Source organism: Erpetoichthys calabaricus, chromosome 4, assembly GCF_900747795.2.
Source record: "Erpetoichthys calabaricus chromosome 4, fErpCal1.3, whole genome shotgun sequence".
In the NCBI taxonomy this organism is placed as follows: Eukaryota; Metazoa; Chordata; class Cladistia; order Polypteriformes; family Polypteridae; genus Erpetoichthys; species Erpetoichthys calabaricus.
The window spans coordinates 200,057,494-200,129,582 of NC_041397.2; the positions used below are offsets into that span (position 1 = coordinate 200,057,494).

Below are 72,089 nucleotides of genomic sequence, written 5' to 3' on the forward strand. Positions count from 1 at the left end.
AAATCAAAAAGACAAGTTATTTTTAAATTTATTTTGTCTTAAAGAAAAAAAAGTTCTGCGGTGGGTTGGCACCCTGCCCAGGATTGTTTCCTGCCTTGTGCCCTGTGTTGGCTGGGATTGGCTCCAGCAGACCCCTGTGACCCTGTGTTCGGATTCAGCGGGTTGGAAAATGGATGGATGGATGAAAAAAAAGTTTTTTGAAGATCTATTGTATGTCCTGAAGTTGCAAAAATATCAATAAATTTTACTTCTAAAATGTACTTCTACAGAAAAGTTAGGTGTGCTCTTTTCCTAAAACGCTTGTATGTTGTTTTTTTAATGCATAATGAAACATTAAAAATACATAATTATTTTGTTTCTAGGAACTTGTTAAGATTGTTTTCATCCTTTTTAAAAGTTGGTACAATTTTTTTTTGATTGCATTTCATTTTTACATTATAAAGATCTAACTTTTCCTTAAAGTCTGTTAACAACTGCTACACCCGTTCATCTAAAAATTCAGCTGTGTAATTAGAATTTGAGACATGATTCATCCTGGCATTCATTACATAGACTTGCCTATCTGTATAAAAAGAACAGGAGGCCTAGCCAGACAACATTTTGACATTTAAAGTTGGTGGGTTAAAATTCTTAATTTGCAGAAATCATGAAGATTCATAATTTTCCATTAATTTTTTTCTTTGTGTTTTTGGGGAACCCAATGCTTTCTTCATCTATTCCATGGAAGATGAACAAAAACTTAAACAGCTACAGGCGAGATTTTAATATTGCAGAGGTTTGTACATTTTCATACTTGTGGCAATGAGGAGTTTTGTAGCCATCTTCTATGACACAGCAAAGGATATTAATTTTAAGAATTTTCATGGTGCAACACATTTGTAACCTGCTGGTAACTTTTACCTTCCTTTTTTTCCTTTTGGAAGTTTTAAAATGTTTTCTTTATCTCATTGTTGCAAGTCAATTAACGGTTAATGACAAAAGTTAATCAGACTGCTAAATATAATGTATAATATGAATTTTTATAAATATGTTTAGGAATTTGGCGCTTAGTGTATAATCCTGAACTAGTAATATTCAAATACTTCAGCAAAAACATTATTCTCACTAAAAACAAAATAGTGCACGGATAACAGAAAGAGAAGCAAGAACCAAAATGTAATTTATTATTCTTTTATTATTTTTTTGTTGTCTAATGCCACTTTTATATTTGCACCTGCTATGTCAGACTGTAAAGTTTTATGTATATATTGTATTTTTATTTCTAAATACTTACATATCTTTATTTCTTTCACATATGTGTATGTGTGAATATCAGCATAAGTGGGTTTAAAAATGGATGGATGGATGGATGGGTGTGTGTATAGATAGATAGATAGTATATACTATATATATATATGTATATAGCTGTACATATACACATACAGTATGAGTATGTCCAATATATATTAGGTTTGAGAATGAATGAATATTCTATGTAGTACACATTTTGATTCATTTGGTTTGTATTTTTTTTTTTCATTTTTATTATTTTAATGTTCTTAAAATTTTGAACCTGTGAGGAAATAGCTAAACTTAATTAAGAAGTTTCCCTGTTTGCTTGTGTTAAACAACAGTATATATATATATATATATATATATATATATATATATATATATATATATATATATATATATATATATATATACACACAATATACATATACAGATGTGTGTGTATATATATAAAATATACATATACAGTTTATATGTGTGTGTGTAAATATTTATATATAAAATATACATATACGTAAACCCTATTAATTGATTTTAATAGTTGCATACTGTATCTTTTTAGAATCTCACTTGAGATTTATAGTTGTCTCTAAATCTCTACATACTGAAATACAATATTTTACATTCATTTAAGATAATTTATTTAGCTTTATAGGCAGAATGATTTAAAGCAGATGATCTTCTGCTTTATATATTACTAAAAATTGGTATACGTTGTCATAAAGTGCTGTACATTTTCAGTTTTTAAAAATATCACTGCCAGACAAATAGCAACAGTAACAAAGCAATAAATATCCTGACAGAAAATTTTAATCCAGAAATCAAGAAAGTGAAGCATTAATATCATCATACCTTGCATCTGTGCACACAATTTGCCAAGCTCTCTGTGAACTTGTTTCCTTATACTTGACTGAGGCAATAATGGCTCAATCATCTGAAACCCCATTATTATATCAGCAGAATATGTATGGTGAGGTCATGCTTGTGTTTTAAGCTAGCGGCAGAGTGCATGACATTCAGTTAAACGTACTGACTGCAGTTGCTGGATTTTGTTACCTTGAGGATATCAGTTTGCTTGACTAGGAATTACATGGAATTATGGATTAGGACAGGTGTACACTACACACTTTTCATACCTGGCAAACTAATGCTGACAGTGTCAAATCTTTTTGAGATTTCAAAAAAAAACTTTTGGGAGCCCACTTGGATTAGGTCAGAATGTATCTTGCCCTGCAATTGGTGACTTTACAACCGTCAGCAATATCCTCACGATTTGGTGGCAATTTGAAAATTATTCAAAATCATCCATCCATCCATTTTCCAACCCGCGGAATCCGAACACAGGGTCACAGGGGTCTGCTGGAGCCAATCCCAGCCAACACAGGGCACAAGGCAGGAACCAATCCCGGGCAGGGTGCCAACCCACCACAGGACACACACAAACACACACTAGGGACAATTTAGAATCTCCAATCCACCTAACCTGCATGTCTTTGGACTGTGGGAGGAAACCAGAGCACTCGGAGGAAACCCACGCACACACAGGGAGAACATGCAAACTCCATGCAGGGAGGACCCAGGAAGCGAACCCACGTCCCCAGGTCTCCCAACTGCAAGGCAGAAGCGCTACCCACTGCGCCACCATGCTGCCCTTATTCAAAATCACTTACAAGTTAAACTAACATTGCATAATGTATGCTGGCCCTTACACAATTTCCACATGACTTTTCAGCACAGTTTCAAATTTCCAAAGTATTGCAAATTTGCCTCTATTTGGCAGGTAATTAATGTGACGTCTAACAGCACCAGAGGCTGTACAAATGTTTTCCAGGTATGATTAGTTCAGTGGCTGGCTAATTAGTTAGTTCACTTAGACTCACATCACAAGCCATCTCAGTTTGCAGATTTTTACTGTGGTAACTGACGTGATCAGCTGCAAACCTGTGACGTCTGAGATTACAAGAACCCTCAGAAGCAGTTTCCATTATCAACATAAGCTAAAGGTAAACTCCATTAACTGTTCATGCAGAGACAGGCTGTAAACAGGACTTCCAGGTGATGTTGGCTGAGGTGTTTTTCTCACTCATTTACCCATTCATATTGTTTGGTACCGCTAATCCAGTTTGCTTCATCCACAATAAACACCTTCTTTCTGTTTCTTGCAGTCATATTATAGGCATTGTACTTCCAGCTGAGTGCTCACTGCTTGGTAGTTCTTGCGGACATGAGATCCCACCTCTTTGACTTAGGACAAAGGATAGATTTTGTTTTGGCAATTTACAGACAGTTATGACTATGACTGAGTTTCTGATGATGTCACACAATAAGACTAGTGGTCACAGTGCTCCATGACTCACTAAGCTTACGTAATTAATTCTATGAGTGGAAATCGTGGAAAAATCATGAAGTGTGACAGTGGCTTTACTTTTTTATTAGTGCTAATCTGTTATCATATGCTGATCTTGGTCACTCTGATGATGTTTCAGTCCTACCCTACTATCTTACTTTCTAATACTAATTTATCTTTAAAATCTTACCACTGTTGACATACTTTGGTGATTTTTTTCATAATTAAAATAAATACTTGTACAGTCTATAAACCTTGAAAAAGTGTATCTCAGGATGCCTTTGCGGTGATTATTGGTTTTCTTCACCCACATCATTGACTTTTAAATCTGTATTACAGTAAATATCCCTATGAGGTAGGGGAGTAAAGGTTTGAATTTTTTCAATGTAGATTAGTTAGGTGTAATTTTTAATTGTAGCTGCATCAAAAAATATGAATATCTGGTAAGATAGTGTGTTCATTCTCTAAGGTTCCTTCAAAAACATTAATTATCCCTTGTGATCTATCAGCTTATACAGATTAGACTACAACTAATATGGCTCTGAGGCTAGGGATCTGTACTGGCAATCGGAAGGTTGCCGGTTTGAATCCCGTAAAATGCCAAAAGAGACTCTGCTCTGTTGGTCCCTTGATAAAGGCCCTTAACCTGCAATTGCTAAGTGCTTTGAGTAGTGAGATAAATGCAAAGAGTTATTATTATTATTATTAACCCAGCGAGAGTTGATCGACACAACAATTTCTTCACTGACACAAAGCCTGGAGTTGAGTTTCGACCAACAACATCAAAGATATGACCAGAGAAGGCAACTCAAAATGTAAGGCAGGAAAGTATTTGGTACTAGTAGGGCCAGTTCAGAACTCATTCAACAGAGGGAATGAAATTACAAATGAGCTTGTAAAAATATATGAAAAGCAAATGAAAGTAAATGCAACCAATGACACATTACACTTGGTTGATTAATGCAACCTTCCTTTTGTCTTGTTACTGTGAAATCCTTTGGCATTGCGTTGTGCAAAATGAAATTCAAAATGTGCACTCCCAAGCACATTTGTTGTGAATCAAAAAAACGAAGTGTATTGGTTTCCTGTGCTAAGGAGCTCAAGTGCTTCTCAGTGCCACCTTACACTTCTGATCAAAACAACCTGCAGTTGGCTTGTTGCAGTGTGATCCTATGGCATTGGGTGGTTCAGAATGAAGTTTGCTTTGCTGTAACTTGTTGCTTATATGTTCTCAGACATAAGAGACATGAATCGAAAATAATGTGGACTTATTTGTATTGCATTTATGAATCAGCTCCCCATAAAAATCCAGAGGCCCCCTGTTAAATTTGTCTTTGCATCGACCTTACTTCTCAGTCATAATGCTATACACATTGTCATTTTATCAAACATCGGTAGATAGGGTTCAGATGTTAAAAGACTCCTGTTTGCAGTGTATCCTTATTTTATTAATTAACTTAATGATATTAATGCAATTCAGCTTCTGATACTTTTCTGCACTGATTCAGATCAGTGAATTTCAAATAACAGTATTTAAAGGTCTGATTAAATATAAATAGTCAAATTTACCATTACAATTACATCACTTAGCATTTCAGTATATAGATAAAGAAAATATTTAAACCATTTATTAGTAAGATTATCTTTTAAATTCTGTTACGATGGATGACCCCACCACAGATACCTGTTTTTGATAAACCTGTTCCTTTGTGTACTACGTGTTTGCAATATTCATTTAAATACATTCAAGCAAATGCGTTTAACAGAATAAATATTTTACAATACAACTTGGATTTCCTTTTTGATGGTACAAAAAAATCTAACATTTTAACTGCAAAGAAGAATGAGTATCTTATTAAACCATTTCTTTTGTTTTATGAATTTTCATCAGGAATACCTCTCCAAATACTTTAGCAAAGAGGCAGACTACATAGGCATGTTAAAAGCATCAGACACCTCCCTAGTACAAAAACTCAGAGAGATGCAGTCATTCTTTGGTTTGAGAGTCACTGGGAGATTGGACCGTAAAACTCTACAAATCATGCAGACGCCTCGATGCGGAGTCCCTGATGTGGGTAGCTATCGGCTCTTTCCTGGAATACCCAAATGGAAAAAAAATATCATAACCTACAGGTAAGCCATTTATGATGCAATTTGTAATTGATTATGTGACTGTTAATTTGTGTATCATTGCAACAATGTATTTTGTAATTTTCAAGATATATTTTATCTGTAAGGATGCCATGTTGACATAGTAGATAGTGTTACTGGGTTTGAATCCTGTGATCGCTTTTTGTCCTTTTTGTAGGTTTTCCCCTTGGTACTCTGATTTTCCTGCAACTTCAATAATGTTACTTTGGAATTCTAAGGTGGACTTGTGTAGGTTTAAAAGTTGGTTTGTGTGCGTAGATCCTTTGATTCCTGCCTTGTGTCCATTTCTGCCCAGATAGGCTCCAGCCCAACAGAACTGTGAATGATCAAGGAGGCTTGTGAATGTTGCATGCTACTTTGTCTGTAACATAACTGCATACTGTCAGTTGTCAAAAGCATATCCATTGTGAAGTACTCTTTGAAGAAATAAGATCTGTCATAAAGCCATTATGGTAAAATTAGGAAATATTAAACCAAACATAATCTATTATCATATGGCTTCTGCAATAATAAATGCTGGGGGTTATGATCAGGCTTTTTTAAAATTAAAATCTTTTCTCCTTTGCGTAGTGAGATTAGTGCAGTAATTCCATGTTTGTCCTGCAAGTGAATAGATTTCATTTCAAAATAATTTCAATAATTAGGAGTCAAATCTAAAAAAGGGTCAATGAAAAAAGCACAGTTTCATTTTTAGTAAGACATTTTTAAAGATTCTACTCAGATATCTATTCATTTTTAATTTTTTTGCTTGCTATGACTTCACTTGTTAATTGTGCCACTAACACTTAACTTTATCAGGAAGCAGATTGCTCAGTATCTATTATAACTTAGACAAAAAGCTACCATAAACATTAAAACATACTTGTATCTTTACATTCATTTAAAACTTAAGCTATGCAATAATTCTCTCTTTTGATACATGAAACTCAAAACGCCATCTAATAAATAAGAATTTCTTTCAAATTAAAAAATAGTTAATTCCAAAATCAGCAACTACAACCGGAGCAGAGCGGAGTATCACTAGGCTGCCAGCTAAGAAGCTGGACTTGAATCGACAGTTGATATCTCTTATCCGTATCATAGTACAACCCTGACATAACTGTTTGACACTAAGGCCAGTATATTTAGAAGAAGAGTTAATCAGTTGGCTAAGAAATCAAGAAACAATGGGTTTTAAAAGAATGTGCACTGAAGTCCATATGGCGGAAATTATTATTTGAGTCAATGGAAAAGAATCTACATGATATAATATGTGAAAAAATATTATTTTTCATGTTATTGCAAGGTGCAGGTTAGTGTGTCAAGCAATATTTTGTTTAATTAAATCATGAATCCTCTACTTTTCAGATGCCTTACATGGAATTACAGTTCGGGCTGAAATGTGCTAATGTGAATGCACCTTTAAATCATTTTCAGATTATTCTGTTTTTCTATCAAAGCATATTCAAGTAGATATATAGGCACAGTTAGTAACCAGGGTCTCAAATAACAGTGCTGCCTGCCCTGATCATTATTAACTGAAACAGGAACACAGCCCAGCTTTGTTAAGGAGGCAATTGTCCATAATACATTTCCAGAATTATTTAAAAAGACTTTTCACCTCTTCTCCTTCACTTTATTCAACAAAACAAAGACTTAATATGGAACATCTACACAGTTTCCTTAACAGGGATGGACGTTTCAAACCTTCAATAATATTTTACCACCAGTCATTCATAAAGTATGAAATATTTGCTCAAAAACAACTTTTACTTGTACTGTCTTCATTATTGTTTTCTTCTTGAAGAATAGCAAAATATACATCAAAACTAAGTCAAGCTGAAGTAGATACTGCGATTGACTTGGGCCTGAAAGCATGGAGCAGTGTCACTCCACTGCATTTTCAGAAGATCCATAGTGGAGAAGCGGACATCATGATATCCTTTGAAGTTGGAGGTGTGTTTTTTCATCCGATTTCTATTTAAGTTCTTCAGGTATATCCTGTTTGATGTTTCAATTAAATTTTCTCTACCCATTTTGTTCAGTTACCTTTTCATTTTATTACAAATAAGAATTCCTATACGACAAAAGAACTTCAACTTAAACTGTTCACCATATCAGTGCAGGTGTATTTCATTCTTACTAATGCAAGCATGTTAATTAAGACCTACCAAATGACCATATAACTTATTAAAACTAAAGCAGATACAGTCTGTTTTATCCTGAATTTACAGTAATCCACAGCCTCCATTCGTCCAAAAATATCTCAAAGTTATAAAAAATGATTATTCTCAACTTGCAAAGCAATCATTGGAAAACAAGAGAAAGTGCATTAATGATGTATTGTGTGGGGAGAAACTTGCTTGTAGTAGGAATTCACAGTTTTCACATTTACATGGATGAGCACATTTTTTATTGCATTGCTATGGTTTCATTCACCATAAGCTTCACACTTTAAAATGTAATATACTTTAGTTAAATATTTCCTCAAATATGCAGTAGGTGTCTCCATATTCCAATATTAAATTCAGATGGGTTTTTTGCATTTTAAAGACATCTTTACATATATACAGTATATACTGTATATATACTGTATATAGATATATATATATCTATTTAGAAAAATATATATACATTCATATATACACACACATATATATAATTCATGAAAGTAGACACATCAAGCCGCATTAAAGAAACTTGACATATTTCTGATTTAATGTAAACAAACTACAAGATGGCATTATCCTGTTTGACTGCTTTCTTGATGCAACTTGCGCATTGCTTCAATAGAAGAGTTACTGTATGTCACATTGTAATAGTCCTCAATAATTTTCAGTGTGAAATTCCATGTAAAATAAGGATATCTTTAAACTTTAACTTTACAATTACTTATTTCTATAAAGTTTAAACAATGCTTTAACTTTAGATTTGAACAGATACTAACACATTTATGTCTTCTTGCTGGATTTTCTCACCAGCAAAACTCCTGGTGGCCATTCTTTCACTGTTCTGGCTCATTATCTAAGGTACACTGCAGACATCTTTTGGTTTAGCTTTCTTAAACAGTTACAGTAAATCAGGCTTAAAGACCCACATCTTGACTGTTGTTGCCTACAACAGGATTTCAAGCATCACCTCTTTAATAGTGAATCAGTTATATCTTAATATGCCAAAACGTTTTACACAGCTCAATATTTTCCATTCTTGACCTCTGCAGATAATCCCAGTGATTGACCATAGCTATATTTTGGAGTTTACATGTTTGGGGTTTTTTTGAACATAGGTATTTCATTTCATTCTAAATCTTTTTGTTTTCAAACTGGTAACTTGTGATAGTGTGTGCTGTGACTGGTGCTTTGTACACTAAAGAGTGATTGATTCATTAATTGACAGTTTATTAAATTAATATTTTTCAAAAATGTATTTAAATGGTTTAAATTGTTCACGAGTGAGGGAAGAATGGAGCGGGAGGTCGACAGACAGATCGATGCGGCATCCGCAGTAATACGGGCTCTGCAATGGTCCGTCGTGGTGAAGAGAGAGCTGACCCAAAAGGCAAGGCTGTCGATTTACCAGTCGATCTACATTCCTACCCTCACCTATGGCCACGAGCTTTGGGTAGTGACCGAAAGAGCAAGATCACGGATACAAGTGGTCGAAATGAGTTTTCTCCGCAGGGTGGCTGGACTTTCCCTTAGAGATAGGGTGAGGAGTTCAGTTATCCAGGAGAGACTCTGAGTAGAGTCGCTGCTCCTCCGCATTGAGAGGAGTCAGTTGAGGTGGTTCGGGCATCTGGTTAGCATTCCCCACTGGGAGAAGGCCACAGGGCACACCCAGGACATGCTTGAGGGATTTTATCTCCCGGCTGGCCTTGGAACGTCTCGGGGTCCTCCCAGAGGAGCTGGAAGAGGTGGCTGGGGAGAGGAAGGTCTGGGCTTCACTGCTTAGGCTGCTGCCCCCGTGACCCGACCTCGGATAAGCGGTGGATAATGGATGGATGGATGGATAGATGGTATTTAAATGGTCACTATATATATATATGTTTTTATTCTTGGTTTTGCCTAAACTAGCTCATGGTGATGCATACCCCTTTGATGGACCTCGAGGGACCCTGGCACATGCATTTGCTCCAGCAGAAGGCCTTGGTGGTGACACACATTTCGACGATGAAGAAAAATGGACAATGGGAACTAATGGTAACAATTCTGTTTGTGAAATGCTTCTGCTGTGAACTGTTTTCATTAATTCTGCATAGAAAATAAAAAAACTAATAAAACCAATGGTTGTTTTTAATTTTACTAATAATAACTAGAGTGGCAGAGTGGTTAGCACTGCTGTCTCTAAGGGATTGGATTCATATCCCATCTCAGTCATTGCCTGTATGGAGTTTGCACGTTCTATGAGATTTTCTCCATGCTTTTCAGTTTTCCTCTATGTTACAAAATTGTGGTGTGTTTGGTTCCTATCTTTTGATGATGATGGCTTGTGCCTTGAACTGAACAAGCGGGAGGTTTTTTTTGTTGCTTTCTAACAATACTAAATATATTCTTGCAGTGTGTATTATATAGATTGCAGTTAACTAGGCTGATAAAATAACATTTCAGAGACTGAACACTTCATAAAACAAATTATATTTTATAATTGTAAAGGTTTAATTAAAAAAAATGTATTAATGGTAATAACTTCAGTAACCATCATGGCTTAAAAAGCAATGGTTCATTAAAATGGATCCTTTTTATTATTATAGTGGAAGAGAACCAGATGAATTCAAATTAATTTATCAAGAACAAGGGGACACAGTTGGAAACAGTTAAGGGTACATTTCACATAAACATGAAGAAATTTTTCTTCATACGGAGGCACATTGAATAAGCTACCAGGTAGTGTGGTAGACAGTAGGACTTTAGGGACTTTCAAAATTAGACTTGATGTTATTTTGGAAGAATTAAGTGGAAAGGACTGGCGAGCTTTGTTGGGCTGAATGGCCTGTTCTCGTCTAGATTATTCTAATGTTCTAATGTTCAATTGATTTAATCTCTGTTTATCCATTCTCTGTATGCAGTTATCTTACCTCATGATCATGGGGACCCACTTGTCAAACTTTGAATGGGACACTCATATCGGCACAATTTAAGATTACTGCTAATCTAACCTTCATCTTTGGCATGCCAGAAGACACCAGAAGATACGGAGACAATCCAAGTATATGGAGTGCTCTGAAGCTATGGGGCCGCCACGGTGCCAATGTTATGCCCTTAATTAATTTCATAATTACTGAATGCTATTGCATAAGAGTTATACTCTTCTATAATGTTCAGGCTACCATTTTAATTATTCCATATTTATAAAATAATTGCATATTTTATATTACAGTGTATCATGCCACTACATGTTAGAGTTCTGTTGCATCAGTGTAAGTGTTTAGCAAAACTAGATGCCCACAAATCCCCATCTATTTATTTTTTAAAGCCACTTTTTGTATTACTGAGTTAGAGAAAAGCACTGCGTATCCCAGCACTGCTAGAGACAAGGTGTTAACCAGAGTTGTACAGGTGCACACTCACTCATACCAGGCCATTTTTACTTGTATATTTTAGGTTGCAGAAGGAAACTGGAGAACCGGGAGAAAACTCTCATAAATGTTAAGGAACATGCAAACACTGCGGAAACAAATCTAGGTTAATAGAGCTATAATGAAGCAGTGCTGAGCCACCCTTTATATGGCATACTTCATATCGAACAGTCTAAGAACCCATTTTTTTTTCATCTCTTTTATAGGGTTTAATTTATTCACAGTTGCTGCCCATGAGTTTGGACATGCTCTGGGGCTTGCACACTCCAGTGACCCATCTGCTCTCATGTATCCGACCTACAAATATCAAAATCCAAAAGGATTTAGACTAGCAAGTGATGATGTACGAGGAATTCAGTACTTGTACGGTAAGTTCAAATATAACTTTAAAAGCAAAGTAAAGTATGTCAATGGGCAATAATAATAACAATGGTCAGCACTACAGACATCTGGCATAGTATCAATATTTGAAGTATGGCAGGGGAAAGGTTTATAATATGTTTTTTTCGGTAAAGAAAGAAAATAATTATTGAAAACAAAACAAAACATATGCTTTGACGCGTTACATGCAGCTTTGCGGCCTAGTGGTTTATTGGCACTATCTATCTACTTGTAAAAGAGAGACTAGAGTTTGTATCCCAATGAGGTACCATTTAATATCTGGATAAGATATTGGGGCCACCTAGCTGTTATTGTAGATGATTAAATTTAACAGCAATACCACAATGCCCCCTGTAGCTGCATTTTCCCAAAATTACCAAAGTTCAGCAGCTTTAGTATGCAAAATGGGATTCAGGCAAAGTTTGATGTGTTGAAATGATTCCACAGACAAAATATCCATCCATCCATCATCCAATCAGCTATATCCCAACTTCAGGGACATGGGGGTCTGCTGGAGCCAATCCCAGCTTGCAAGGCAGGAAACAAACCCCGGGCAGGGTGCCAGCCCACCACAGGGCAAACATACCCACACACCAATCACACACTAGGGACAATTTAGAATCGCCAGTCCACCTAACCTGCATGTTTTTGGACGGTGGGAGGAAATCAGAACACCCAGAGGAAACCCACGCAGACACGGGGAGAACATACAAACTCCACGCAGGGAGGACCCAGGAAGTGAAACCGGGTCTCCTAACTGCGAGGCAGCAGTGTTACCACTGCACCACCATAGATAAAATATCTTAGTTTTAAAAACTCAAAGTAAAACAGTTCACACAAAATAAAGAAAAATTGATGTAGCAAAGAAAACAAATGTTCTTGTTTAAGAAAAGTTCTGATTAAAGCTTAAAATTCTTGTTTCATTTCTTTAAAGAACCATTTCTTTAGAAGACTGTAAACTTATCCCATTTTCATGCTGTAAATGGGTCTTTCATTCCCTGCTAGCACTGAGACCTACTGTATTCTAAACATCAACTGACTCAATTAACACACTGTATCTTAATGAATCTCTGAGTACTATCTCTTATTTAATTACATGGGGTAAAGGCTATAGCATTGTCTATGACTATGAAAGAAAATTATATTCTATTCAAATTAAGCAAACACTAATATGAGTTTAACTCAAAGCATTAACTTTCTAAGATTGGCTCTTACATCCCCATTTGCATAAAATAACCTTTACATCCTACACTGATCCCTTATTAGAGGTAAAGGCACACCCACCTTCTGTGCCTTTTTGAAATTAGTTTTTCTCAGTCAGGAAAACTGTGAAAACAGGGCAACAGAAACAGGTTCGAGATTCTCTCAGCTCAATAAAACACTAATTACATTGATTAGGTATATTTGAACTATGGGAGAAGTCACAATTTAGCAATGGCAAACGATGCATAAATCCCACCAACTTCCTGTTTCAGTAGTAGAAGTGGTATCTACTATGCAATTGTGTCATCAGGATGTGGTAACATAGAGTATTAATGCAAGAGAACAATGCAGAAAAGTCATCCTGAATCTTATAGACCAAGTACAGTATTTGTCTTCCTGAAACATACTATATTTTGTCAGGTGATCGTAACAGAAAAAATACAACTTTCTAAAGATATACTATATGTTCTTCACTATACAACATAACAAAGCTGATTCCTGAATATCATATAACTGGTCTTTGTATGTTTAAATCTAACAGTTAATAAATTCAATGTGTTGTGTACGTTAAGGAAGCCATAGTACTGTAGCTGAAGATATAGCATTAACCCGGTTGGGGTGCAAATTAAGATGGCATAATATTGTCTTCTTCCCTCATTTTTTCAAATGATTAAGGATAAACAACTAATTAAGAATAAGAAATAAGGATAAACAAAGATGTAGTGAACACACAGGTAACGTATTGGCATTGTTTGCAGGTGTTTCTATGAGCTAGTGATTTTTTACTTCTTTTTGGTCTTTATCGTTACCTTGATGGCATCATTTTGTCATTATTTGTTTTTGTGTTACTAGTGAGTTTCTAGTCTACCATGCCATCCATTTGCTCTGCCTACTGCTTAATGGAATTGTGAAAAACTTACATGGGTTTTCTTCCAATATCCCAAAGATAGGTGTTACACTTACTTATACAGTGCCAAATTATGATCAGCAGATAGTGAATATCCTAAGTGTGGATTTATGCGTGAATATGTCATACAATCATGCAGAACTGGCTTCCAAAACAAGCTGAAACTTCCAGCCTTAAATTGGATTAAGAGACTTTAAAAATGAATGAATGAATCTCTGAGTCTCAATCTTTGGTGCTAATTCTGTGGCGCGCAGTAAGCTTCTGGAAAGGAAAAATATGTAAAAGCTTGTTCTAATTTCACTGCAGTGATGTCATACTTATTTTTAAATTTATCAAGTAAAGTTTCACTTAGTCATTTTCCAAATAAAGAGTTTTTAATATAGACTTACAGGTAATTAACAGTTACAGTTATAAAGGTCTGCATTACATCAAACAGGCACACTATCACATTTAATAAATAAAAAATCAAATGCTTTATGGTAGATGCTTCAGGTATATGGATAATTATTTATTGCCCCAATTGTTGACACGCCTTATTGCACCCATTCGGTTCTGGCATGATTAATGTATGGCCTTAAATCAGAATGCAATATATTCTCCTGTTCTTTGCAGTTAGTTATGATTATCTTCCATACAAGCAGGTATAACTATCTTGCTTTGCATTACTGAATATTGAATCCCTTGAAATTCCAGGTAAAGCATCAAAGAATCCTGAAAAGCCACAGCCACCAGTTATTAATCCGTCACCACCTCAACCTCCATTACAACCTGCACATCCAGGATCTCGAAGCCCAGAAAAGTGTGACCCAAATTTGTCCTTTGATGCAGTCACTGTTGTTGGCAAAGAAATGCTTTTTTTTAAAGAAAGGTAAGAACAATAATTCTTAAAAGGAAATATAATACTGCATATAATGTGTAAAATAATAATACATTTTAACATGTGTACATAGAGTATATTTCTCATTGTACTGTACCAAGATTTTCTGAAGTTTTCGTGTTATCTTTTAAAGACTGTAATGACATGACTTGGTTGGTAATCATGAGTGACAATGAACCTTGACCTATAATCAGCATTTTCAACAGAGGATGAAATAAGTTGTGAGTCACAGACACTTGCTACAATCCCTAACTAGTCACTGAAGCTGTTATAAGTAAATAAACAATTCTTACATTCTCATTTTATTAGATAAAATATAATGTAATATGCAGATTTAACTTCATATTGGGTTATCTTTATATTCTACAACATTTAGGAGTTTGCATACCTAAAAAGCAGAGATTTTGGAATACCTTTTTGAAGAAAGAAAACATGAAACTAAATAACAAAAGGTCCAAAAAAAAGGTACTCTGAGCGTTGTTATTCAACTCAGAAACATATACAAATTCAAACTATTGGAATTTGCCCAAAACACATATATTACATACTGTATATAGTGCAGTACATAGGTTTTTAGATTCATTATTATCATATGTGCAGAATACAGTGAAATTCTTAGGTGCATGTGTTAATCAACATGAAACATAGTGCCATGCTTACCTTGAAACTTCTGTCTTCCTTACCTGAAAAACCTCAGGGATTATGACAGTATTTACCATACGCAGACATATTAAATTTCATTTAAATGCTGATGATACTAAGCCGTATTTATCAAAATGACTGATTAATAAGGAAGTTGCATATTATGCTTTATATACTGATAGTATATTCAGTATATATTCTCTGCATATATTTTCCTATTTTTTGCTGTTTTTATTGGTATAACAATAGATTATTTAGAATGTTATGTCCTAATACTGTACACCCTTTGGGGACAAATAAAGTCTATCTATCTATCTATCTATCTATCTATCTATCTATCTATCTATCTATCTATCTATCTATCTATCTATCTATCTATCTATCTATCTATCTATCTGTACATTTCCAGAAGGCTGCTTGCTTGTCTTGACTCTTTAACAATTCAGATCAAAGATAGTGTGTAACTGTAGACAAAACAGAAATAAAAGCCCTGATGACATTTCCCGCAGATATCAAGAAAGAAAGGATAAAGACATTTTTAAACCTCTTTGGAATTCACCGCATACAACACTACCAGTCTAAACAAAAGAAACTAAATTGTTCCAATATAGTTATTTTTTCTAAATAAAGCTATCATCTTTAGACTTGGTGGAGAGGAATGCATGCTTATATATATATATATATTAATCTCATACTTTTATCTGTTTCATTACACAGTCTTTGAATGTGAACAAATCCAGGAACGATCACTAAAGTGCAGGCTGCATCAAAGTCAAAAAGAAAAATACAGCTTTCCAAGCTAAATGTCAGCAAAGGCAACTTTACTTTCAAAACAAGCCTACACAGCACTTCGGCCCAAGGCTTGCTTGACATCATAGCCTGCAATTACTCGTAATAAATATTTACGTGTTAAACTGCATTACCAAATTATAATTGCATATTTAAGTCCCTGCAGTTTGCATTTTTTTAATTTAGCCTCATCCTTTGAAATTCAGACTTTATTTTTAGGAGCACTGTACTAGGTAGGGCGCAGAGAGAAACTATAATGAGATTATCCAGACATGAGCTGTCAGTAGGAATTATTTCTAGGATCAGAAATATTAAGAACAACTTATGTGTACTGCATAATTATACTATCACATGTCTTTTGAAATTGTAAATGTTAAAAACCATTTTGGATCTATGTACTTCTTGTACATGTAAACATAATAATAAATGTACAGTAAACAATGTATTTCACAGTCATGCAAATATAGACTACACTGTGCATGGCAAATACAACAAAAACATATTTTGGGATAAAATTAATATAATTTCAAGTTTTCACTCATTATGGCTGGTTGACCTAAAACGTAAAATTAAAGTGCATAAACTGACTGAGACTTTCAATACATTTTCAATTAATCCTATTAGATAGATAGATAGATAGATAGATAGATAGATAGATAGATAGATAGATAGATAGATAGATAGATAGATAGATAGATAGATAGATAGATAACACACCAGAATAACTAAAAAGAAAGAAAAATTAAAAAGAAAAATAAACTTCTATCTAAAAGACTAAAAAGTACACTTTGCATTTGGTTTATAGATATTTTAATTAGATATAACTATAAATATATAGATTACACATTAGAACAATACATCAAAATAATAAATAACTTTGAGTGAGTGAAAAAGTCTGAGTGAAAAGGAGTGAAAAAACACTCATACCTGGTTTGCTTTATCACACAATAGGTGTTATTTAACACAACATTACATTCTCAAATCTACTTAATCCAGTTCAGAATCATGGGGAACTGCAGCCTATCCATGAGGCACTGGTCACAAGGCAGGAACTCACTCACACAGCCACAGGGGGCAATTTGGAAGTTTTATGTAACCCAATGTCTTTTGGGATTTGGGACACAAATACTCATATTTCACACACAAATACTCACACACACACACGCACACACACACACGCACGCACGCACACACACCCAGGTAGAAAGTGCAAACTCCTCACAAACAACAACTGGGTGTGTGATATGAACTGTGAGGCAGCAGTGCTAACTACTGCTCCACTGTACTCTCTACATATTAAGCAGTTCCTCATCAATTTAATTAAATTTGGTAGATTTTTGGGCATCGGGTTCAGGAGACAGAACATGAATCCTGTTCTGTTCACTCTCTAGGTGAAATTTGCACATTCAGTTTTCCACTAACATTCCCAAGCTGTGGAGATTTACCCTGTGAGAGTGAGTGTGTGTTTGCATTAGCTAGTTCACCCTGTGGTGAATTTATGTCCTGTCCTTGCATCCAATGCTGCTAGAATAGGCTCCATCCTCAAAATTAAAATCTAATTAAGTGGATTTGAAAAAAAACAGATGGATTTTTCTGTTTCTGAAACTGTTTTAATTTGTTGTAGGTTCCTCTGGCGAAGACAGGCACAAATGAATAGTGCTGTCCCTGGCTACATCAGAAGTGCATTTCCTAATATTCTGACAAATATTGATGCAGCTTATGATATTCCAGAGAAAGGAACAGCATACTTTTTTAAAGGTATGGGATAATACTGAGAAAGCAAATTTGTCTTTAGCTTCTAGAAAATAATGAATAGCTGACAGTCAATGAAATTTAAAGTATATGCTTTTATTTCTTTCTTTCTAAGTTACACTTTATTTCTCTAGCTGTGATTTAGAGTTACTAGCAGGATTTACTTGTCTAATATATAAATATGAACCTTAGATCTATTACATTTTCTTTCTATTGATACACTTGCCAAATTTATCTAATCGAATGTGCATGTACACATGGGTGTTTGGTAATTGATTATACATATGTATCTGTATTTTTAACCAGATCCCAGTTCTTTATAGGTTGTGTATTTGCCTAGTTTATTAACTATGATGTCTGAACATTAATTAATTTAAAACTCTTGAATGAACGGATATAAATGTTTTGAATTATCCCATATTTTACTGTTGCTTCTAAAATGTTTTACTATTTTAGGCAGATATTATTGGCCATCAAAAGGGTTCCAGCTCATGGGAAGCCCAAGATCCATCTCTGATTTTGCACTGCCCAGTTCTGTGTCTCAGGTTGATGCAGCAGTATATCTAAAGGACACTCGGCAGACTCTTTTCTTTGTAGGAAACCAGGTCTATAGGTAGGTGCAGTTAAAGATATCAATGAAAATGAACACTTACAAGTTCACCATGAAACAAACTAAAATGCTTGTCAGCAAATGTGTACATTCTCTTTTCTACTCTCTTTGAATTAACAATCAGCACTAAACTTCTGCCCTTCTTTACTTTGATTGTACATGTCTGGAATGCACCAGTGAGGTACTGTGGTTTGGAGAAAGAACTACAGTGTGTGACCCCAGGGGCCAAATGCAGTGCAAAGCATGAGTATGAGATCAAGTGAGAACATGAGTTTAGGGAAAGGAAGATTCAGCCCTCCCCGAAGGATGTTTCACATCTCCCACTATGTTGTAAGCAATAACTGGTTCTAACAAGTTTATCTATAGTTTAGTTTTAGTTTACATTTTAATGGCAGTATTAATAATCACATTACTACAAAATGATTTGAAAAGGAAACAAGCATTTGAGATGAATGAAATCCATTGTCTTCCTGTTGACAGTAAATATGAACACTCTAGACAAAAGCTGTATGTCTTCAAATAGATCGCAAAAACACTATAGATTTCAAGAAAAGTAAGAATACAATACAAAGTAAAAACACATTGCAATGAACATGTTGTATTGACTGGTGGCTACTTTAGGTGGCCAGTAGAATACTAGAATAAGCAAGACTAAAAATTAACTCTTGAATAAGTAAATGCAAAGGCTTGGTATAAGTGGGGAAAATGGGAAACATACTCCAATATTATGTGGTTTCTGGAAAAGAAAAAACACTAAGAGTTTATGATACTTACAATATCAAACACTTCATGGTAAGTCTGCCACTTGAACACTTGCAAAATTATACAAGCAATTGTGACATACTGTATTGCGCTGATGAGGTGTGAAGTGAAGCAGTACAATTGACTGCAGTGGCATTGCCTTTCCCATAATGCCATATTCCATTATTAGCTGGCTTTGCTGGGCTAAACATTAAGCCATCAACTGCAATCCCTAATATAACAATTGGGTAATTTTTAATTTAAATACAGAGATAGAGAGAGGAAGGATGCATCTGCAAAAGAAAAAAAATATATAAAGATTATTTCCACCATGAAAAAATAGAAAAGGTGCGATGTTGTGTATTTGTAATTTTTCAGTATGGAAAACTTCACTTACCTTTTTTCCAAATATGTAACATATAGAATATATCCATTATTGGATATTTACTTGGTTATTAAAACATCCAAATGGTTAAAAAAAATAAACAATACTGTACTCCAGTCAATGACTCCAGATGTACTAAGTCAGCTGGCCAGAGTACAAACAAATACCAGCCAAAGACAGCAAGACATGTAAATAGGCAATAAGCAACAACGCTGCTCACACAGTTCTAGCAGGCATACATTTAGCCTTGGGAGGTTAATTATTCTGAGCTAAATTGTTTTATAGGGAACTAGAATATCAGGAATCTCAAGTGTATGTAATGCTTGTGTTTTCAATCCTGAATGAACTGCTAACTAACAGTTAATGATAAATTTATTAAAGCAAAAATGTGTGCGTGTACACCCAACAATGGTCTGGTCTCCAACTTCCCCGTAACTCTGCCCTGCATAAGCAGGTTAGAGAAATGGATAAATCGATGGAAAAATAAAATTCAGGTTAGGAAAATGGATGGCAAGATGGAAAAATTAAATTATCTCACATATATTCATGTACTGTATTGGGTGGTTCCACATTGAGAGCAGTACCTGCCAAATGCCTGCCACAGAATTCCAGGATCATTTTCACCTGTCAAATACAATACCAATGGAAACTATGAAAATTACTTCCAAGGCAGAAGATCTGATACTTGCAGTCATGAGTATTACATCTATGGGAAAAATTAACATTTTTTAATATTTATGAAACACTTCAGATTAGATGTTTTGCCCTGCTCACTTTTAAAATGGAATTAAGTTAAAAAGAACTGGATGTAGAAACTACTTATCATTAAAACCCCCATCAGCTCAACTCTCTAGTAATCAACTGGAAAAATCTGCAGATGAATAAACAACTAAATACAAATGAAGAAAGCCATTGTGTGACAATTTAAGGAGAGTGTTTCTCTTTCCAAGCCTTGGTGTCATCAGATCAGGATTTTACTTTTGCAAAGGACATTGCCATTACTGAGGTTCATCACTCATTTAGTGTAATGCTGTCAATTGTGACATATCTGAAGTTGCCTCCATATTATTAGACATCAAATATTGGTTATTTTTGATTATTAATCCATTTTGAGCTGCAAGTTCATGAAATTTGAAATGGACTTCACCAAAAAAAGTAGGTTTTAAGTGTCCAGAAAGGCCTAGTAACCAAGGAATCCTTACCCTAAATTTGAGAAGCAGGTTTGTGGTGAGGAGATTAGGAGCACACGTTGATATAGCGCGTTGCCACACCCACCACATGACAACCCACCTCAAGGTCCCAGATTAGGACCTGAGTGACACCTCAGTACCATACTAGTTCAGATGGAATAGAACTCTGTGAGTTTATTTATGGTGGCTGAAGTGACAACTCTGCCACCAACTTCTAGGTTTTTCCCTGCAGGTTGGAGGGCCTACTTGCAGAGCTGGATGGAGATTAACGTCATACCCAGGAGTAAACGTCTGGTATTTACCTTACGATTGCCAGTGCAGATCCCTAGCCTCAGAGCCACCACTCCCTTCTGGTGAGGGAAACTGTTAAAATCCCCTCACCCAAGAACAAAACAAAACAAAAAACAGAAGAAAAGACACTTGAGTGATGGATGAAGCCCTGGATGTACCATAATATTATCTGTTTATCTGTGCTCACTCCTCTGACATCAACTTTAACCAAGGTCTGAGTGAACATGGCAATAATGTTCAAGAAGCAGTCCTTTTTCTGCTTTAACTATCCATGATGTACATTGAAACAAAAAGTGATGCCCTTCCAGAAGACCTCAATTAATGGCATTCCATGCAACATTCGGCACAACAAGACTGAAATGCTTACTTATTCTTTTTCTTATTTAGGATGTATGGCTGCAGGTCACCCTGATCACAGAACAGACACATGGGAGCAGGGTTTACTTCCGACCTGTACCCCAGGCTGCACCCCATCTCCCTACTCCATTTATGTGTAGTCTAGTATTTGTTATTCATTTGAGCTCTATTTATTGGTTAACTGAAATTGGACCTGGCTTACCAGTTCCTAATGCTACATGGGAAGTTCTCTTCCTCCATAAGGCAAATGCATGAATGAAGAAATCATGGAAAAGTACAGCATTCATTCTAAATACCTTACTTTTACAAAATTCAATTCAATTTGACAGTTTTTGTATTTTTTTTGAATACTTAATTATATTGACAGAGCTAATTTTGTCTTTTCAGTTACAATGAAGTTAATGGTCGAATAGATGAGGGTTACCCTAAAAATATTGAAGAGGAATTCTCTGGACTTACTGGTAAAGTTGATGCAGCTGTTGAAGTAAATGGTGAGTGTGTTTTGGAAAGGTTTATTTTTTTTAAATCACAACTTTCATGTCAAAATACACACCTCAGAACAGGTGTTAAAGAAAAAAACACTGAAACACTAGAGAAAAAGCACTCTTTTGACAGCTTGAACTTTAACACTGTCTTAGCTGAATGCATACATGACTCTGTACAGACAAGTTTCATATCATCATCATAATCAAAAAAAGACTCCCCGGTCCAGAAGTGAAACCAGAAAGACAGAAAAGTTTTCTTCTCTGTTTGTGAGCTTTTAACTTTTCAGCTATTTCTGTCTCCAAGTAAATTGGCTTAAAGTTCTCAAAGGCTGGATGGCACCACTGCTTTGTAATGGGAAAGCAGTCAGATATGAAACCATATCAACAGATATGGCAGTATCAGCAGATGAATATAGTAGCATCTCTTACTGTTTAATCTAATAAACAGTGTAGGTATTCTATACACCCTTTGTATTTCTAATTATTTTTTAACTCGAAAAGTCTAATAAGTTTTGGGTATGGTATATGAAAAATAGATAGATAGATAGATAAAATATTGTACTTGTCTGACACCTTTATCTGTTTTTCTACATCTAATGTCTGTTTCAATGTTTATACTTCAATATTACTATGTCGTTTTGCAGGTTAAAATCAGGCCTCACCAATATATATAAATAATGCAAAGCTAACGGACATACATCAACAAAAACACTATTCCCTGTTCAGTTAAAAAGCTGAAATTTGGCTGAATGGTATATCTAGGGTAGTAGGCATCTGCTAAGAAAGAACATTTTGATATATCAATATTTAGACGTAGCCCTGCCCCACAATACAAACACTCAACGCCCAAAATTCTCAAAAATGCCTTAACATATTTGATTGAAATTTGTTTATAAAATAAAGAAAATTAGCTGACATTTTTTTTTATTTGTTAATATTTATATTATGCAAACTTACGTACAGTCAGCTGAGAGCATGCTTTATGTAAATGAAGAATGCTGCAGACGTGACTGACAAGCCATGAAAAAAGCAACAGTAAGCAATAGGGTGGACAGATAACTGAAGATAGGACAGCGCCCTGGACTGTAAAAAAGAGACATGATCATGTTGTAAAATGGAAAGAGAAAGTTTGGCAAAGCTCGAGGAAGATGCAAAGTTCAATGGTTAACAAGCACTATTTATTGTGTACCAGCTCACCTTTGGTCAAGGTACAGAAAACCAAACCTCCTTCCACCTACATTCTTTGAATGTAGTGCTTAAAACATTAAGGGCTTAACCCCCATACTCTTCAGTCATGGTGTAGCAAACGCTAAGGGAGAAACATAAGTCTTAGATAGTGGCACCTGAATTTCTAATAAGGATACCATTTCAAGCACTACTTTGCATTTGCATTCACATCTACGGACTTTAAAGGGGAACTGCATACAGCGCATCAAAACACAAAACGATATACTGTACTTGAGTGAACAACATAAACAAACAAAAACTGTAAACATCTAATAATGATTATTATATATAGTCTAATTTCATATTATTCCTACTGATTACCCATTTCAGTTCAAAAGAATACACTCTAATATAAAATTGTGTTTTGCAATGACCATTAACAAAAGTCAAATCACTAGGAAAAGCAAATTTGATGTAATGTGGGAATGTTTTACTTATGGACAATTGTGTATAGCATGTTCAATCATAAGCAGCTCCTGTGACCTAATAACATTAGTTTATTACCGTTGCCTTTTTCCGAGGTGACGTACAACATTTGAGATATAATTTGTTGCATTTAATTTGTTTTTTCAATTGGAGCACAGGTAGGTGAATTGACTTATCATGGCCACAAAGGATCAGTAGTACATTTGAACCTGTAATGTCAGGGTTTGAAGACCAAAGCCTTAACCACTAAAACACACTGCCTGCCAATGACATTAACCCTTGGTAGAAAAAAAAAAAACAACTGTTGTATACAGAGAAGAATTTAGTTAGTTACATAATAATAATAATAATTCACTGTAATTATATATCACTGTTCTCCTAGTACTTCTGATGCACCCGATTAACTAACTGCACAATAACTGACATCCATTGCATTATGGAATTTCCCAGGCAAAACTGGGTAACACAGCCAGTTATTTCATATAGTGTCTGAACTTAACTGGGGTGCCAACTAAAGGTCTTCAGTGCTCGTGGGTTTTCATTCCACTGTCTTCATTAACCATCAGGGGCAGATCTACTATGAAACTAATGAAGCTTAATCTTTAGGTCCCCTAATCCCAGAGGGGTCCAGAAGAAACTCTAATTTTCAATCCCCCATAACTTGTATTTGCATCAGTGACTTTGACGCAGCACGGTGGCACAGTGGTAGTGCTGCTGCCTTGCAGTAAGAAGACCTGGGTTCGCTTCCTGGGTTCTCCCTGCATGGAGTTTGCACCTGTGCTCTGTGGTTACTCTCTCAGGTGGTCGTTAGCATATCATAATCTCTTGGACCAATAAGGTGTGTTTTCCGCATTCGACTTATACGACAACATTATAAAATAGTGGAAATTATATGGTAAAATCAAGCCCTGACTTAAATGCAAGTATATGTGGTATAAAGATAGCCAACAGATGACAAGGATAAACTGCTCCTATTTGCACCCATGTGTCTATCATATATTATCAGTTTCAATAAACTAAAGTATTGATAAAGGAAAAAAAAGTGAAAAGTATGAGAAATAATGACCTGCTGTTCACAAGACATTTGGATTGCACTTTAAAAAATTAGAAAATCAACAGTTTTGGAAATGTGTTGTGTGTCAGAAAGACAGCACTAAGAAGCATTAGGATTAAATAATGGGATTCATTAGAACTGGCTGAAGTAAAAATGAAGTTTGACAGCCCTAACTTGAATACGTTTTCTAGGAAAAATTAATTACTTGAAAATGTATTTGTATAAATGCAAGCTATGTACAAAGTACTGGTTATATTGGAAAAAGAAAAAGCAGGTCACATATATAGGGGTGGAGGACAGAAGAAAGGGCAGATGAAAGGAGAAACTATGAGTGTAGGTGAGGAAAAGCTGTCATTACAGAAAATGAAGGAAGAGAATAAAAAGCCTTTAAGACCAAAACAAATATGCAATCTCAAGCTGAGAAGGAGCTTAGCTGCTTCCGTTTTTATTTGAGAAGTGTCTTTAAAACCCTGTGAAAGAGCACAAACAGAGAGATCAGTGTGGATATGATCAAGGAACACGACGTGTTCTACAATAGACTTTGGTTTTAAGCAGCTTGTTGATGCTCTCTGAAATGATCTGTAAGCCGCCTCCCTGTTAGATAGATAGATAGATAGATAGATAGATAGATAGATAGATAGATAGATAGATAGATAGATAGATAGATAGATAGATAGATAGATAGATAGATAGATAGATAGATAGATAGATAGATAGATAGATAGATAGATAGATACATTAATAATCCCAAGGGGAAATTCACAAATTCTGTTTCACCTATGCAGAGTTTATATGATTGAAAGAAACATTTTCAATTCACAGAGACATTGATTGACAAATATTTTTTTAATAAATACTTTTATTGATTGAATTTAATCTGCAACTCTGGCAAATAAGCTCTTAGATTTACTGCCACACTTTAGAGATGTACATGCAAATGTAGCATTTGTCAAACATTTTTAAGTTTATGCATTTCATTAATTAGGCCTTTTGATGACATAGATTATTTTCCTTTCCTCTTGCTGTAGTTTATTTACATAATGGGAAAAAATTGTACTCAATTTCTTTTTTTTTTTTTCAGGATCTGTTTATTTGTTCTCTGGACCAAATGCATACAAGTATGACAGCGAACGTGAAGATATTGTCCGTGTTGTGAAAGCCAATTCCTGGCTCGGATGTTAATGTACAGTATCATTTCATAGAAGTACAATTTATGAGCATTTAATGGGACATTTTAAATGCACTATTCCATATAAAAGAGAAAACAACAGCACTAAGTACTGTACTAGATTCTTTAACTTTGTGCAATATTTCCTCTCACTTGTGTCCGGTAAATCTCTTAGCCAGTGACTGAGCTTAGAGAGTGAAGAACACTATAATTTATTTTTATGAACAAAACCAATACCACCATGTTTTTTCATCATATTATCTATTTTTTGTATGTGTGGAATAAATGGGAAATTTTAAAAACAGACCAGAATGTGGTCAGTTCAGAAAGTATGTACTTTGTCTTTTCTCAAATATTGCATTGAATGTGCTTCTTTGTAATACTCTGGCCATTTTAATATGACAAATTCCATTACTTTCATCTTTCATACTGTCATCACAATTCAGCGACTCACTACTCAATATTGCTCTTTACAATGGAAGTAACTTAAAAGCATGGTTAGGAATGTCTGCATCGATTTATTGATATACAACTGTAGCATGATCAGTTCAAACCTGAATGTTACTGTTTGATCAAGAACAAAATAAGTGACATAGATATTAACATACGAACGTATGAAGATACACATGCAAAAACGTGTGTCTCTGCATGTATATAGATGTTTCTCTAGGTTTAAAGTATGCTAGGCTCTACTGTGTAGGGTAGTTTTAATAAAGGAGTGAACAGCAGTGTGAATATACCTTTTCATCTGAGATCTAAGTTCAGACAGGTGCACCAGTACTTAAAAACACACTTAATAGAGTCGTCATCTTTAAAAGAGTGCAGGCATGTCAATGAAAATATCACAGATTAGTCATCAAAGTCTTCACAAACTGTTTAATACTTTTTTCCAACTTTACCAACTATACTTTTACAAGCAATGCTCAGGAGAACATATTAAGTTTTTTTTCCAGTTTACATTTCTTATCAGTTGTTTTATTTACAATGACAAGCACTGTTATCTCACAGAGTTTAGACTGTGGGTTATTTCCCTGAAGGAAGACTAGGAAATGGTTTGTACTCCCAAGAGATTTCCTGCACTCCAAGCGCTAGTTTTGGCAATTAAGAGACAGCAGCATTTTAAATTCACACTTAAATGTCATTTTCTAAAATATGTATTTTTTTACTGTCTTTGTCTGCTTGACTGCATTATTTCTCCTTATTTTATTTATATGTCTTTTGGTTTACCTTCCTACTTTCTGTACATAATCCATTTCAGAGTCACAAGGGTATCTGGGGACAAAGGTGATGACATCAAATGTAAGCCATTCCATCATGAAGCATACGCTCAGAGACAGTCACACTGAATCAGTTAGGCAGTGAACATCAACAGGACAAGTCTTTGGGCAGCAGAATGAAACTGGGATCTCTGGAATAAACCAAAGTGATCAGTTGCATTATATCCCCAACCCAAATTCCAGCAAGAGGCAGTGTCATCTGCAGCGCTACCACCCTTCAAAATATTTATTTTTGTACTGGAACTCATATTTGGACATATTCCATTAGTTCCCGTCTGATATGGGCTGCATAATGAGGGAGAAAAAGTGTCTGCAATAGTATATATAATATTACATAAAGGTAAAGGATGTTATTTTTTTTTATTATTGTTATTACTAAAAATATAGTGTACGCCTGCAGTATTAATGAAATGGCTGCAGTACTGCACTTTTTAAATACCTTTACAATCTTGAAAATATTAGCAAGCTGCAATTTACATTTCTGTATTATCTACAGTATATTTTATGCTTATACTTAATGATTAATTAAAAATACAAGGCTATTCTCACATTTAGTCACTATTAAAACACAACAGAATTCCTTGTAGTCATTATCACCTTTGATTTCACACCTTTATATCTTTATCTTTTTTTTTAGTTATAGCTGTCTACGCAGTATATAAATGTGCAGGCATTACTAGCAGTACGGCAGTTAAGCAAATAGTGCATATGATACATACCCATAAATACACTGGTTCTTTAATGCCATTTTTTGGTTCTTTACAAGGTTGTGTGCTTCCTTGTTGAAACATTGCTTAACAAAACAGCATTTCTTTCTGGGAAAGGTTTTTTTGCATATGAATTATGGTCCTTTCTGCTTTGAAAAACTTTCTAAAATGAGAAAAAAAACCTGAAATCTGTATATATGTATGGTAGGCTACCTAGCAGGACACTAATAGACTAAGAAAACCTGGACTTAGCCTGGGGTATTGTATGCAAAATCATGACCCACTGGTATTTCACTAATCTGTTACCATCTATTTATGGTTATTTACTGTATGGAGCCTGTTACTTATCTAAATAAATGAAGGTTCTTTCTGGAACCTTCATGTGGATGGGTCTTTTGGGAACCAAAAATGGTTCCCCAATGGCATCACTCTGAAGAACCACTCTGGCACCTTTATTTTTATCAGTCTGTTTGTGATTTTTGAGAGGCCATCCACTGGGCATATCAATTAAATTATCAAGAAACAAAATGTCTCATTTTTAATGATCCGCGATTGCAAGATCATGTTGCATTACTCCCATATGAGGTACTTTGAAAACCCTGACTCTGATTATTTAGCTGTCGATAATCTACTTCATACTAATTTGCTTAACATGGTATAGTTTTTTTATTTGCTTTAGTTGCTCTCTCTAGCATATCCAAATTTGTACTTGTGCTTGACCGTTAATAAAAGAAGCAAACAGCTTGTAAAACATATCATATTCAGAACAACTTGTATTTTGCAAATAATGAAGTGATTTGTACACTCTGCTTTGCGCACCACCTTTTCTGTTGCCTTTTTCGAAAGGAAACCACAAAGGTTGTTTAATCACTTTCAAATTATTTATTCACACGATAGAAGGGACACTGATGAATATTTGACACATTTGTGCAGTTTTTATTTTTAGATACAAAGTGCTATCAGCGCTTTGACAATTTATTAGGAATTCATTAGAGCCTTATTTGTGTTCATTGGTATCATTTTTAATGCAAAATTCATTGGTATTTTTGTATGGCAGCTTTTACGGACATTTTGTGTGTCTGATGCCTACGATGCTGCACATGATTCTCATGCCATGTGACCAGTGATATAGAAAACATGACCACTCACAGCAGCATGTGCCCGAAATGTGAAATAAAAAGGGAAGAAAACAAAACAAACGATTCAATTATTTAAAAAAATATTCTTCTAAGATTTGGAAATGGCATCTGATTATGAATTAATGTTTTCATTTTGGTTCAGCTTTTTCCCAGTGCACCTTGGTTATTTATCTTAATTAATCTGTCTTTGTGTTCCAACCTCTGCTTTGTCCGATAATATTTCTGAAATACCCTTAAAAAAGAATTCATGGACCTGACACATGCTCATGTTTCAACTTTATTTGTGTTGAAAAATGAATGGCAAATAAATAACACACGAAGAACACAGGAATTATGTTGCAATATGAAGTTAATGGTAACATATTTGAATCTCAATTACTAACAGTTGTAGGATGTCCAACAGATATGTTGTGACGTTCTCAACTAGTGCAGTTCACAACAAACATTTGTCATGAACATCAGGCATATTGTTTTTCCTTATAGTGCTGTACACTTGTTGACTCACAGAATTTAGCAGTTGTATGTCAAAAAGTGATGGACTTTAACCACTTTTGTGAAAGCTGTAGTTTCCAGGAGGGATTTTTCTTTCACATCTCAATTTGCATTTTATCCAAGAAATCAATAAAAGCAAAAGTGGACGGTAATATAACAAGATGAGGGTCATCTGCAAATGAAGTCTTTTTTTTGGCATGTTTTACTCACAAAGATGTCACAAGTGAATTATGAAATAAAATGAAAAGATCAAATATACAGTTAAGAGACTTTATTGGCAAATTATCTGTTTTAAATATAATTATTTTTCTCACTGTGACTTTTCTCTTTATTATATATATTATACACACACACATGCATGCACGCACACACACACACAGTGTGTGTATATATATATATATATATATATATATATATATATATATACACACACACACCCACACACACACACACAATTACACCACCACCAGCCTTAACCATTGATACCAGGCAGGATGAACTCATGGTTTCATGTTTTTGACACCAATTCTGACTATAGCATCAGAATGTCGCAGCCGAAACTGAGACTAATCAAATCAGGCATTTTTTTTCCAATCTTTAATTGTCCAGTTTTCGTGAGCCTGTGCAAAGTGTAGCCTAAGTTGTTTGTTTTTAGCTAACAGGAGTGGCACCCAGTGTGGTCTCATGCTGCCATAGCCCATATGGTTTAAGGTTCAACATGTTGTGCATTCAGAGATGCTCTTCTGCATACCTTGGTTGTAATGACTGGTTATTTGAGTTACTGTTCCATTTTTAACAGCTCAAACCAGTCTGGCAATTCTCCTCTGACCTCTGGCATCAACAAGGCATTTTCACCAAAAGAAATGTCGCTCACTGGATATTTTCCCCTTTTCAGACCATTCTCTGTAAATCTTAGAGATGGCTGTGCATGAAAATCCCAGTAGATCAACAGTTTATGAATACTCAGACCAGACCATCTGGCACCAGCAACCATGCCACTTTCACTTAAAACTAGAATTACCAAAGTCTATGAAAAAAACTTGAAAATCCACCTTAAATCCCTTCGCACCGCTCCATCGGCATCTTTTGTCTTGTAAATGTGTCGATAAGCACAAGAAGCAAGCAGCCTGATATACCATCCCCACCACCACCGCAGAAAGGGCAAGAGGTTCTCCCAGCTCAAGCCTTGATTATCTTGGAGTGAAGTACTGGAGTTTTAGAGGGGAAATAATAGATCATTATTTGGAATACGTACATTTCATGTGTGTTCCGTGTCTACAACAATCTATGTAAAGCATAAACATTTTCATGTTTTAAAAATAAATGACAAAATGTCGACATGAACTCTTTAATGTGTGAAGGCTGAAGTCCAAATATCATCTTTCTTTCCCGTTCTTTTTGAACTTCATCAGGTTGTCTTGACAAGGCCTTCATGCCTAAATTCACTGAGTTGCTGCCATGTGATTGGCTGAGTAGATATTTGTGTTAACAAGCAGTTGAACAGGTGTATCTAATAAAGTGGCTTCTGAGTGTGTGTGTGTATATATACTTAGAGTCCCAACTGAGAGAACACTCTTTAATACAAGTAGTTAAGGGGTTTTGAAATGCTAAGAAAAAAGGATGCAAAGCCTCAAAGTTGTGCAGCATAGGACAACAGGGTGCACTTCTTAGCTTGGCCATTGATCTAACGATGATGACTTCCTGCCACCATCCCCTTTTATATTGGGCGCAGAAGGGGAGGAGCCTAGATGGACCAGATGTGGGTTCACTTATTCAGGCTTGAGTTTCTCTGTTTTAGACACGGAAATGGAAGATGTTTTTGTAAAAAGTGTAACTCCTCTTCCATTCCCTCTGGTGTCCCGATAAGTCAGTCCCTGTAGAGCACTCAAAAACCACACGTGCATTACTATATGTATATTCCTTTTCTTTTTTGTTTAGTTTTACCCCACATTAGCTCAACAAGCTGCTGTTTAAGTAGTGACATGTACAAGTGCAGGTGGGTCTTAACAGCATTTCAGCACATTCATTAGGTTAAAGTATTGTCTGATTCAGATCAGAATAGAAAACTGCTGTATCACCTTACTCTGCTTCCTACTCTGTATCTCCACAGTTGGACCTTGGAAGAGATAGGATTTTGCCTTGTGTGCCATGGAATATATTACAGACTTACGATATTTTCTAGGCATTTTGTGTTATGAATTGTCAAATTTCACTTTCCAAATGGTTTTAAGTGCTTGTACAGAAGCCAAATAAGTGTACTTTTGTTACTATTTTTCTTAATTTGGAAAAATAGGAATTGCATTTGGACCAGAAGGCATGCAAACCAAAAGTACCTGCATTGTTAAGGCAATCTCTAACAAAAGATTTTGTTCTGTTACCACCTTAACTACTAGATATTATAATCAAGATCCAGATCAAAAATGAATTGGTCCATTAGTGGGACAGACAAAATTCCTTCATGTATTGTTGCATTTATTTCCACAGCAGTGCAGTTCTCACTGACTAGAATGAATAATACTGTGATGCACTATTTCCATTTTTGTCCGTCAAGGGATTTAAAGAAATAGAATCCATCCATCCATCCATTTTCCAACCCGCTGAATCCAAACACAGGGTCACGGGGGTCTGCTGGAGCCAATCCCAGCCAACACAGGGCACAAGGCAGGAACCAATCCCGGGCAGGGTGCCAACCCACCACAGAGAAATAGAATCCTGAGAGGCAAAATACAATGAAATATCCTGCAACCCCCATACCCATAACCCCATGTGTCTTGTTCACTCAAAACCTGTTAGGAATACAGTATTATCTATCATTAATTCTTTAATTCTTTCATGGATAAAAAGCTGCAGTAAGTCATTTACCTGGGCAAAGGTAACCATGTTGTACCTTTTTACATCTATCTGACTAAATAAAGGAAACACTTGAGTGTTTACTTGAGAAACTGAAAGATGAAAATTATAAAGAAGAAAGAATGATATTAACTATCCTGCGCCAAAAGGAAAGCCAGTGACTTTGAGAGAGGGTTAATAGGCACGGCACATTTAGTAGGCATCCAAGTGCTTAAGATGTTTCATGATCAATAGTAGCTAAATTGATGTTGGCATTGGACAGGTAAAACATTTCTGCAACTGTAAGAATACTTGATTGAGATGTCCATACATTACAGGTAATTCAAGTCGGAAGAAAAAAAAAAATCTGAATAAATTGACTGAAAATGCTAGTCTAAGGAGAAAGTAGCATCAGTTAATTGAGAGTTACGCCACTTATCACATCTTAAATGTATTTTTGCATGTACACTATTCAGTTTTTTCACAATGAGTTAATTTTTGCTCAGTCCATAAGAACTCTACAGGGCTGAATCCTTGTTTAACCATAAATAAAGGGTTCTAATGGCTCTGCATTGATGTGGGTATAGCTGCATCTTAACCTTTAAAGGCAAAGTAATTCTTAGGGCTAACATACATTTTATGGTAAAGCATTTCTATCCATGGGATAGTTAGAACTCCCAGGATAATAAAAACCACAATACTGAAGAAAACCATAGCATGCCAAATCAAGCTCAGCAGATCTTCAACGAATTGATTATTTTTGGGGTATTCTAAACATGGAAGTGATGAAATTTCTTACAGGGGAATGCTTTGCACCCTTGCAATACAAGTGTATACATGTGTAGAATCAATGTCAAGGCTTATGGAAGTGTGATGGCTAATTCTAGCAAGAATTTAAATATCCGTTTCATTTATTGTGCCAGGTATTATACAAGATGAATTTGTATGGTTGATGCCATTTCACAGCTCCTACATATTCAGTTCCCTGTACTGGACAGTTATTTTCTGAAGAGCAATTTCTACCATTTTAAAGGATAGAGTATGTATGTGACTTTTTCGGGCTTGCTAAACTCATCAGTACAAACATTTTCACTTAATATCTTAAATTATAATTTAGTGTCCGAAACTAATGTCTTGTTCAGAGTTGATTATTTCCCTTATTGCTTGCAGCATCTGCCATTACCCCAAAACCCTTGGAAAATGTTGGTTGAGAAAATGGATTAATGGGTGGATGATTTTGCAGTTTATAAAATTCCACTGACTAGCTACTGGGGTGAAACAATTTATATAATTCTTTCAGTTAAATAGTGAATGACTTAAAAGGATGCCAGTGGAAATTAAGTCATATAAAGTCTTCAAATGCTGACTCAATGCAGTGTCTTATGGGTATTTTTAACGAAACTGACACACTATTTTATGCCCTGGATGTCAAATTCCTCACACCAAACCTATTTTAAATTGATTTAACCTGTAGTAGTGATGATCCTACATTTTAGAACAGATGACATTTTGGATGTTTATATGGGATGTAAACTGTACATGGACAGTAAAATCCACTAAATTGACCCAAAGGACGATGCAGTGTTCAAAATGTATTGCAACTTTACAAAAATATGAAACTTGGAATATTTTTAGTTTTTTGTGAAGTTAGGGCACATTGCTAAAAGTTTTAACCTTTCGGAGTTCGAAAAAGAACATTTAGGATGATTTTTATGGGCATTGAACACACAACCTACCCTAAATGCTTAGTAAAATCCTTTCAAGTCAATGTTGGATCAAAACTGACCTAAAAGATGTGATGCAGTAAAACATTTTAGAAGCTGTATAAATTATACAAATTGAAGGAAATGTAGAAATGACACAAAGTTTCATCCTGAACAAAAGCAATTTGGGATATTTTTACTTGTTTCAAACATAAAACTGTGTCAGATTTGACAAAATTATAAGGTGTAACTGAAAAAGCTCCTTTTTCAAGACATCTCAGAATCTCTTATGACAAAAGGTTCCCGGGAATCTGGAACACACCATCAAGTCACATTGTTGAAGTAGCAAACTTGACAACTTTTAAAGGGTATTGAAATATATATTGATTTAAAATAGCTATTAGATAACTAAATAAGCCTTATGGACTGAATTTGGCAAATACGTTCTTAACAAACATTAATAGACATAAATGGCAATTTAACAGCTTTATTTTGGTGAAAACACGGCAAACTATTGAATACTAGGATATAAACAAAATATTGTACAATGGTAAGTATGAGTTTTATGAAAAAAAAAAGTCAAACAAAACCTTCCTAAATGGTTTGTCACCTCACAGGATATCATTCCCTTTCTAAATGTTCTTATTGTCATGGTATAACACACACACACACAGAAAAAAAGAGTGAAAAAAGTAATATTATATTATATTATTTGTAATATATATTATCTGAACATTATTAAATCTTCAGTGTTGCATATTTGTCTTGATCATTAAGATGCTGTGGCTACTTCAGTAGTAGACTGCAACACTAAATTCAACCACCAAAAAAGGCAATTATGAGTCAAAATACAAAGCACAATAATTGACGCCTTTGCCTCAGGATTTCAACATTTTTATTGAGAAATGTAAGTATTGATATAAGTCTTTGGGATTGGTAAAATCCCTTAATCCAAGGCACTGCATAGACAGTTGTGTAACATTTCACAAAAATAACCTTCTAATTTGCACAAAAAGATTAGCTATATCCAAACGAACAGTTAAGAACAATAAAGAGCAGAATAAAAAGAAAACAAACAATATAGTTTGTAAGCCCATTTTTCATATTACTGGATCACAGGAAGTTGAAGACTATCTAAGCAGTATTAATGTCTATGCAGTAACCCAGCTCTAGGTAGGAAATCAGTTCAGTTCAGTTCAGAGCCCACTCACTCATACCCAGTCAATTTAGATGCACTCAGTAATTTGAGGACCATGTATTTTGATGTGAAGAAAAAACTGGAGTGCCAAATGCAATTCTAATATGAAAAAAGAAGACTAGGTTCGTGATATTCTGTGTTGAGGTGTGTCAAATTTTGTCATATTATCTTAACTGGAAAAAAATGGATGAGAGATGATAAAGAACAAGAATTACAAAAGATACAAGAATGGATTAAGACAATTAGGGATCTTTATATACACAACATATTTGCATTTTATGAATGATACACTCTAAAGTTAATGCTATACTTTTTTCCTATATATAAAAAACAAATTTTGTTTGAGGAAACATACTCAATTTTTCTAAAATTGGCCCTAGTGTGTGCTTGGTGTGTGGGTGTGTTTGTGTGTGTCCTGCGGTGGGTTGGCACCCTGCCCGGGATTGGTTCCCCGCCTTGTGCCCTGTGTTGGCTGGGATTGGCTCCAGCAGACCCCCGTGACCCTGTGTTCGGATTCAGCGGGTTGGAAAATGGATGGATGGATACTCAATTTTCCACATCTCACATCCACATTTATCCCAGAGGCCATACTGGTTAGTCTGCTGAAGACTCAGAAAGAATTTCAACCACTTATAAAAATATTTCAAAGACTCTACCCCGAGATCATTTGAAGGGAACAGTGTCAAAGGGACCTTTCAATTGGCATCTCAGTAAAGGAGTTGAATTCAGCCATGCACATAATACTTTCTTGTTCACTATACGTCAAGAATTCCATACTTTAACTAAATGTCTTGCATTGATTGCATTTATGTTGCTTAAAATTATCCAAATCACTAGGCATTAAGTTTTGGAATATGCTAAATTAACATAATTTTTGGGCAAAAATCATGACATACTTCTCATACAGCCTTGGTGTTATATTCACTCCTAATCCATTAACAGTGATGGTTTACACCCAAAGTTAACATGCAAAAGGAGAAATCAATTGAAATAGGGAATACTACACTACTGCCACAAAAGACTTATCTTACTTAAATGGAAGAATACCAGCCTATCACCCATAACTCAGTGGATAAGTGACACTAAATTATCACAAAATAGAAAGAAAATCAAATTCTCTGTTAGCTGATACATCAAAAACTTACAAAAAAAAACAAATGTCAAGAATTCATTAGTATTATTTTAGACTAAACATGCTGGGTCAATGATTGACTACCTCATACTATTAATTATTCTATTCTATTATATTTTGTCTCTCTTTGTTTTCTCTTTCTCTTGGGTGGAGGTTAAACCTTGTTTTTTATCATAATATTTCTATTTTTACTTAGTTTTTTTGGTGTTAAACTTTGAAGTAAATGGATGTATCTGCTGTTATTATTTGTTTGATTGAGTAGCATACCATTGTAATGTTCTTTTTATGTTTTCAAACATAAAATACATAAAAAGGATACAAGAAAATGCTGACATACAATAAAGTGCTGTTTTAAAATTTTGGGTGGGGAAACAAAATCATCGAAATCCTCCTCAAGATACCATCAATGAATCCGGGTAACTTTAAATATAAATAAATCTATCAAGTGCAGGGGAAAAAAAAATTGCAAATGGGCAATGTAATTCAAACAAAAAATAACAAGATATAAGATGAACCATAATAAAGAAATGGACAAAATGAACTAACAAAGACGAAGAAAAAGTAAAAATAAACAGGACAAACTAAAGAAACAATAATATGCAAGTAAATGTTCAAGAAACAAAGGAAAATCTTAAAAATGAAAACCTACCTACAAAATGAGTAGTCAAAACAAAAATTGTTCACATACAATTTTAAAGCTATTAATTCTCAAAACCTTAAAATATACATATTTTAAACACAATCACTTTTACATTACATTAGCTGTACACAAGCAAAAAAAAAAAAATAAAACAGTATAGTGTTTTCAAATTAACTAAGGACCTACGCAAAAAGAAGGGGGCCAAAGGCTCAGGCATAGCAGGGGCCTTTTATTTTTTCACAGTTTTGTGACCTGCAGCACATAGCACAGGAGGCATAAACCAATTGGAGGGCCCACCCCATTTGGTTTCAGACTATATAGGAAGTAAGTATGAGTAATGGATAAAGGCAACAATGGCATGATATAAAAGGGTAAAAGGGTGACCCAAGCTAAACCATGACGCCCTGTTCATAAACCATTGTAGCCCTGCAGCTGCAGTTTCCTTTGCATACACCACATTTCAGTTTATTTTGCCACCATTTTATCAAAAACACATTGTGGAGCTTTACTTCACAATAATGAACAATATCAATCTATTATATTTTTGAATCAGCTTTCTCTAATATTGGGGCTGGAACCGCCACTAGTAACAATGAGTGCCAAAAAGGAAGAAACACGAGCAAGATATGGACATACCTCCATTCATTCATTCCTGCAGGGTCAATTTACAGTTGTTAATCTATCTGATAGACACACATGTGACATGTGGAATTAAACTGAGCACCTGAAAAAGAAAATACACAAAAATGGAGAAAACATGCAAGCACCACACTGACGTCTCTGTGTTGACATATGGATTCAGGATCCCAGTGTCGGTTTTTCACAAATTCTAATCATTGCACCATTGCATTATTAGTATACCCAATAGTTAAACATAATTAGAAAAGCTCCTCGGATATTTTGGAACATTTTACACAAGAGAGTATGTGAACAATTTTAAAAGAGAGAAACTCTTATGCAAGCGAGACGAGCACATCGGCAAAACAATATCCCTTTTACTTTTCCTCCCGCCTCTAATACACAAGCAAGTGTGAGTACGTAAGCACAACGAAACCTAGGAGAGAGATGCCCAGAGTAGTTCCTTTCAATTACCTGACATCTCTATATTTCAATTTTTTTTTCTGACCATTTCAATAGTTTCTAGGACCTCGGGCTTTTTACAGCACGGGCTTACACAGCTAATATTGCATATTATTTTACATTCAAAGGATATCATCTAATTGGTTGTGGCCCAGAGTAGACGTAATTATGAGCCTTCCACTTTCTTTTTCTTTCCAAATATTTTATTAAAACAGATGAACACACCCTGGTGTAAATCAGACCATGACAGACAGTGAACTGCTGGTTCCTTTGTCATTTGCATCTCATTCTTGATTGGCAGCTGGTTGAGAAAACAAAAAGCATTTTAAAAAAAAGTCAGCACAGCTGTTTCAGATTAAACGAACAGGGCTGAAAACTTAACAAGCAATTTTAACCAAAAGTAAGTCAAACAAGTGTTCCTTCAACAGCACTAATTGACTTCCCATTGAAAAATTGGGTTTAAAGAAAAATATAAAGCCACTGTGGCCCATCAGGACTTCACTTAAGGTCCCTGTCACAAACAATTCAACTCTCCATTCATACTGCATAGCTTAGAGATTATCTTGATTTGTGTTTTTTGCACACTCTTCATTCACCTGGAGTCGCAAAGTCAATGGTGAGAAGCTTTGGAAAGACATTTCATCCATCATTCTACATGGCACCCAGCAGACCATTACCATGTCCCTAATTCTATGGGTGTCCTTTTACTCTTGGGAAGCCATAATTAACTAAGCACAGCTTCACAAAACTCAGAATTGCAATATACTGGTAATGTATTACAGTGCTGCGGTGGGCTGATGCCCTGCCCAGGGTTTGTTTCCTGCCTTCCGCCTTGTGTTGGCCAGGATTGGCTCCAGCAGACCCCCGTGACCCTGTAGTTAGGATATAGGGGGTTGGATAATGGATGGATGGATGGATGTATTACAGTGTGTGCACTCCAAACAGGTTTGTGGTTTGATTTTTTTTTCCATTGGCTTTGAGGGAATGAGTTGCAAGTCAGTTTCGTATGGCAACCAAAGAGGATTTTTATCTTTTGACCCAATGCCACTCCTTAATTTTCTGTCTTCTCTTTGAGGCTTTCATGGTTAAAGGTGCCTGTGAGTCATGATTCTACAAGTTATAAGGCATCCTTGGAAGCACAGTTTTAGCAAACTTTTAGAATAAGTAAACAAAACCTGACAGACTTTCCTGCAGTCACTGGAAGCAATGAAGAACTCTTTATTTTGTGTAGCTTTTATCATGTCACTCTCTGGATTTTCAAGGACATTGCCTATATCTTTACTTAAAGAAAACTCAAAACCTGCTTCAACAAGTGACCTCAGGCTGGCAACAGTAAGTACATTCTTTCATAATTGTTTGTAGATGTACTGCATTGTGCTTTCATATAGTATGGACTGTTCTCACTACAATCAAAAGAAACATTAAAAAATGGAAACTGTTTTGCTAGTTGATTTGTTATACACAAGCAACTGCTTTCAGTTCTACAGAGCTATAGCGAACTTTAGAAAATGTACGTTTTTTTAATCACTTGAATTTCCTAAATTTTATTCTCAGCTAATTAAAGACCATCTTACCAACATTCAGAAAAGCTCCCTGCTAAAATGCTCTGCCCTAAATTTGGTATAGCAGTTATTGTATGTAAATTATGTAATTCATTAAAGCTGCATCCTGTTTTAGAGCAATGCTGCTTTTGCAAAAATACACCCTAAAGGTGAATGGCAAAAATGACAGCAAACTTCAATTCAGGAGTGATTGATTATTCTTTCCACCATTCAACATTCATCTTTAGCTTTGCATTTACAGTATACATTAAGTTTCTGTAAAGTTCACACTGATTTGCTGAAGCCTCTCATATTTTGCATACATTGTCTTATTGCTGCCACTCCTCTTATATTATGCACACCACTTCCTTATGCTGCATGTGCTGCTTCTTAATGATGCCACCACTCATGTTTTGCACTCACCAGTTCTTAATGCTGCCACACATTGCGTTCTGCACACCTCTTAATGCTGATAAACTTCTGTTAATTCCACCCTTTGCATCAGCAGGCTCCACTTCTTAATGCATTAGCTCCTTATATTTTATGTGCGACTTGCCCTTCAGGGTTACTACAAATATTACCCTTGAGGCGTACCTTAATAAAAAAAATTAAAAGTAAGGAAATGTATTACATTTGCTGCAAGTCATTTTAAATATTAAATATAACTTCTTTAAGAATTACTTGTGAGCGGCTTGAAATCTCAGTTATTGGTGCTGCTGTTTCATGAATATAGTGTCCTCAATTTGAATTCAAATGCTGTCTGTGTGGGGTTTACATGTTCACCTGGTGACTTTCTAGATTTTCCTCCTCCAACCCCAAAGACACAGTGGTTAGGTTAGTTGGCAATTCCAAATCAGCCCTGTGTGTGTGTGGGTGTGTGTTCACTAAGTAGCCCTACAATGGACTGCTTTTCCATCCAAAATGCTTCCCTAGCTTCTACCTAGTGCTGCTGGGATTGATTCCAGCTTCTTGCAACTCTGAAATGGATTAAGCACGTTTGACAATGAATTGATGTATGAATGAAGACCTACTTGCAATACAGTTTAGAAATTTAAAAAAAAAAATGAAATGTAACTCTCCAGAATGTAAAATAATCTCCCACATTGTCACAGCATTGCTTACATTTTAAAATAAAACAGTAGGCCCATGTTTTGTATTGACATATTCAAAGTTAAAAACAGCAACCTACACTCTCAGAAATTAAACAAATCTCAAGAATATGTTTAATGAAAAAATACTGAATGCTTATGTGTCTAGTATTAAACATTAAGTCTAATGGGTAGATTACAGATTACATATTAACAAGAATCCTTGAAGAAGCAAGGTCAGTAGCGAATACAGTATACAAAAATACTTACATTGACTTTTTAAAATGTATGAATCAAATACTGCAAGAGACCACAAATCAAACTGAAAGTACTTGTTGTTGATCCAGCAGACTTCTTTCAACATAATGGTGAATCAGATAATCAAGGACATCCATGGAAATTAAGGGGAAATGCATTTAGGACTGCAACCAGGAAGCACTTCTTTACAAAAAGAGTTGTGTGACTCTGGAACAAACTACTGAGACATCGAGTTGAAGCAGAAATCTTGACAACCTTTAAAAAGTAATCTGGATGAGATATTGGGACAACTTAGCTACTGGCTAAACAAACAGGCTTGTTGGACTGAATGGTCTCCTCTCATTATCATGCTATTATGTTGAGTCAAAAGTACAGTGTGCAGATGCGTACAGAAGTAAAACTAGACACGGAAAGGAAAAGGTTAGAATGAGAGAAACCTTTTGGAAAATTGCTCTTTAATTGTTTGAAACATTGCTCTTTAATTTATACAAATGATCTTGATCTATATGCAACTATCAATCACGTTACATTTTCACATGGCACAAATTCAAGCAGAATGATAGACCACTTAGAATCAGTAAAGGACAGTACAGATGGACCGGGACAGAATTCAGACAGACTTCAGATTTCTTTCAGATAAAATGTAATTTAAATAAATCTAAAGTATTACATGTAGGAAGTAAAAAGGGTGGGTTTGAATAAACAGGGATGGGGGTTGTTACGGTTTGAAACTAGAAAGTAAGCCTTCTGAGGAGGACGTAATAAAGAATTTCCGACTATAAGCATCCAGAAAATAGAGAGAAGCATTTAAGACAGAACCAATCAAGGAGGCTAAAAGGATGTTGGATTACTTAGCACATCCTGTCAAATACAAATCAAATTAGGTTATTTTTTAGCTGTTTATTGCAACAGTGAGGCCCCTGAAAAAAAATGGACTAGAGACAATCGGGAGAACAACAAGTTGACATAATCCAGGAGCTATGAAGAAAGAATGAAAAACTTGAATCTTTCAGTTTAGGCAAGCAGAGGTTAAGAGATGACATCAAAATTTTTGCAAGTGTTAACGGAACAGGAGCTGACAAGCTGGAAAACATAAAACTGATTTAACCATTCTTGACAAAACTGTTCTTACATTTTTTTGTTCTTAAATACAGTATATAATACAATCTTCAATGGAAAGCAGAGTGGAGAGAACTTCTGCTTCACAACTCGTAGGAGTGAGCAAGATCCACCATGTTCATGTGGGCTTTCTCCCCATTCTCCAGTGTTAACGCAATTCCTTTAAATTGGCCTGCTATGAGTGAGTGTACTTTGCCAAGTCATGTTAGCATTGCTTTGAACCCATTGCTGCTGCTGTTGTTTAGACAGATAGTGGATGGAAACACACATTGTCAAAATCAGCTAATGTACTCATTGACTTATAAACAGTTATTTGCTTTACAAATAATGCTAGCGATCTCCTGTGGTGGTCACTTCTAAACCACTTGACTTATTCTTTTGTTTTGCTTCAAAAATCTTACTACCCAGTACACAAAAAGGTACAATAAGAGCAATATCTAGCTTTTCTACCCACTTTGCTCCGTTGTTCTCCAAATTCTGTAACATCACCAAAGATCTGTTCAGCATTCAAATGATCCTGATGGTTTCATGATGGAAAACTACCTCCTAGATATCAAATTAATGGCAATCCACTACACATTGGTGTATTCAGTAGTATGTAGAGATTTCAAGTCCCACTTTTCAGTCATGGTCATGCATAAGTTTGCTGTATCTTTTACGTATTGTAGGATAAAATATCGCCCTATACTGAATCAAATGAACTCAGAAGAATGAATGGCTATAAAATTGAGATTTTACAGATACTGCTATATATGTGAGATTCATTAAGTTTAATTCTACTTCTACTAAATTTTAGGTCCAATATAATTTTTATTTTCTTTTTGTCTTCAGTGGGCTGGCGCCCTGCCCGGGGATTGTTTCCTGCCTTGCGCCCTGTGTTGGCTGGGATTGGCTCCAGCAGACCCCCGTGACCCTGTAGTTAGGATATAGCGGGTTGGATAATGGATGGATGGATCTTCTTTTTTGTAAACAATCTGTACATGTCACGTTGCTTAGCAATTCTTCATATTTAAATACGTCTACTTGTGAACATCCTTTACAGGTGAAGTTTTTATATTTGGTCTTGTCAAATATTGTACCTTAATTCCGCTGTTTTCTTTTTAGGACTATCTTCAACAATTCTACAAACTGGAGGTGACAATGACAAATCGCACCAAGAGAAGTACTGACTTACTTAGTGAAAAAATCAAGGAAATGCAACACTTTTTTCACCTTAACATCACTGGAACGTTAGACACAGAGACTGTAGAAGTAATGAAGACTCCACGGTGTGGAGTCCCTGACGTGCATAATTACAGTCCCAATGGAGAACAACCCAAGTGGTATAAAAATGTGTTAACGTACAGGTAAAATTAACACACTATTACGATGCACTCATATTATGAATCAGTTTCATTGAAGTGAGGCATGTATTTTCTTCTTAAAATGATAAAGACTGAAAATATACTGTAATAGACTAGCACCCCATTCAGGGTTGATTACTGCCTTGTACGTAATATTGCTGGAATAAGGTCCAGTTTCCCCACAAAACAGTAATGAAAAATGGGTGGATAGATATTTGCATTCTTCTTCTTAATTTCGAGATTTGGAAATAACAATATATAACAACACTACTGCTTTTAATAGATTAATGCGAGAAAAAAAAAATACACTTAAAACTAATTCTGAAATACCTGAATTCCATTCATCCATTCATTATTAAATTAATTTTATCAAGTTGAGGATTCCAAATTTCAGCAGCAGGATGAACATGACAGTCTTACACACATATCCTGATTAACCTGAGTGGTATGCTAAAGATTACATAAATAGCATGCAAAATATACTTTCATATAAAGATAGTCGAACTAGGAAATCTGTAAAACGGTATGTTAAAATTGCAATACTTTAACTCAAGAATAGACTAAAATTAAAAGGCATTAGCATAAATTGTGTTTATTTTATTTTAATGATGACAGAAGGCAACATATCCTGTGATAAACAAAATTCAAACAAGGTTTACACTTAACAATCATAGCTGTCATGATGTCACATATCAACATAATCGGCAAAGCGATTTAGTCAAAGGAGTGCAAATCTCAGAGGTCCCAGACCAACAAGTGTAAACAGATTATAAAGAGTCACAAAAGACAAAAATATACCTCAACTATAAACAAATGGTACAATAATAATAGATACAGATATACAGTATATCCAAGAATTATTATATAATTTATGCAACTGTATAATCTTTCAGTGCCCTCACTACATTTGTAAAGGAAATTTGTCTAAAAGACCTGAACATTTCCCAACGTAATGTATGTTTCTTCTCTGCACAAAGCTAATAAGGAAATGCCATTGTTATATTTTTCTGCCCTTTAAGACTCTGGGTTCATTTAACAATTGCTTGATCCTTACCTCAATGTTATTTTTTTTCTGTTTGGTCATTTTGGTCTGTTTTATCTTTTGATTATCAAAAATTTAGTGAATGTCTGAGAAATACTGACCTGCTCTGGTCCACAAAACACCTTGATAATGTGTCCAGAAAAAGGAAAACCAACAGCTTTGGAAATGTCTGGTGTGGTAGAATGAGAGCACTCAAAAGCCATAAAATTAAATATCATGCTTTATTATTAGCAAGAATCAGCTTCTAATTAAAAAAATTGGTTTTGCAGAAAGTGGTGGGCCTGAGTTAGCTGTTCATCTATTGGCTTACTTTGCACCTCATTATTGTGTGGTTGCTGATTAAAGGGAATAGAAACAATTAAGGGTTCTTAAACCGAAAGAACAAGTCAATTAAAATGAAGGCAAATACATATGTTCTGTTACGTTAGTGATTAAGAAACAGGCTGGAATGAAAATATGCAGCTACTGCGGGCCTCCAGAGCCTGAGTTTGTCAACCAGTGGTATTGTCAGTAAAAATGTGAGAAACGTGTGCTTTGTTAGAATTGTGTCCTTTTTCTGCTTAGGAAAGAGAACTACTAAATGTGTGACAATAATCAATGACATGGTTCGTTGTTCCAGTCGAAATCAGATATTTACTTGGATGTTTGTGCATCTATAAATGTTTCTAACATTGAAACCTATCAAGGAATGATTGAAGACATGAAAATGATAGTTGATTGCAGAATTTTAAAAATATTTCCTGAAAAAAGAAAAAAAAGTAAATTTTCCAAAGAGATTTTACATTCCCAAAGACACATTACATTAATAAATCCTTAAAATGTTTTTTGATAACCTAAGTAAAAGTAATGAATAAGTACATTATCTTTAATAATTTTAGTTTAATCCCTATTAGCAATCCTCTACTATTTATACTTTTCGAAATGTTCATTTTAACATGAAATATTTTACTTACTAGTACTGATTTGATAGTCCTAGTCCTCATTACGTAACATAAAATACCACACTATAACATTCTCAAACCTGCTTTATTCAAGGGTGGGTTAAAGCCAACAGAATGTTATTAGCACATTCCAGTTCAGGGCATATTGTATATAACACTCATTGTCTTAGAAAGGCAATCAGGATAATTAAAGACCTCAGCTATCCTGCACAGTCATTTCTCTCCTTCTCTGTTCTGGCTTCGGGGTTGGTGGCAGAATTGGCACTGCAGCCACCATAAAAAACCTCACACTGTTCCACTCTGTATGAACTAGTGTGGTGCTGAGGTATCACCTGTTGCAAGGCTGCATTCGGGTCCTAATCTGGATCCTGAGTTGGTTTGTCGTGTGGTGGGTGCGGCAATGCACTGTATCAGTGCGTGCTCCTAACCTCTCTCTCTTTCTCTGTTCTGGCAAACAGTACACTTCCACCTGTAGAATCAGAGAGGGTTTCCATTCACATGTTGCAAGGTTATTGAACAGCCAGTCATAGTAACAGGGCCTATTAAAGCCCATCGAGGCTTTCCATGTGTGATTTTGGGATATACAAGAAATTCATTGTTCATTTATATTGTACATAATTTAAGGAATATGTTGCAGTCTAAGTATGTATGTTGTTTTTTGTCTGCATGTGTGTCTTTTGTTAGTATGGTATCAGTACTACTATTCTGAGGAGACATGCAACTAAAAAATGGAACATTTGAACTTGAAATTGATACTTGGATGTCACAACCTATCCTGGCAGAATTAGATGTAAGGCAGAAACCAAACATGGACAATCTATCACAGAGCCCATGCATGCACATTCCCACACTTGCACTCATACTGGTTCAACTTAAGAGACGCCAAGTATGGAGGACATCTTTAGAGATATGGGAGGTATACTCATATAGACAGAAAGAAAAGATGCAAGCCCCAAATTGTCAATGACAGGGTGTGGGATTCAAATTCAGGACAGTGACTCTTGAAGGCAGCAGTGCTAACCATTTGGCCACCATTATTGTATAACATTTTCTTTAAAATAAAAGTTCATTAGTTGATTCAACAGTTTTCAGACCCATTTTATATAAATAAAAACTGTGGTGTCACACTAGGTATAGTTTAGCCTACTTCCACTTGTTGTTATATTTATTTTTGATACTCCATCTGCAAACAGCTAACAACACAAAACAAATTAAAAAGAAATATAAAGTGTTTAATTTAATGAAAAGTTTTCATTTTGTTTTTTTTATTTTTATTACAGTATTTCACAATATACATATGATATGCCATCTGCAGTAGTTGATTCTGTCATTGACTCTGCCTTGAAGGTTTGGAGCACAGCTAGTCCACTATCGTTTGTCAGAACATATTCTTCAAATGCAGATATCATTGTGCAATTTGCATCTTATGGTGAGTAAAAAAAAGCAGAAGTCTTTCACTATTATTTATTTGTTTGCAAATATCTTGAATAATCATAATTTACCTTTTCCCTTTTGCTATACTGAAGAAAATTTACTTTAATGATCATTAAATATGGGTTCTAAAATAAAAAAATGTAATTAAATCATCAGTAAATGTCTAATTCTGTAAGTTTTTTATGATGGTTTAAATCTTTCTATAATATAACAAGACTATCAAGATTATAATGTATTGTATAAATTGTATAAAAATACTATAATGACATTTTACATTTTAGATTTCACACTCTCATTACAATGTACTGTAAAACAGCAAATCTACCCATTGTGTAGAGGCCTGTTATTATACTTATTCTGTTAGTTGAATTCTTTAATGATCAATATTTACTGGAAATACTTCCTAAATGCTTTTCTAAAGCATTTTCACTTCTCAATCTCATATCTTGCAGCACACGGAGACTCTTTTCCATTTGATGGTCCAAAAGGCACACTGGCTCATGCATTTGGGCCTGGAAATGGTATTGGAGGAGATACCCATTTTGATGATGATGAATTATGGACAACAGGGATGGAAGGTAAACAATCAAACTGAGTTTACCCTCAAGTCAATTCAAAACCTTTTAATACAGGTTATTATTAGTTTGCTTCTAGGTTAAAAATATTGCAAAATACAGGATGTTGATTACATTTACTCAAAATTAGTTTTCAGAAAAACATTCAGCCTCCAGCAATTCAAATCGTACTACTTATTCATTCGTTCATTTTCTGTTCACTGTTCCAATTCTTTTGACAGACTTTTGTCTTAGAGCCAATCTGTTATAACTGCTTTTGTTCATTTGTTCATATTAAGCCAAATTACAGACATCATTTAGCCAAACATAATCTTGGGAAGGTAGAGATAAAAACCCATATAGACATGACAAGAACATGCAAAATCATGCTTAACATAAACTCAAAACTATGGAGATAAGATTCAGTAGGACTATTGACTAGGCCACTATGCTTACCCTAATGACATTTTATTTACACAAATATTTAACAAAGAAGTTTCTGAAATACATCATAATGTGGTATGTTGTTATGTAATAGGTTGTGTTATGTTATGTAATACACTCTTTCATGATTTTGCTAAGCAATTTGTTAAAGGTGTTATAGAAAAAAAATTGAATAGTTTTATTTTAATGATGCATTGCATCTGCTTTAATTCCAGGGTTCAATTTATATCTAGTAGCCGCACATGAGTTTGGCCATGCTTTAGGATTGTCTCATTCCAGAAATCCTAGTTCTCTGATGTACCCAACCTATAAGAAACGTAACACAGGAGGTAATCTGCTTTCGGGTGAAGATATTGCACAAATCCAGACTTTATATGGTAAGAAATACTTACATTGATCATTAAATATAGGCTTTCTTTTGAAATATCTATGCAGTCGTGTGCTGAATTCTTGAATCTATAGATGGCAGAGCCTACAGTAGCAGCATTAAATACAAGGTAGGAATAAGACCTGGTGGGTACACCAGTCCATCACAGGTCACCAATGCCATTTCCTCCCATGAAACAAAACAACAGGAATTTAGGAAACATTGCAGTTTTGTGTGCATCACCTAAAGATGAAGGAATAACTGTACCAGCATACAAAAATATGGTTATTATATTTTAAGATTCATTGACATAGATACAATAGTTTTATTCTGTTTTATGACGTCTTTTTAGATTACTGTCTGTGTAGTAAAGAATTAAAATGGACAGTTTAACAATTAGGAGTATACTCCAAATAATATAATGCTGTGTAACAAAACAAACTCATCCTGTTTTATATCTATTCTTTTAATTACTTTTTGACTTCTAACTGACCATTTTACAAATTAATGGTGGTTAATTTGGATAGTTTATTAATAATCTTTAACCATCATACCTATTCTTTTCTGACAGGAATAACAATTCTGATATTCCTGACATTTACCTTTACTTGTGCAAGCAACTCACAGCTGCAGATTCTGGTGTTCAAATCCCTGCTCTGCCACTTTCATAGTGAGATTTTCTCCCAGTAATCCATGTTTTTCTCCACATTCCTAAGACATATATGTTACATGGATTTGGGACTCTAAATTAATCCTAAATTGTGTGAGAGAGAGTAGCGTTGTGCGTTAGTGTGCACTGGGACCCCATCTTGGATTGATTCCTGTGTTACAAGTATACTGTTTCTGATCAACTCTAGAGCTGCAGCTGACTGAGTAATAGACAAAATGGCTTCAGAAAATGGATAGATTACAAAATATAAATAAAAAGAATATATAATGTTTTAAATAAAAAAATAACTTTTGGTACTGTTTGTACAGTAGACATTTTCATCTTTCATTTCTAATGTCTTTTCTAGGACCAAGATCCGGTTTGCAGTATTTCTATCCGAAATACAATATGAGAAGATTATTTTTTCCTTGGAGACTACAATCCATTATTCCACTTAATATGCAAGATAAATGTGACCTTAATCTATCATTTGATGCAGTTACTGATATAGGACAGGATATTTTATTGGTAAAGAATAGGTAACTATATTATATTTGGATTTGCATTACAAGCCCTCCTTCTTGTTCCTCTTCATCTTTTCCCATTTCTATTTGGGGTCGATGTTCTTGATCCACCTTCTCCAAACAATTTGATCTTGCACCTCCTTGCAGGAAAGCCCTTTTCTTTTAATTTATCCATCCACCTTCGCTTTGGCCTCCCTCATTTTCTTTTCCCATGTACGTCCATTCCCATCACTCTTTTGCCCACATATTCATTGTCTGTACTCCTCGCATATCCATACCACCTCAACGTACTTTCCTGTACTTTCTCAGATATCTCACCACTTTTGATGTACCTCTGATTGTCTCATTTCTTATTCTTTCCTTTTTGTAACTCCACACATCCATCTCATCATTCTCATTTCTGCTACATCTAACTCCTTTTCCTGTGCTCCCTTTACTGTCCATGTCTCAGCTCCACATATCATTGCTGGTTTTACCACTTTCTCTGAAACCTTACCTTTAACCTTACCCTTAATTCTTCGATCACACAATACTCTTGATACCTTCTTCCAATTATTCCATCCAAACTGCACTCTATGGGTTATCTCTGCATGTAGTTTAAATTCTGGGGCTATCACTGATCCTAGATATTTAAACATACCCACTATTTTCTGTAGCTCTTCCTGCTGGCTAACTTCTGAATCCTGATTATAATAAAACCTCATATATTCTGTCTTTTTCCTATATATTTTCAATCCTCTATCTTCCAAACCCCTTCTTCATTCTTCCAACTTCCTCTCCACTTCCTCTGTTCTGGGGCTTCACAGAACAATATCATTAGCAAAAAGCTTGCACCAGTAGGATTAGTCCTTTATCCCACAAATCAACACATCCATATCCAGATCAAAGAGGTAAGGACTTAACGAAGATCTCTGGTGCAGACCTACTCTAACTGGGATCTTGTCAGTTATCCAAAAACTTCTGAAATTATACTTACAGTATGTCTTATTCCCTGCTTGAACATTATGCAGATGTGACATATGAGTTACAGTATTTCCAACCTACATGAGTTTGTTTTTTGGGCCTTTTTGCCATAACATGTAATGTATAGCTTCTTATGTTAGCTGCACTTCAACTTAGGTTTCAGGAGATTTCTCAGTAAGTTTGCCCAAAATGAAACTGCATTTTCAATATGTTCGCCCAGTTCTGAAGCTTAACCAAAGCTTGGTTGCAGATGGGGGACATGCCAGAGCAGCTAGTTGGCATCCTCCTTCTCAAAAGCCAAGTTTATAAAAGGAAAAGCAAGCAAGAGACACAAATTACCAAAAGACGTCTCTAGTTATTACACTAATGCAAGAATAAAATGTGCAATATCATTAAAAGATTTTTGGCTTGTTTATGTTTGGGTGTAGAAGGATTTCATTATTGGGTGTCCTATATTTATTAACCATGTGCATGCTGTTTCTCTTTTTGCTAAATGGCTTGTTTGCAGGCTATGAACTTTATAAATAAGAAGCCGCTTTGTGAGAAGGTATTCTAAAACTTTTATTAGTTATTGTATAAGCATGATATGCTTTAGGTTTCTTGTGCTATACGCTTGTACCTTGGAGTCACACATTGATGTTCATATCTCTTTAGGCTAATGGCTAATCCAGCTTCACTAACACCATTCTCTGCAACATTATAATTAGCTTTCTGCTGGGATTTTACAACTTCTATTCATAGTATATGGTGCATGATGTAAGATGGACTGTTGTCATGCATAACATGACATTCTGTAGCCTGTTTGATCCAATTCAGGGTTGAAGTGCTGAAGCCTGTCCCTTAATGGTTCTATAGTCACAGGACCCACTTGTGCACACACCCAAACTCACACACAAGTAGGGACACTTTGGAATTACCAGTTAACCTACGACGACTTTGGAAATATAAGAAGAAAACTGACACAGACATGAGAAAAAAAAAGCAAATTTCACATACAGTTTTCATGAATTAGTTGAAGGTCTGCATGGTTATGTCACCACAGCAAATCTTATAGGTCTAGAGCAGGGAGGAGAGTTTGTTCAAAGGTTTAATTAATTATAATCATTATCACACTTTTTTTGTCCTTTATTTTTATGAGGTATCTGTGGATCAGACATGAGCAAGGCCCAGAAATAAAAGAAGGACGAATTACAGACTTCATACCTGAAATTAATTCAGATATCGATGCTGCTTACACCTCAGGAGGATTTATATATCTTTTTAAACGTATGCTGTTTCATTTCATTTTAAAAATAAGCAAAGTACATTTCATTAATTTACTTGTTAGTTTGTTTGTATTGTTACACTGATGTCAACATATTTATGTTTTACAGATTCCAGATACTGGACTGTTAAAAAATCTCACATTAAAGGTCGACCAAAATCAATTTATATGCTTGGATTTCCATATTCAGTAAAAAAAATTGATGCTGCTGTTAACATTAAGTCCACTGGCAACACATTATTCTTTGTCAACAAAATGTATTGGAGGTTAGTACACTTCTCATTATTAACTTTTTTTTTACCATAATAGCCAGGTCTCTTTGTTTTGGGTTGGATTATTGTGAACTGTGGCACTCAGTCATGGATACATTTATTAGATTCTCTTGGATTCATCAAATTTTGATAGTGGAACATTGACAGAGGATGCCAACCTCTGTCCTCAGTTACAAAGCACATCGTATTATTGTAGATAGCCTTGGGTTTGGTGCGATTCTAATGCATCAGCAATAGGTGGAATCCTGCCAATTAATTTTTATTAAAACAATATTTATGAATGCTTAATATCACAAACAAAGTTTGCATGTCAACACAATTTACAATATGAAGTGTTCAGATTAGCTGGCAAACATAAGGAAGATGGATGATATTATTTGCTATCAATTTGTCAGATTGAATTTCACAGTCAACATCTTCCAGCATGGATCTCAGTTTTAGTCCCTTTTCATGTCAATTAATACAAAATAATAAGATAACTATATTCTTTATTTCTAGCATCTAGCTTACTTTGAAAAGTTCAATGGCAGTTCTGTCATGTTGTGTTTTTTATCTTTCCAAAACTGCATCTTGTTTTAATGGCTCTTCTCCTAAACCATACATTTTAACCATCTAATCTTAATAGGTATTTAATTGCTTAAGCAGTGAAAAGCTGTTTAAGACAAAACTTACAAACACAAAGAAGTGCATATGGGAAAGAGCTCATTCTGTCCCTCCAAAGTTAAGAGAACTCTAGCAGGGTTATTTTATTTACCAACCATAAAAGAGCTGGAGGGCGGCACGGTGGCGCAGTGGGTAGTGCTGCTGCCTTGCAGTTGGGAGACCTGGGGACCTTGGTTCGTCCTCCCTGCGTGGAGTTTGCATGTTCTCCCCGTGTCTGCTTGGGTTTCCTCCCACAGTCCAAAGACATGCAGGTTACGTGCATTGGCGATTCTAAATTGTCCCTAGTGTGCGCTTGGTGTGCGTGTGCCCTGCGGTGGGCTGGCGCCCTGCCCGGGGTTTGTTTCCTGCCTTGCGCTCTGGGATTGGCTCCAGCAGACCCCCGTGACCCTGTAATTAGGATAGGGTGGCACAGTGGTAGTGCTGCTGCCTCGCAGTTAGGAGACCCGGGTTCGCTTCCCGAGTCCTCCCTGCGTGGAGTTTGCATGTTCTCCCCGTGTCTGCGTGGGTTTCCTCCGGGCGCTCCGGTTTCCTCCCAAGGTCCAAAGACATGCAGGTTAGGTGGATTGGCGATTCTAAATTGGCCCTAGTGTGTGCTTGGTGTGTGGGTGTGTTTGTGTGTGTCCTGTGGTGGGCTGGCACCCTGCCCGGGATTGGTTTCTGCCCTGTGTTGGCTGGGATTGGCTCCAGCAGACCCCTGTGACCCTGTGTTCGGATTCAGCGGGTTGGAAAATGGATGGATGGAAATGAGCTGGAATAAAATGTGTTTAAAAAGCATTGCTTTGACTATATTTGTAAAATACCAGGTCACATTTTTTTACCTTTTAACTTAATAGTTGATGAGAAATATTTATTTTTGTAGCCTAGTAAGGTCAAGTATCTTTGGTAATCTTACATATCCTACATCATTATTTCACCTAATCATGTTACTCTTGAGGTGGCATGTAGGTGCAGTGGAGAGCACTACAGCCTTGCGTCCCCATAGATGCTGTGCTGTTCATTATCTACGTGGAGTTTGCATATTTTCTTCTTTTGTGCGTGTGTGTGTGTGTGTGTTTCACCAGCTAATCCACTTTCCTCTCAAATCCCAATGCTGTCAAAATGACAAAAAGGGTGTGAACCCCTTAAAAACGGAGTCACAAAGCAGGCGACAATCCTCACCAGCCTTCCCAGATAAGGTAATGCTCCCGGGCAGCCTGAACACCAACTCTACTGACCATTTTCAGCCTACACAAGCTTAAAAGCTATTTTGGCTTCAAAAAGTTAAAAGTTGTGGCTGAATGTCCTAAAATATACAATTACTTGCAAGGCAGAAAAGCAATAAAAATTCCTGCTTGTAAAGAAAACGCAAAATGAGGCTCTTTTTTAAAAAAGATTTCTATTGAGAGAATTAAAATAATAATAATCTATACTAATAAAAGGCAAAGCCCTCACTGACTGACTCACTCATCACTAATTCTCCAACTTCCCGTGTAGGTAGAAGGCTGAAATTTGGCAGGCTCATTCCTTACAGCTTACTTACAAAAGTTAGGCAGGTTTCATTTCGAAATTCAAAGCGTAATGGTCATAACTGGAACATATTTTTTGTCCATACACTGTAATGGAGGAGGCGGAGTCACGTATCGCGTCATCACGCCTCCTACGTAATCACGTGAACTAAAAACAAGGAAGAGATTTACAGCACGAGTCGCACGCGGGAACGAAGGTAAATGACGTTAATTTTTGACTGTCTTTTAATACTGTGTAAGCATACATATTAACACATGTGCAATTAAACGTGTGCATTTACGGGGTGATTTCTCAGGCTTAAAAGCTCACCTTTTATCAAACGCAGGAACAAAGGTAACTGACGTTGTTCACTGTCTTTTAATACTGTGTAACCATACATATTAACACATGTCCAATTAAACGTGTGCATTTACGGGGTGATTTCTCAGGCTTAAAAGCTCGCCTTTTACTAAAAAGGTAAATGCAAAACTATTTTCAATCAGTTTATTGAAACGCTCCCGTTAAGGATTGCAATAACATATTCGCGAGATAAAAGAACGAAGTAGGGGGAAATGGAGGAACAGCCGCAAACAGCGAAGAGCAAAAAATTAATTAAACAATTGAGAACGGAGCGAGTTAAGCATACAAGCATGTTCATAAGGGAAACAAACCACGGTGTAAAACGTAAGTTTAAATAAAGTTTATAGAAACGCTCCCGCTGCGGATTGCAATAACATATTCGCGAGATAAAAGTTTAATGAGAAGACACGAGGTATAAACGAACCACACGCCGTGGCGCAACGTTAGGGGCAACAGTTTCAACCATTCTATGATCTGCTTCTCGCAACTGAAAGACGGCACATGGCGGATGTTAGCCGACTTGCTGACCGCAACGTTAGGGCTTCAAGTATGGCGCTGACGCCACATCTCAGTGCCAACACTTTGCAGACTGTACTTAAAAGACACGCCCTCCTCACTGGACAGTTAAAAACACCAATCAAACTAACGATGACATCAAGTATTACCCAATCAAAAGTAGGAAAGGAGGCATCTTCATAAAATGCGTGTGGGATGATTTGCATGAGACGCTGCTTTAAAAAAAAAATGATTACAAAAATACGGGATAAATCCCGTCCAGTATTGATTCAAAACGGGACGCGCAATTTCATTGTCAAACGCGGCACGATTCCGTATTTTAAAGGACGGGTGGCAACCCTACAGTGCCAGGTAACCACCCATACAATCAGATTGTGATTCAGACTAGGAATGCAATGAATGTAATTACCCCGATCTACATACAAGGTGAAAGTCTTGCAACATTCAAAGATGATGGTTTGGGATAATTAGTACTTATTAAGTACACCATGGAACATAAAACAGCTTATGAAGCCTTGAACCGAAAAAAGCAACATCTCAGAGATCGTACAAAAAAAAAAGGAGGTAATGTCGTTTTACTCGCTGTAGATTTTAGTGAAACATTACCAGTTATTCCACGAGGGAGACCAGCAGATGAACTCAACGCTTCTTTAAAATCCATGCTTCTCCCACGGTCGGTTATATGTCGCGTGTTCTCGGGTAGGTACACCAAAAAATGTATACATTTAAGCATGTAATGGGCAAAGAAAAAATGAGGTATACCCGAAGGCACTGCAGTAGTACTCAATGTAACTTTACTTCTTAAATGTTAATGTTTTACTGTTTAATAATTTATACGCTTCTTATATATTGTTCAAATTCTTTTATCAAAATACCAGTGACAGCGTAATGCACGATAACATGGAGTGAATACACCATACGCATCTGCCCACGGCCGCCCTGGTGTGCGCAGATAGGAGTTGATTCTAAAATAAAATAAACATAAAAAGAGTAATACAATCATCACCCATAAAGCGGATAGCAGACGTGACGTATTATATGTGTACCACATTTCAAGTCAATAGGTGAAACAGTTTGCAAGCTACAGGTGATTTAAATATCCTGGACAGACCAACGAAAAGCCACGGTAGCAAATTATACAAGAAGATTTTACTGTTTAATAATTTATATTTATATGAAATGTGCTTCTTATATATTACTTCATATTCTCATATGATAATGATGTTAATGTTGTTTATATTGATTTCTATGTTATTGTAAGTGCATCTATGTGTGTATATGTATGTATGTATGTATATATGTGTGTATATATATATATATATATATATATATATATATATATATATATATATATATATATATATATATATATAAAAAATATATATATAAAAAATATATATATAAAAAATATATGTGTATATGTATATATAATATATCTGTATATGTGTGTATATGTGTGTGTATATGTGTATATGTATATATATATGACAGCAACACTCATAACAATGACAACACAATTACATTGACAATCATGTTACGTTATTTTTAAAATGTTTCCTTTACTTTTTCATAACCTCTTTAACACACTACTTCTCCGCTGCGAAGCGCGGGTATTTTGCTAGTAATAATAATAAACCTCAAAGGACATAAGGTCCAAATGTCTTAATACCTAAAATGCAATCCTGAGTGAACAAGCCAACAATCCAATCTGGCAGAATCTGGCAGTGGCAGAATCTAAAGAAAGAAGCAAATAAATTAAAAAAACAGGAAAAACCAATCAAAAAAATAATGCTTAATAAGTGAACATTCCTCTGCTGCTTTCTGACTGACTTATAAACTCAGAAGGAGGATTCAGCAGCTATGATGTCACCTGCCACACATTTAAAGTCATAGTGCATAATGACGACATAATAAGAAACAGTAATACCAATAACACTAAAATATGAGAAATAATTCAAAATTGGCAGATGTGACAATAAAAAAAGAAAATAAACATAAGCCAGTGTAGTAAGAAACAGAAACAAAGATGAAGGGTTGGGGCACCAAATGGTGATCCCCATATATATAGACAGACAGGAGTCTCCAAACAGACAGGGGATGGATGGCGGTGGTGCTGGTTATATGACTGATGAGGTGGAAGGTGCGGGTTTATGTGCCCCAAACCTTTAAGACACATCATGGATGGTTGGCCTGTGATTCTCCATATCTGCAGAGGGAAGGAGAGGAGATGGGTTAGGAAGCAATTTCAACACCTGACTCAGATTGGAATTACAACTCAACAAGCCCTGAAATTGTCTCCTAGGCATGCATGTGTGACACCAGGGAATAAACCCTGGTGTCATGTTGTTAATCAACAACAGCAGATAGGAGAGAATATCTGTGTTTGCATTGGTCTGGTATATACAGTGCATCCGGATAGTTTTCACAGCGCACACTTTTTCCACATTTTGTTATGTTACAGCCTTATTCCAAAATGGATTAAATTCATTTTTTTCCTCAGAATTCTACACACAACACCCCATAATGACAACATGAAAAAAGTTTACTTGAGGTATTTTGCAAATTTATTAAAAATAAAAATATATATGATATACTGTAAGTATAGTACATTATTTAGGGGAAATGTGTGTAATGTATTGTGGAAGCAAAGGACAGAGACAGGTTCAAAATTTGGTGTACCACCCCTGTAATCCCCATTGAAATACAACAGAAGAAACAGAAAAGGTACAAACAAAATATTGCCCACTGCCATTAATAATGAAGTGGTCTTTTAATATATTTCAGATAATCTCTCTCTCTCTCTCTCTCTCTTTCTGTCTTTCTCTCACCCCTGGGCCAAAAGATTGTACCAAGTACAAACAGGGCAGCCATATACTGTATATGTCTCCAAGCCAGTGCCGGATTAACCAATAGGCACATGTAGCATATGCTACGGGCCCCGCAATTTCGGGGGCCCCCAAATGGTGGACCCAATATTTAATGAAAAAGTGTAGCATTGAAAAACTGATCTTTAAAAATATTATCTTTACATTTTTAAACTGTAAATTTCTTACACAATAATAATAATAATAATTATTTGCATTTATATAGCGCTTTTCTCACTACTCAAAGCGCTCGGCAATTGCAGGTTAAGGACCTTGCTGAAGGGCCCAACAGAGCAGAGTCCCTATTGGCATTTACGGGATTCGAACCGGCAACCTTCCGATTGCCAGTGCAGATCCCTAGCCTCAGAGCCACCACTCCGCAAAACTTTAGGGGCCCAACACATAAAATTCACATAAATATTATAAGATTCTTATTATAATCAAGAGTAAAATAATTATTTAGTCCGGTTTGAACTGTTCAGAATCTAAACTTCAGATGATGCAGACCAAAAGGGCCCCCAAATTTGAAATGTGCTATGGGCCCTCTTAATCCGGCCCTGCTCCAAGCCCAGAAGGGGTGGGACTTGGGAGGTTTGCAGGAGTATATTCAGGCATCACCAAGCTCTCCGAGCCACGAAAGGAAAGGAAAAATGGTCAGCAATAGCATCCCATCTCATCCTAGCGTGATACTAATTACCTCCTCACAGGTCTTGATGGAGCCCCCTATACACTTGTGCGTGAAAAGACATAGAATTCTTTGTTTTGAAAGTCTATGGAAACACTATCAAAATTATTTTAAAAAATGGTTACACATTGGACAGATAAAGTTCTTTTAAAGTCTCTGACAGCCTTTCTGCTGCCTGGGCATAGAAATGTCTCATACTTCACTGAAGTAGACACTGTCACACACCCAATGTCTGTAACAGTATGACAGTTCACTGTTCCATGCAATTCTTTCAGCTGTTTTTGTTAGAGGGTGTGAGCTAGTGATTTATATAACCTTATAGCACACCTTCTGTATTGTTTTACCTTTTTTGTTCCCATTTGTCTGCTTAGAAGCACTCTAAGGGGGCATATGTTTGATTTTAATAAATGAACAATTTTCAAAGACCACAATATTCCAGAAATCATGCACCCTATCTGGTATAGCACATTAAAATGAATGGGTGCTCATCTATGGTAATATTGAAAATTAAGAATAATTTAAAAAAATAAGATTCTTATGACTATAATCAAGTAAAATATTATACATAAAAAGGCTGAATGTATCTTTGGAGCTGATTAATCACTGTACATAGTAATAATGACTATTCTTTTTTGAGATATCAGAGTGCCTTGTTTCTTTGATTGAGGTGAGGACATATGAGTAGTATTTTAAATAAAGTGGATTTGCATCCAACCTACATCTTGAACATTAAAGTCAAAATTGTGTACGACTATACACCATATTGCCAATGTGATGTAAAGATTATTTGACAATACTACTGGGCCTTAAATTATTGGAATCAAGATGTAATTGTAATCTAGAATATGTTCAACAGTTTTCAAATGCACATCAAATAATCTTAAAACAGAGAGAAGAAAGTTGCAGTTCAAGAATATTCAGAATCCTGTGGAAAGTTGTATACTTGTTTTATCACAATACATTTTGCCTTATGCTGTTCTGTTTGAAGTCTAATACTCATGTTAAACATTTAATTTAGATAACATTGTTTATTAGAAGGCCCTATAATAAAACACTTCATAAGATATCTAACATAACAGTATCAGTAGTAATATAACAGTATGAGTTGTAACAATGTAAAATAATAATGTTTATTTTTGCTTACATTTCAAGTTACAATGAAACAGCAAAATCCATGGAAATGTTCTACCCAAGATATATAACTGACGATTTTCCTGGAATAAATACTGCAATTGATGCAGCCTTTGAAAAAAATGGTAAGTATTAATTAACATGGTCAAAATATTTAAAATTTTTATCTGTCTACAGGAGTGCAATATGCTTCCTTGTTTTTTCTTCTAGGCTTCCTTTACTTCTTCATCGGGTCTGCAGTTCACAAGTACAACTACAATATAAAAAGTATTGTTGAAACTAAAAATGCAAACAGCTGGCTTGGTTGCTAGATTATTTGTTAAAATGTGATGCTATGTTTATACTTTGTACAACAATGTAAGTTCTCTTGTTTAAATTAAAACTGTATAGCCATATTGTCATTGGGAACATGTGTAATGTACTGTGTTCATAATACTTTGTATACTTTTTGTAAAAGATAATGAAGGTAAAAAACAGAATCTGCATGCTTTATATTAGTCCCCAAGAAAGTTTATTGTATAAAAAAATGTAAATTATTTTTTAACAGTATACCTATATCATTCAATTATTGTTATTCAAACATAGGAGTGCATCATTTATTAATGTAATTTGCATTCATTTTTATTTCATTTTTTCCACCATAAGTAAAACATGTAATGTAGATACTGCAGGTAAATACTGCACTACTCTGACAGATTGTTATATTTCTGACAAATTTCCAGCTCATGAGACTCATGTATCTATGCAAACCTCTCATAAAGGGGTCATTATAACAGAAATGGTTAAAGAAAAAATACTTAGGAATACTCAAGGACTTCTTCTTACATTCTAAATAAATTACTTTTGATTTTCTGCTTGATAAGTAAAAGGGTGTTTCCTGAACAAATTCTTCTGCATACATCTTTGCAGTTTAAAATGCTGTTTGCTATAAATTAGCTTAATGGCAAATAACGCTGCTCTGGTTAATGTCATCATATGAAGTACATTTCTTCTTACTGAAACCTGGCTTATTAAATTTGACATCATTCCTTTAGGTGAGGCTGCACCAAATGGTTTTACATTCCTTACAAATCAAGAATCTTGGAATAATTTCATGTGATAAATTACTATGTACATTTTTTGTATCCATATTGCAAACCGAAAAAATGCATAGCATTGGTAGGGAAAGTGTAAAGAAGAATGTTTAAAAGCCCAATCCAGCTATTTAATTACGCATGGTATTACCCCATAGTTCTGGCGTTGTTTAGTTGACAATCTAAAACAGAAGAATGCTGTCACTTAATACTGATAAATACACAACTCTGAGCAAAAACAGAATTTTGATTGTCTTAATATAAATTTATGGCAAGGACCCTGACAAGGTTACAGTGCAGCATCTGTCTGGCTGGAAAGTAGCAACTGCTGATGCATCAATCGTAAATTTTTTGGGTCATTATTATTATATGTACAAAGTACTTCCGTGTTAGGCCTGCAGGGCGTGTATCAGCTTCCCAAACCCAACATAGACAGATACAGACAAGTTCTTGCACACACTCTGGCTTTTATATCCGTGGGAAACGCTTTTCAACCATTTTCCACAGGACAGTACAATACTGCCAAGCACACTTCTTTTCTCTCTCTCTCTCTCCTACACTCCCTCTCACACTCTGTCAGTGTCTGTCCTTTCACTTCCACTCTTCCTCCAGTAAGCTTCGTTCCTCTTCCTCCAAGCTATGTATCCTGGAGCTGTGGCAGTGGGCTTCTTTTATCCAGTACCGAGGAGTACTTCCACTGGCCCATTAGCGTGGCCCAGAAGTACTTCCAGATGAAGTGGCAGTCTCTGCAGCACCCCCTGGCAGCACCCAAGGATCTGAACAGTATTGTGCCAAACTCCAACTCCCATGAAGCTCTGTGACAATCCGAGCCACCGCTGCAACCCAGGAGGACTACCATCTAGCATTCTGGGGGAGGTGTAACCTGCGCCTGTTTTATCCCTTGGCCCTTCCAGTATTAAGGTGTCCCAGTCAGGTAAGGGCCCTGGCCATCCATCACAGTGTGCTAATCAGTATGCAATATATCACCACTATCGAGCACTATTCTTACATCTATTGGAAACTGCCAGAAATAAGCTATCAATAGACAACTGCGCAGTGAGGAAGTTTGGAAAATCAGAAGCAGAGATACAGGCAGGGAGGAAGAATTCTCATCTTCTGGAAATACATCAAGGGGATACATTGTTCATTTAGTGTCCAGTGCATACAAGGCTCTTATGGACATCTTTAGCTCACTGGTCAAAGGTTTCTGCTCTGAATTCTATTATACAGTTGAAAAGTGAACCCAACAAATATACAAAACTAGCTATGCTACCTGTGTAAGACATGTTGAAATCAGATGGCGCATCACAAACATTTTTAGTAATAAAAAGTATTACAATGAATGTTTGAGATGTGCCATCTGTTGAAATGAAAAATGCAATGGATATGTCTCAGTAGTATGCCATTTGGTTTTCCATAGTGCCCACTGGTGGCCCGCAAGGACCCCAGCAAGGTCGTCCCTCTGAACTCCAATTCCTAGGAAACTCTGCAGGTGTTTGAGTAGGGAAACAGCCAGAGGAATACTGCTACTTCTTGTGCCAGGGGGATGGATTACCCATAAAAACCCTTCTCCGGCCCTTCTATTATTTGTCCATGATCCCACTGGAGGCTTCGGTTGGCCTGGCAGAGCCTCCACTTCTGTTGTCCTTCCATTATGCCATGAGAGCCAGGTAGGGGATCTTCCTCAAACCCCATTAAGATGCCAGACCATCCAGTGCAAGGACAGGCTAATTTAATCTTAAATCACAAAAAAACATTTTCAGCAAAATCTGTGGATGACTGAAATGATAACGTTTTAATGCCTCTGCAGAAACAATGGTTACAAACAGAAGCATGCATGGCTAATTAAGGCCATTTAATGAGCTTCTATGACTGAAATGATTAAGAATATTACTCTGGTGTGATTTATGTAAATGGAATCTGGCATTGAGATTTTAACTTCTTTTGGTTGTACTCAGCATTTCAGGTTTTTATAATTCTTTATTTGTTAGGAATAAAATAGAACTGTCTAGTACATTTGTCATATTGAAAAATTACTCAGACACTTTTGAAATTGTGCTGGATTGTAAAAGATGCTTACACATCTAATCAGTATGCTCAATGTTACAAATTCGAAAGAAAAATTACTTTTTTTCAATAGATATCTCAAATAAAGTGAAAAACTAAAAAAGGGCATGTGGTTTTACCTGCCTGGTTTTTCTCAAACTCTGTACAGTATATGTTAAATTTATCTGAATCAACCAAAACTGAAGTAAAAAAAGACAAATCTGAATGAAATAATGTGTTTTTACTATCAGTATGTAAATGTCCATGTCATTTCCTTATACTGTACTTGATGCCCTGAAACCTGCTACTACAAGTAATGTACTAAAAGCATACCATTCTCCAGAATTAAATGTCCATCCATCCATCCATCCATTGTCTTCCGCTTATCCGAGGTCGGGTCGCGGGGGCAGCAGCTTGAGCAGAGATGCCCAGACTTCCCTCTTCCCGGCCACTTCTTCTAGCTCTTCCAGGAGAATCCCAAGGCGTTCCCAGGCCAGTCGAGAGACATAGTCCCTCCAGCGTGTCCTGGGTCTTCCCCGGGGCCTCCTCCCGGTTAGACGTGCCCGGAACACCTCACCAGGGAGGCGTCCAGGAGGCATCCTGATCAGATGCCGAGCCACCTCATCTGACTCCTCTCGATGCGGAGGAGCAGCGGCTCTACTCTGAGCCCCTCCCGGATGACTGAGCTTCTCACCCTATCTTTAAGGGAAAGCCCAGACACGCTGCGGAGGAAACTCATTTCAGCCGCTTGTATTCGCGATCTCATTCTTTCGGTCACTACCCATAGCTCATGATCATAGGTGAGGGTAGGAACATAGATCGACTGGTAAATTGAGAGCTTCGCCTTGCGGCTCAGCTCCTTTTTCACCACGACAGACCGATGCAGCGCCCGCATTACTGCGGATGCCGCACCGATCCGCCTGTCGATCTCACGCTCCATTCTTCCCTCACTCGTGAACAAGACCCCGAGATACTTGAACTCCTCCACTTGGGGCAGGATCTCGCTACCAACCCTGAGAGGGCACTCCACCCTTTTCCGGCTGAGGACCATGGTCTCGGATTTGGAGGTGCTGATTCTCATCCCAGCCGCTTCACACTCGGCTGCGAACCGATCCAGAGAGAGCTGAAGATCACGGCCTGATGAAGCAAACAGGACAACATCATCTGCAAAAAGCAGTGACCCAATCCTGAGCCCACCAAACCGGACCCCCTCAACGCCCTGGCTGCGCCTAGAAATTCTGTCCATAAAAGTCATGAACAGAATCGGTGACAAAGGGCAGCCCTGGCGGAGTCCAACTCTCACTGGAAACGGGTTCGACTTACTGCCGGCAATGCGGACCAAGCTCTGGCACCGATCGTACAGGGACCGAACAGCCCTTATCAGGGGGGCCGGTACCCCATACTCTCGGAGTACCCCCCACAGGATTCCCCGAGGGACACGGTCGAATGCCTTTTCCAAGTCCATAAAACACATGTAGACTGGTTGGGCAAACTCCCATGCACCCTCCAGGACCCTGCTAAGGGTATAGAGCTGGTCCACTGTTCCGCGACCAGGACGAAAACCACACTGTTCCTCCTGAATCCGAGGCTCGACTATCCGACGGATCCTCCTCTCCAGGACCCCTGAATAGACTTTTCCAGGGAGGCTGAGGAGTGTGATCCCTCTGTAGTTGGAACACACCCTCCGATCCCCCTTCTTAAAGAGGGGGACCACCACCCCGGTCTGCCAATCCAGAGGCACTGTCCCTGATGTCCATGCGATGTTGCAGAGGCGTGTCAACCAAGACAGTCCTACAACATCCAGAGCCTTGAGGAACTCCGGGCGTATCTCATCCACCCCCGGGGCCCTGCCACCAAGGAGTTTTTTGACCACCTCGGTGACCTCAGTCCCAGAGATGGGGGAGCCCACCTCTGAGTCCCCAGGCACTGCTTCCTCATTGGAAGGCATGTTAATGGGATTGAGGAGGTCTTCGAAGTACTCCCCCCACCGACCCACAACATCCCGAGTCGAGGTCAGCAGCGCACCATCCCCACCATATACAGTGTTGACACTGCACTGCTTCCCCTTCCTGAGACGCTGGATGGTGGACCAGAATCTCCTCGAAGCCGTCCGAAAGTCGTTCTCCATGGCCTCCCCAAACTCCTCCCACGCCCGAGTTTTTGCCTCAGCAACCACCAAAGCCGCATTCCGCTTGGCCTGCCGGTACCTATCAGCTGCCTCCAGGGTCCCACAGGACAAAAGGGTCCTGTAGGACTCCTTCTTCAGCTTGGCGGCATCCTTCACCGCCGGTGTCCACCAACGGGTTCGGGGATTGCCGCCACGACAGGCACCGACCACCTTACGGCCACAGCTCCGGTCAGCTGCCTCAACAATAGAGGCACGGAACATGGCCCATTCGGACTCAATGTCCCCCACCTCCCTCGGGATGTGGTCGAAGTTCTGCCGGAGGTGGGAGTTAAAGCTACTTCTGACAGGGGGCTCTGCCAGACGTTCCCAGCAGACCCTCACAACACGTTTGGGCCTACCACGCCTGACCGGCATCCTCCCCCACCATCGAAGCCAACTCACCACCAGGTGGTGATCAGTTGACAGCTCCGCCCCTCTCTTCACCCGAGTGTCCAAGACATGTGGCCGCAAGTCCGACGACACGACCACAAAGTCGATCATCGAACTGAGGCCTAGGGTGTCCTGGTGCCAAGTGCACATATGAACACCCCTATGCTTGAACATGGTGTTCGTTATGGACAATCCGTGACGAGCACAGAAGTCCAATAACAAAACGACGCTCGGGTTCAGATCGGGGGGGCCATTCCTCCCAATCACGCCCTTCCAGGTCTCACTGTCATTGCCCACGTGAGCATTGAAGTCTCCCAGCAGAACGAGGGAGTCCCCAGAAGGTATGCCCTCTAGCACCCCCTCCAGGGACTCCAAAAAGGGTGGGTACTCCGAACTGCTGTTCGGTGCATACGCACAAACAACAGTTAGGACCCGTCCCCCCACCCGAAGGCGAAGGGAGGCTACCCTCTCGTCCACCGGGGTAAACCCCAATGTACAGGCTCCAAGTTGGGGGGCAATAAGTATACCCACACCTGCTCGGCACCTCTCACCGGGGGCAACTCCAGAGTGGTACAGAGTCTAGCCCCTCTCAAGGAGATTGGTTCCAGAGTCCAAGCTGTGCGTCGAGGTGAGTCCGACTATATCTAGCCGGAACCTCTCAACTTCGCGCACTAGCTCAGGCTCCTTCCCCTTCAGAGAGGTGACATTCCACGTCCCAAGAGCCAGCTTCTGTAGCCGAGGATCGGACCGCCAAGGTCCCCGCCTTCGGCCACCACCCAACTCACACTGCACCCGTGGCCCCTCCCATAGGTGGTGAGCCCATGGGAAGGGGGACCCACGTTGCCTCTTCGGGCTGTGCCCGGCCGAGCCCCATGGGTGCAGGCCCGGCCACCAGGCGCTCGCCATCGAGCCCCACCTCCAGGCCTGGCTCCAGAGTGGGGCCCCGGTGACCCGCGTCCGGGCAAGGGAAAACGCCGTCCAAAATTGTTTTTCTTCATAGGAGGTTTGTTTAACCGCTCTTTGTCTCATCCCTCACCTAGGACCAGTTTGCCTTGGGTGGCCCTACTAAGGGCATAAAGCCCCGGACAACAGAGCTCCTAGGATCATTGGGACACGCAAACTCCTCCACCACGATAAGGTGGCGGTTAAAGGAGAGGAGAATTAAATGTACCTGTGAATATTATCACATTTCATCTTGTATGCTGGTGTGCCCTCCAAAATCCAAATAAGGTTAAATATGTGTGCCCAATAAAGGACTAGTGTGAAATTGTGTCCTAAAGTGGTGTATTAAACAAATAATAAACTTGTAGAAGAGTGATACAAGGTAAAAAGAAAAGTATCAGAGTAATAGGACAAAACAATACATGTGCAGACCTTCCAGGTCCTATTTAATAGATTAAAGTCCTCTTCTAATTAATACGGTGCATGCAGTACTTTCTCACTTTAAACCAATACCAGAATGCTCCTTTTTCTCACTTCGATCAACCTCTTCCCAGTGTACTGGGCCACCCTACAACCCACCAGCTGAACACTTACCTAGCTCACATCATGACTCAAAGTTCAAAAGACCTCTTGCCAAGAGTGCCTTTTTAAGCCCCAGCTCTTGAGTACTTCTGGAGACAGTTCTAATTTTCTTTGTATATATGATAATGACAATCATATAAACTATCAAGTCAGAGATACTGTACACCCGGTGCAACCATGGGTCCCTATAAGTCCACAGGACTCTGAGTAAATATGCAGCCGGGCTTTCACAACAACTTAATGCTCCTTGGTGCCCCAACTAGGCTGGCCATCACAATGGATAGAAATCTTAACAGAAAAAGGCAAAACACTTTATGATGTTTACAGGACAATTCAGTACCTATCAATGCAGTCCTAATGGGCATTCATTGAATAATATACTGTATGTAAAATACTACAGTCATCCTGGTTTAAAGATTCAAATGGTGGTAATGTATTAACATGAATTAAGACAAATAGAAAAAGAAGAGAGGAAACCTAAAACTCGATTTGACAAATCCTGAAGACAGACCTATGTGGGTCTGTTGTGTTTTTGAAAAGTTCAAGGAAATGCCTAGTTAACCTATACCAAATGTCTGCTCAGTCTATCTCTAGGCATTCTTTAATGTACTGTAGTACAGGCCATTGCTCATGTGAAAGAAAATTTAACTGATATTTAATAGCTATAAGCTATTAAGTGTTAAAAGTTGTTTTGCTATAATGGTAGGTTATTCATACAGGTGTCTATCATAAGACAGGTTGCAGTAAGCTGACATAAGACAACTTCCTTCTTTAGACACAGGAAAGATGACTTTTCCTTCTTTGGGGCCCCTCTTGACATGTACACAAAAAAGAAACAGTTGGCATAAATGCTTAGATGTTGTTTCATAAGTAAGGGGGAGGGAGGAAAATGAATATTAAAAATGGATTGAAACCGGAAATCTTTGCTCTTCTGCTTTGCAAAGCATGAATTCATGTACTCATCTGTGACTGAACAAAGACTGATTGATTGAACTATTCCTGTCTTCCTTGGGGGTTACTTCCACACCCACGATTGTGATAGAATTGTAATTGTTCTGTCATTCTGGAGTCTTTCACTTCTGATGCTTAATTGTCCTGTCATCTCTGAGGTCCTGTTTCAATTTGGCTGAAATGTTAGTGCTGCATAACGTCACAGCAAGTTACTGCAATTACAATGATTGCACAGTAACTGATTTGAAAAACGGAGACTGGTATTAGTGTAGGTGCAAGATTTAGGTATAACCTAAATTTTCAGGTAAATACGAAACATCAAAACTAAATATTAGAAACAAAATGTTCCAAAAAGGCTGCCTCGCAGTTGGGAGATCTGGGGACCTGGGTTCGCTTCCCGGGTCCTCCCTGCGTGGAGTTTGCATGTTCTCCCCGTGTCTGCGTGGGTTTCCTCCGGGCGCTCCGGTTTCCTCCCACAGTCCAAAGACATGCAGGTTAGGTGGATTGGCGATTCTACATTGGCCCTAGTGTATGCTTGGTGTGTGGGTGTGTTTGTGTGTGTCCTGCTGTGGGTTGGCACCCTGCCCAGGATTGTTTCCTGCCTTGTGCCCTGTGTTGGCTGGGATTGGCTCCAGCAGACCCCTGTGACCCTGTATTCGGATTCAGCGGGTTGGAAGATGGATGGATGGATGGATGTTCCAAAAGGAGAAATATTTTTTGGATTTTTTATACTAATTTTTACAATTTGTCTGAGCAGTGCATCTATCCATTCAGTGAATTCTATGAGAGGTTTCTATGAGCCAGAATCCAGAATAGATGAAATTCCATCATATGGGACACTCATACACACAGCTATATTCACTTTCAGGATAGGTTCTGGCTCCCTGTGACATAATAATAAAAAATGGGTATAGATAATGGAAGTACAGAAAGTCCAAATTGAAGGCTGGTGGCATATTGTAGGGTTGTGCTTTAAATTTTGATATAACCTTCCACTGTCTTTCTTATGAAATGTAAGTAATGTTTATAAGAAAAATAAAAAAGTTGTGTGTATTTAGATCCATAATGGAAAGTGCCTGAAAAAGAGTGTAAGATTAATGTTGTGACTAATTGACTGCACACTGCATATTTGATACAATTTAGCTGTAATTTCAAAATACAACACATGAGGTCTCTCCCAAACTACTCCTGAGGACTTTTGGCTAGATTGAAAATTACAATGTAAACTTATCAAGGTTTCAATTTAAAATTAAGTTATCCTCATTTCACTATGTGGAATATTACAACATGTATAAAAAGCAAAATTGTTGACAGAAAATTAGTGATAGTATTTTTCCAGTGTTATACTAACATAATGCTTTCTTTTACACTTATTGTACAGTATTTTGATGTTTTTTAAGTGTAAAGATTAAAACATATTAATTAAATAGCATTGGACCCAATCCATCATTGTTCACCACCTTCTAACCGCTGCTCCTGGATTAGGGTACAGCTTTCCATAGAAAATGTTGGTTCAAAATATGAATAGATATTTATTATTTGGAATATGGATATCCCTATTTATTTTATAAAGTAATCACAATCTTTGTTATAAACACAAAAGTAAGAATGGCTAGCGTTACTAATAAATAAAAACTGCACAAGTGATGATCAAAATATTTTGAGCCTGAACTACAAAGGGGTATCCTAGGGAGCTGAATTTGCAAGTGACCAAAAATTACCTCCAATATAGTACAATAACAAAATAAGTTTTCAGCTATGATTTATCATATTTCTTGTTTTAGAACTGAGTTAATATGGAGACTGAAACCACCAAATCAAGTGATATACTATCACTGAATTCCTACAACTCATGGCAAACAACACGTGTGTAATCCACTTGATGTTAGACTTGTACTCCTTAATGTTTATACTGTTTACCCCTTAAAGGTTATACTCTTTACCATGGTTTTGTGTGGTTGTACCATTAATTGGTAGCAACACACAGCAAGAAAAGGATGGTTCTCAAAAGCTAATTTAAATGTAAAATGCAGGAGAGAGAAGAGGTAACTATCTAAATAATCAGATTGCGATTCAGACCTAAGAATGTAATACAGTGATCCCTCGCTATATCGCGCTTTGCCTTTCGCGGCTTCACTCCATCGCGGATTTTATATGTAAGCATATTTAAATATATATCGCGGATTTTTTGCTGGACAATGGGTCTTTTAATTTCTGGTACATGCTTCCTCAGTTGGTTTGCCCAGTTGATTTCATACAAGGGACGCTATTGGCAGATGGCTGAGAAGCTACCCAACTTACTTTTCTCCCTCTCTCTCTTGCGCTGACTTTCTCTGATCCTGACGTAGGGGGATTGAGCAGGGGGGCTGTTCGCACACCTAGACGATACGGACGCTCGTCTAAAAATGCTGAAAGATTATCTTCACGTTGCTATCTTTTGTGCAGCTGCTTCCTGAAATGACATGCAGCACGGTGCTTCGCATACTTAAAAGCTCGAAGGGCACGTATTGATTTCTGATTGAAAAACAAACTCTGTCTCTCTCTCTCTCTGTCTCTCTCTCTCTCTCCCTGCTCCTGACGGAGGGGGTGTGAGCTGCCGCCTTCAACAGCTTTGTGCCGCGGTGCTTCGCATACTTAAATGCCAAACAGCCCTATTGATCTGTTTCCTTTTCTCTATCTATGTGACATTATCTGCTCCTGATGAGCACTCCTTTGAAGAGGAAGATATGTTTGCATTCTTTTAATTGTGAGATGGAACTGTCATCTCTGTCTTGTCATAGAGCAAAGTTTAAACTTTTGAAAAAGGAGGAGTGGAGGAGGGCTTGTGCCTCCTCCAGGACATAAGGGGGCGTCCTCCCTGGTGGTTTTGGGGACCACGGGTACGGAGCTTGGAAGCTCAACCCTGTAGGGGCCCGTGGTCACCGCCAGGGGGCGCCCCGATGCCTTGGGAGCATTGGCCCTCAGTACTTCCGCCACACCGGGAAGTACTGGGGGGAAGAGACTTGAGGGCACCCGGTGGACTTCCGGCTTCACCTTGGGAGCTTCCGCCACACAGGGGTGTGGCCTATGGAGGTCCTGAGGATGCACCTGGAGCCCATCCGGGGCACATAAAAGGGGCCACCTCCCTCCAGTCAGGAGCGAGAGTCGGGAGGAAGAAGACGAAGCGTGTTGGAGAGGAGTGGAGGCGGACCAGAGACTGTGAAAGGCTTTATATCGTGGCCAGGACTTGAAGGGGTGATTGGTGCTTTGTGCACTGGGTTTTGTGCACTTATTGGATTTATAATGTATAATAAACGTGTGGTGGACTATAATACAGTGTCCGTCTGTCTGTGTCCGGGCAGCTTATCACTATATATATATATATATATATATATATATATATATATATATATATATATTTACAATGCATAGATAATAGATGAACAGAACAATATTAACAAATGTATAATTTCAGTAAAAATGCGAAAAATAATAATTTAAAATCAGTGGTAGCACTGCTGCTTGGAGTTTGCCATGTTCTCCCCATGTCCGCCTGAGTTTCCTATGGGTGCGCCGATTTCCTACCACACTCCAAAGACATACAGTTTAGGGGGATTGGCATTACTAAATTGGCCCTAGTATGTGTGTGGGTGGGGGTGTTCACACTTCAATGGACTGGCATCCTTTCCCATTGTTGTTCCAGCCGTAGGCCAAATTACTACTGAGATATACTTTAAAACAATCAATGTCTCTTTCTGACTGATATTAGCATAGCCGAGAAGACTGATCACTTATTTTTTAAGTGTGGTTCCTTAAGGGTTCAAAGGGACACCTTTGTGAAGTCGTAAACTGGGTTGAAGTAAAGTGTAGAAAATAAAAGAGTCCCAGTCAGCAAACCAGCCTGCCATAGAGGTCCCTAGGTTTGAATATGCAGTGTATGGACAGTGAGGCAGGTAAGAGGTTACAGGCAAGAGTTGCGTCTCTGTTTTTGACATTTCTTCTTATCACCCATAAAAAAAACTAAGAGGTTACTGTAGTTGGTACCATTCGTGTTAGGCATATCTTATAATAAAACACTAACATACATCTTGCCTGAAGAAGGGGCCTTGAAAGCTTGCATATTGTAATCTTTTTAGTTTGCCAATAAAAGGTGTCATTTTGCTTGACTTCTCACTACATCCATAATGGCTAACACAGTACAACACTCTAGTCCAACAACAAAAAAATTTAGGGTCCAAGCCAGTGCTGGCAAGATCATGTGTACAATTTTTTTAATATGTTAAGGGTGTAGTCCATATCGATTATGTATCTGAAAAGCCATGCAAACCTAGTCAAAAAGATTGTCCAGGGAAGCTTTTCATTAACCATCTTCTGTTTCACAGCAATGATCCTGCTCACATGGTACATATCATAGAGGCTGCTCTGTGAAACTGGGAACTTATTGAG

The 72,089-nt window shown here is 37.0% G+C and overlaps 2 protein-coding genes across 2 annotated transcripts; both read left to right on the forward strand.

Moving 5' to 3' along the window:
* The first annotated feature begins 611 nt into the window (after window positions 1–611).
* LOC114650503 (matrix metalloproteinase-20-like) lies at window positions 612–26,712 on the forward strand. Its single transcript, XM_028800167.2, has 10 exons — window positions 612–775; window positions 5,511–5,752; window positions 7,557–7,705; window positions 9,823–9,948; window positions 11,531–11,692; window positions 14,509–14,683; window positions 17,748–17,881; window positions 18,332–18,488; window positions 21,837–21,940; window positions 25,723–26,712. Exons 1-10 carry the CDS (start codon window positions 647–649, stop codon window positions 25,821–25,823), a joined length of 1,479 nt encoding a protein of 492 aa, XP_028656000.1. The 5' UTR covers window positions 612–646; the 3' UTR covers window positions 25,824–26,712.
* Window positions 26,713–39,114: 12,402 nt separating this feature from the next.
* LOC114650504 (matrix metalloproteinase-20-like) lies at window positions 39,115–59,941 on the forward strand. The gene is made up of 10 exons (XM_028800168.2): window positions 39,115–39,338; window positions 43,117–43,358; window positions 46,619–46,767; window positions 47,225–47,350; window positions 47,986–48,147; window positions 49,154–49,325; window positions 51,412–51,539; window positions 51,647–51,803; window positions 59,535–59,638; window positions 59,724–59,941. The coding sequence occupies exons 1-10, from the start codon at window positions 39,213–39,215 to the stop codon at window positions 59,822–59,824; spliced, it is 1,467 nt and encodes a 488-aa protein (XP_028656001.1). The 5' UTR covers window positions 39,115–39,212; the 3' UTR covers window positions 59,825–59,941.
* Window positions 59,942–72,089: the final 12,148 nt, after the last annotated feature.

What these genes read in the sequence shown, in the direction of transcription:
- LOC114650503 (XM_028800167.2), top strand. Translation starts at nt 647, where the DNA reads ATGAAGATTCATAATTTTCCATTAATTTTTTTCTTTGTGTTTTTGGGG. An exon ending in ATGGACAATGGGAACTAATG is followed by an intron (nt 9,949 to 11,530) that starts GTAACAATTCTG and finishes TCTCTTTTATAG; the next exon opens with GGTTTAATTTATTCACAGTT. An exon ending in GTAGGAAACCAGGTCTATAG is followed by an intron (nt 18,489 to 21,836) that starts GTAGGTGCAGTT and finishes TTGTCTTTTCAG; the next exon opens with TTACAATGAAGTTAATGGTC.
- LOC114650504 (XM_028800168.2), top strand. Translation starts at nt 39,213, where the DNA reads ATGAAGAACTCTTTATTTTGTGTAGCTTTTATCATGTCACTCTCTGGA. An exon ending in AAAAATGTGTTAACGTACAG is followed by an intron (nt 43,359 to 46,618) that starts GTAAAATTAACA and finishes TTTTTATTACAG; the next exon opens with TATTTCACAATATACATATG. An exon ending in ACAAATCCAGACTTTATATG is followed by an intron (nt 48,148 to 49,153) that starts GTAAGAAATACT and finishes TGTCTTTTCTAG; the next exon opens with GACCAAGATCCGGTTTGCAG.